We start from the raw sequence: 72,089 nt of genomic DNA on the forward strand, positions 1-72,089 counted from the left end.
GAGTGAGACTAAGTCTTGTTTTTATTAATTAAATGAAGCCTTTAGTTCTAAAGTTAATTTTGTGATTGCTCTTTTGTGGATGCCATGGTAAAAGGTGATTTTAAATTAAAACGAAGAATGGTTTTGAATAGATAATATCAAATGTACTTTATGTTCTTTCTTTAAAAAACAACTTATTGAGTATACGAAAATTAAAAGAAAAAAAGGTATTTATTCTCATTAGAAAAGTTGTTTGTAAGATTTATATTCCTATTACAGGAGCTATTACTGTTGCAAAAACGAATTCTAGAAGGTTATTTCCCTTGAATATTTCGAGTATTTAATCTTATTTAAAAACAGAAGTAAAAGATTCTTCATGGTTGTGGAGTTCTAGATGGGGTCACTTGTGTTTTAGTGTATTAAATACTCTCCAACAGAAAAATATGGTGATAGGCCTTCCTGAAATTCTCATCCTTTCCCGAGTTTGTGAAGAATGTGTTGTTTGTAAACATAATCGTTCTCAATTTCAAAAAGGGAAGTCGTGGAGAGTGAAGGGTCTTTTGGAGCAGGTGCATTCTGATATGTGGCCCCTTTTAAACCTATCTCTAATAGAGGTAAAAGGTATGTCATTGCCTTTACAAATGATTACTCTAATAAAGCTTTGGTATATTTTTTGCAGGAAAAATCAGAATCGTTTGGAGTATTAAAGAGCTTCGATTCTCATGTATAAAATTAAATCAAAAATTCCATAAAGACACTTCGAATTGATCATGGTGGCAAGTATTGGTCAATAGTCTTTAATGATTTTCGTGAATTTAATGAAATTTTCAGAGAGCTCCTGACTGCTTATACTACACAACAAAAAGGTGTATCACAGAGAGAATAGAATCATTCTTAATATGGTGCGGAGTTTGCTAGGGAAGAGGAGGAATGGAAAAAAAATTCCTGTTAAAAGCGATTAATTGAGCATTCATGGATCTAATAGAAGTCCAACATTTGTTGTTCAAAATATGACTCCAGAAAATGCATGGAGTGGAGGAAAAACAGCTTTCAATCACTTCCAAATATTTGGTTGCATTTCTTATGCACATGTTTCATACGAGAAGAGGAAGAAGCTTGACGACAAAAGCAAAAGTGTACCTTTCTCGATGTTAGTGAAGTATCCAAGGCTTATAAATTTTTTAATCCACAAATGAAGAAGATTAATCAGTAGAGATGTTATTTTGATGGTGAAGAGAACAATTTGGGACTAGATATACAACAGTCTACTTTAATTGTATTTGACAGTGAAGTAAAAAAAGTGGCTGAAATGCCTGAAAGTGCAGTGAATTCATCTCCAATAGCTGCTGAAACTTTACCAACTCTTGCGGAAATTCACTATCTGCTTACACTTTACCAGAAACTTTAAAAGACACTGATGCAGCAGCTCAGTCTCTTCATCGTGCTCACAGAAAGCTCACATGGATGCTAGACCTATGGTAACAGGAATAAATGATGATACAATTGCCCATTTTGCATTTTTTGCAGTTTGTGACCAGACAACATTTGAGAGTGTAATTAGAGACCAAAAATGAAGGTAATGGATGTTGAAATTGAAGATATTGAAAGGAATAATACTTGGGAGCTTGTTGATCTTCCTGAGAAACACAAAATCATTGTTTTTACATACACAATTAATTGTATTTTTAAATACATCTCAAAGTTATATTGTATCTTGGGATACATACAGAGTTGACAATAATGTTTTAAACAACTTTTCTTTATATTGCACTTCTTTTAAATTACTCTATATTGAAACTAGGTAAATCGCTCGCGCTTTGCGCGCTGATGAACAACATTAATAATCTAATTATGAATATTTTATACTTTAAGTGTTTTTGAGAGGGTACATCCCTACGATAAATTGTCGAGAATAGTTTATCCAAAGAAGAAATTAAATATTTTATTAATCTTGAAAAGAAAAAGATTTGATTCTAAGTGTTTATAAATTTGTTATTAATTCTTCATATATGTAATTGTTTCATTGTCTATATTTGTATTTTCAAAAAGTAGTACAAACATTTTATTCATCAATTGCAAGAGTATTTCTCTTATTCAAGGCGCCTACATACAGAATCTAAATATCATACATCTTATATAATTAGTTTTGTACTTTATAAGTTAATCAAAATGTAATAACACATCTCTTGGAGTTTGATGAAATAACACTTGTCTCAAATAATTAGGATTAAATGTTGTCTTGGCAAGTCCCTTATTCGAAATCATATGCGGTTGATGACTCTACTTTGGTAGCATAAAGTCATACTTTTTTGTTTATATAATTTTTTGGGGGGACTTTTAATCTAATGTTTATAAGGACATAACTATTTCATTAATATTTGATTAATATAGATTCATTCTAATTTGAGGTGTAATTCATTGGCTTCAACCCAACATTTGAACCACGAACGTTTGATTAAGGTTGAGTACAATAGTTACGATCCCACTACATTTCTTTGTTTTTTTGGATGTTACTAATCGATTGCATGCCGATAAGATAGAAAGTTAAATAAATAATTTTGCAAGGTAGTGTGGAACCACCATAACTTTTGAACACTCATTACCTTCTTGGACATCCCATGGATATTTTAGCCACTGAAAATTCTATAAATATAAAAATTATTTATTTTTACAAGTTTAAGAATTCTAATCTATATGACACAAATAGTCTAGCAATGTTATACCTTGGAATCCCATGACCTAGGCCTAGAAACTCACCTAATGAAAAGTAATTAAAATGTTGTTTCCAGACCTAAACTAATGTAATTAACTTGATTTGGAAGTATTAGAGCCAAAACATCAAGAAACAACCAAAACGTCCGAAAACTAGTGAAATTGAACTAGTAGGTGTTCTTAGGTCTTGTGAAGGCTTGGGAGTGTCGTGTGAAGGGAAAACCTTGTAAAAAATACATTAAATAGGTAAAATAGTATTTTTAGAATCGAAACATCCTGTGCGATCCCCCAAGGACCACCCTATAGGTCCTTGAGGATGACCTAAACATTTGGCCAACAAGCTGCCCAAGGCAGCAAGCACAATTAGTGAAGGTAACATGTCCACGTCGCAATTGGCTCCACCAAAGGTCAAATGGTTGGTCCGCTTCGGGCACATTGTTGCGGACTCTTCTATCCCAAAATAAATTTTCAGAAACATCATGGAACACCTACCCGATGAAGACTTGTTCCGCAATGATAATTTTGAAAATACATGTCAAGTTTGACTTAAGTAAAAGGTCCATCAAAGTGAAGGGTGTTTTGGATATTTTAGGGTCTAAGTATATATTGAATTTAAGTCATTTTAAAACTATTCCCACACCAAAAAAAAATCCCCAACTTAAAAACCCAATTGCTCTCACTTCGCTCTAAATTCTCTCTCTACACAAACCCTTCATTGAAGGACCTTGAAGCTCCAAAAAGAGGATCAATACTCCAAGTTTCTACTCAATTTCGTGGATAAGACTTCATTAAGGTATGGTTTATTTCACTCTTGTGATTCCTTTCCCCAAGAGGTCCCTTTAAAGATGTTTTCAAAATTTCCCAAAATCTAGGATTTTTCTCTACAAATGGGTCTTCTTTGAAATATGAAATTATGAATCAATTATGATGAATTGTGATCACTTAAGGTTGTTTAGGTGTATAATTATGGATAATTGTTTTTGTTCACTTGAAATTCCCCTAGACCCATGTTATTCTCCAATTTCATGAATCTTGGATTTGATACGGTGAATTGAATTAAGATGATGAATATATCAATTTTTTATATTGATGATAGTTATGTTGTTACTTAATGAATTACCTTATTTTATGTATTCATTAAGCATTGTGGGGTGAATGAAGTAAGAAGTTCCATGAAGGGAAAAAAGGTATGAATGTTGATTCTTAATTGAACTCATGCATGAAATATGAATTACTTAGATAGTAATGATGCTATATCTATTGTGGTGTTGTGGTGTTGATGACATGGTTTCCGCATCCTTAACCCTATACACTTGAATTAGCTATGAAGTATGTATGTTTGTTATGGTATGATTGTTATATGATTTAAAGGTAGTTCTCATTATAATGAATTGTTAAAGTGAAAAGTTTACTGACTTGCTAGTGTTTCTAAAGAGAAAAGATTGTTCTCACTTATGAATACTTATGAGCAATTACGACAAGTTGTTTATATAAGAGTCTAGTAAAGGAAAATGTGATGACTAAATAGGATTACTAAAGGGTATAGATGCTTAGCACCAAAAAAGCATGTAAATGAGATGTAGGCCTCACGTTTAGTAAGTCTGGCTCCACATATGGGTCACCTCACATTTCGCAAGTCCGGATTCCCAATATATGTGTTGTCTCATGAGATGGAAAACCCCATGTTTAAAAAGTTAGGGTTTCTAGTAACAATCTTCTTGACCCTTAACTATGTGCCCACATAGGACTCTATATTAGTGAAACCACCTAGATAACTATCTGCAAAAGGTTACACCTTAGGCAAGTACTAACCCTCTCTTTTTGGTGTGGGAGTAGAACACTGGATTCCATGTAGATCTCATCGTCTAATGTCGGTTATTGCAACCTTTTTCCCTAATGTAAAAGTGAATGAATAAATGAAACGAATGAACTCTCACTAGGGCTTTCTTAAGGGGTTTCTACATAGTGTGAGGGAGGGTATGAGACTTTTCTTATGCATTGCACTTGTTGAATCCTAAGAGATGGTTGTAGCAGTTTTTTTTTGGGATTGTGTTGATTACGACTTATGTATGTTAAGCTATGTACGATCTTTACGAATATGGCAAGTTATGATGAAATAAAAGATAATGAATATATGCATGAAGTGGGTTGCTTAATGTGATACTTAGCTTTGGATAAAGTTATGAGATTCTATTCTTTTCATTGCCCAAGTATTGCTTGGGCTTCCTATATGTTGAGATGATATTATGTTGGGATGGATTATCATGCTTAACCTATGTGCACATTGATTTTACTTTATAAAAAGCATGTTTTGACTAAAATGTCCTTTTATGCATGTTTCACTAGTTTTTATGCATAGTAGCCATACTTCGTTCGTGTGATGTACTAACCCATATTTTGTTCTCTTTTCCCAAACAATGTAGGTTCGGGCCATTGACGATCCAAGGTGATTTTTCAAGGATACTTGGAATTTCTCTTCCAAGTTGGTGAGTTAAGTCCTAGGAAAAGACCCTTATGTCCTAGGTTTTAGTTTTTTGCTTATGTTCTAAGATATTGTTGTATTTCCTATTTCTAGACTCCTTATTTATGTAAGGTTCAAGTCCCAAATTTCTATACTTCTATTTTAGATGGTATGTTGTAACAAAGTAAGTTTCTATTTTCATATATGAAGCGAAGGTGAACTTCCAAAGAAAAACTTCTAATTTTTCCACATAATTATTCTAGATACGGGCTATGACGAAAGCTAAGGGCTTGTCTAAGACCTCTAGAGGACGAGGACGCCGGTTACGACTATGGGGTGCTCTCCGGTCATGACAAATGATTACATTAAACTCTTGATTAACATATTTTACTTCAATATAATGATCAAAAGAATAAATATAAATAAAAAAACTTTAAAACATGTACTCAAAAATTTTACCAGAAAAGTGACATTCATTTTTTCAATTTAATTTTTACCATAAAAGTGAGATTAAACCTTATTATTTTAATTGTTACCATAAAAATGACATTACTATAATGACTTTCTGAAAGTCAACGTCGCAACAATCCTATAATATATGTTAGGTTATTAGCATTTTAATATTAATATTTAACAATATTAAATTGCTTTATTTTGGAGTTATAAGAATGAACATTGGTATGGATGACTTCTACATCATCCATTAGCATTGGTTATCCATCAATGTATTTCATTCTTAATTCCTCCATTACTCCCTTTGTAACCTATGTAGCATATGTAACTCCCTTTATAACCTATGTAACATTTGTAACATATGTAACTCCCATTGTAACTTATATAACCTATGTAACTCCCATTGTAACCTATGTAACTCCTAATGCCATTATCTTCACTATTTACTGCCTCCATTATCTTCCTATTCATTGCAAGGAAGACTTCTTGTAGTATAAATAGTGGTAGTCTTCATTTGGTTTTAGAGACACACAATTCATAAGAGAAAACAAAGAGTGAAAGAGTTAGTCTAAAAGAGAGTTCTTATTAGTTGAAGGGAGGTGTTCTTTTTTGTGGAGCTTTGGACTCAACTCTTGTCCAGAGTTGTTGAGTTATACTTTGTGAAGGTTGTTGTATCCTGGAGGGGACAAGTCAAAGAGGACTACTGCTGGACCGGTGAAAACATTTGCTGCAGTGGGCTTGAATCTCCTTAAAGAGAGCGAGATATCCGCGCCTCAACCTGAAGAGATTATTTTCTTTATTTTATTTTCAATTGTAATCTTGCAATTTTATTATCTTGTAAGTTTTTTCACTAACAATTTTAAGGAGATTCCTAAAATGGCTACAATTGAAAAAGCCGCGGATGTCAAGATGGGAGATCTTAACAAGCCATTTCGGTTCAATGGTAACCATTTCAAGAGATGGAAGGGTAAAGTACTTTTCTAATTAAGTCTTCTCAATGTTTCTTATGTATTAACTGAGAAGAATCCAAATAAAGAAGACATCACCACTATGAATGATGATGAAACTATTTCTCATCTAGAGAAAGTAGAAAAGTACAATGGTGATTCCTATAAGTGTCGGTATTATCTTCTTAATTGTCTATCTGATAATTTTTATGATTATTATGATAGAACTTACTCTAGTGCAAAGAAAATTTGGAAGGCATTGCAGAGTAAGTATGATACCGAAGAGGCTGGAGCGAAAAAATATGCAGCTAGTAGATTTTTTCGTTTCCAAATGGTGGACGATAAATCAGTCGTAGATCAAGCTCAAGACTTCATCATGATTGTTGGAGAGCTTAGGTCCGAAGAGGTTAAAATTGGAGATAACATTATTGTTTGTGGCATAGTAGATAAACTTCCACCTTCTTGGAAGGAATTTCAAAAAACTATGCGCCACAAACAAAAGGAAACGTCTCTTGAAACCTTAATAATGAAAATCCACATGGAAGAAGAAGCAAGAGGCCAAGATGCACTTTTACAAACAGAAGAGAACAACATCATATCGAAGGTAAATTTAATTACTTCGAAGAATGCTAATCCTGAAACTCACAAAAATACTTCTTTAAAGCCTAAGAAGAAAAAATTCAAGAAAAATAACGGTAGACCTCCCAAGAAAAATAATGGTGAAAATCACCAAGCACAAAATCAACAAGTTCAAGAAAAGGGACCATGCTTTGTTTGTGTCAAGAGTGGGCATATTGCTCGATTTTGCAAATTCCGGAAACGTGGACCTAACCCTCAGGAAAACGTTACCGAAGAACCTTTTGTGGAGGTGATTACCGACATAAATATGGTTGAGAATGTTGATGGATGGTGGGCTGATTCTGGTGCAAACCGTCATGTCTGTTATGACAAAGACTGGTTTAAAAAATATACTCATTTTGAGGAGCCCAAAACCATCATGCTTGGTGATGCTCACACTACTCAAGTGCTTGGAAAGGGAGATTTTGAATTGTGTTTTACTTCTGGAAGGATATTAACATTGAAAGATGTACTTTATACTCCTTCTATGAGAAAAAATTTGATGTCTAGTTTTCTTCTTAATAAAGAAGGCTTTAAAAATATTATTGAATCTGATCCATATGTAATAGTGAAGAAAGGTATTTTTGTGGGGAAGGGGTATGCATGTGATGGGATGTTTAAGTTGAATGTTGAAATGAATAAAACTTCTACTTCTGTTTATTTGCTTTCTTCTACTAATTTTTGGCATGCTCGTTTGTGTCATATTAATGATCCTTATGTTGGAATCATGAGTAGTTTAGGATTAATACCAATGGTTAAAAAGAATTTTGAAAAGTGTGAGGCTTGTAGTAAAGCCAAGATCACGAGATGCCCTCATTTTCAAGTTGAAAGAAAAACTGATTTGTTAGAATTAGTTCATACTGATATTTGTGAACTAGGTGGAATTCTAACTCGTGGAGGTAATAGATATTTTATCACTTTCATTGATGATTTTTCTAAGTTTACATATGTTTACTTGATGAAAAATAAAAGTGATGCTTTTGAAAATTTCAAAACTTATCTCAATGAGGTTGAAAATCAGTTTGGAAGAAAAATAAAAAGAATGAGAAGTGATAGAGGCTGTGAATATGAATCAAATGAGTTTAATTCTTTTGATAGATCATTGGGAATAATTCATGAAACTACTCCTCCTTACTCTCCTTCGTCTAATGGAGTAGCAGAAAGGAAAAATAGAACTTTGGTTGAATTGACTAACGTCATGCTTATTGAGTCACATGCACCTTTAAATGTTTGGGGTGATGCTATCTTAACTGCTTGTTATGTGTTGAATCGTGTGCCTCATAAAAAGTCTAAATTGACACCTTTTGAATTGTGGAAAGGTTACAAGCCAACTTTGGGATATCTAAGAGTTTGGGGTTGTCTAGCCTTTGTGAGGCTAATGGATCCCAAGATTACAAAGTTGAGTAAGAAAGTTACTACTTGTGCTTTTCTTGGTTATGCTTCAAATAGTAAAGCCTATAGATTTTTTAATCTTGAAGATAATATTGTAATAGAGTCTGGTGATGCTATTTTTCATGAAAATAAATTTCCTTTTGATTTTAGAAATAGTGGGGGTCAAAGGATTGAACAAAATATTTTGTCACTACCTAGTTCTTCTACTTCAACTTTGAAAAATAAAGAAGTTGTTGATTTTGAGTTAAGAAGAAGTAAAAGAGCTAGAGTAGAAAAAAAATTTGGTTTTATGTGTTTAATGTTGAAAATGATCCTCTAACTTTGAAAGAAGCATTATCTTCACATGATTTTATTTTTTGGAAAGAGGCTGTAAATGATGAAATGGAATCTCTAATTTCTAATAAAACTTGGAAGTTAGTTGATTTACCACCGGGTTGTAAAACAATTGGTTGTAAATGGGTCTTACGGAAAAAGTTGAAACCGGATGATCCATTGATAAATACAAAGCTAGGCTAGTTGCAAAAGGTTTTAAACAACTAGAAGGCCTAGAATTTTTTGATACTTTTTCTCCGGTAACAAGAATTACATCCATTAGACTTTTAGTTGCTATGGCTGTAATTTTTTATTTGCAAATTCATCAAATGGATGTAAAAAATGCTTTTCTAAATGGAGACCTAAATGAAGAAATTTATATGGACCAAACTGAGTGTTTTGTTGAAGCAGACCAAGAAAGCAAAGTATTTAAACTTACTAAATCCCTATATGACTTGAAACAGGCACCAAAGCAATGACATGAAAAGTTTGATTCCTGCATGATTGAAAATGGTTTTAAAACAAATGAGTGTGATAAGTGCATATATCATAAGTCTTGGAATAATTCACATGTGATCATTTGCCTATATGTTGATGATTTGTTGATCTTTGGCTGTAACATGAATGTTATTGATGAAGCTAAAAATGTTCTTAGAAGCCATTTTGATATGAAAGATCTTGGTGAGGCAAATTTTATTCTTGGAATAAAAATAACAAGAACATGTGAGGGGATTTTCCTTGACCAGACACATTATGTTGAGAAAATTTTGAAAAAATATAACTTTCATGATTGCAAGCATGTTGCTACTCCTTTTGATTCAAGTGTTCACTTATTTCCTGTTGAAAGTGAAAATGATGTAATAAATCAAAAGGAATATGCTAGTATAATTGGAAGTTTGAGATATGTGACTGATTGCACTAGGCCTGATATTGCATATGCAGTAGGAGTACTTGGCAGGTTTACAAGCAAGCCAGGTAATGAACATTGACATGCTATAACAAGAGTTATGAGATATTTAATTGGAACGAAAAATTGTGGTTTGTTCTATAAAAAAATCTTGTTGTACTTGAAGGCTTTTGTGATGCGGATTGGAACACTTTGTCAGGTGATTCCTGTTCTACAACTGGTTATGTTTTTACTTTAGGTGGTGGTGCTGTTTGTTGGGAATCAAAAAAGCAAACTATAATTGCTAACTCTACCATGGAGGCTGAACTAATTGCTTTAGTTTCAGCTAGTGAGGAAGCGAATTGGTTAAGAGATTTATTGTTTCAAATTCCTTATTTTGAAAAACCAATTCCTCCTATTTTAATTCATTGTGATAGCACCGCTGCAATTGGTAGAGTTCAAAACCGTTATTACAACGGTAAATCCAGACCTATAAGGAGGAAATACAGTAATGTAAGATCGTATTTGACAAATGGTACCATTAATGTTGATTATGTCAAATCTTGTGATAATCTTGCAGATCCTCTTACAAAGGCCTTAACAAGAGAAAAGGTTTGGATCACATCGAGGGGGATGGGATTGAAGCCTACAAATTCTTGAGTCATATATGAGTAAACCCAACCTGGGAACTAGAGATCCTATAACCAGGTTCAAAGGGAAAAACTAATTATATAATGACTTGTTGTGAATAATTCACTATTTTTTCCCCTCCCTATGATGTGAGTGCATTAGTTCCTGTAGTTTGTGAAGGTTGAGTTGATAAAACTCTTAATGAATATCTGTAGTCCCTATGGGTGGAGTGTTAATCTTACAGGAGCACTCTTGACAGATTTCACCTATGTGATGTGTGGAAGTAGGTCGCTTCATATGAGAATGGGGCTTATTCTCAAATGCACTCATGAAACCGGGATAGCACATGGCCATAACGTGCTGGTTGTTAAAGCTCATGTCAACACCTTGATTATTATGTGTGAGCAGTGATATTTTATTTCCCTTAAGCAGTCATAGTTCAAGTTTGAGACCACTACGACTCTGGAGTAAAACTTATTGTTTCACTAAGTGGAGGTTCAATGCAGAGCACACCTTCATTATGCATAGTAGTCTTTCTTCAGCTGATATACTCTCTTATCTAAATATTAAATGAGTGGGGGATTATTAGGTTATTAGCATTTTAATATTAATATTTAACAATATTAAATTGCTTTATTTTGGAGTTATAAGAATGAACATTGTATGGATGACTTCTACATCATCCATTAGCATTGGTTATCCATCAATGTATTTCATTCTTAATTCCTCCATTACTCCCCTTGTAACCTATGTAACATATGTAACTCCCTTTGTAACCTATGTTAACATATGTAACATATGTAACTCCCAATGTAACTTATGTAATCTATGTAACTCCCATTGTAACATATGTAACTCCTAATGCCATTATCTTCGCTATTTACTACCTCCATTATCTTCCTATTCATTGCTTGGAAGACTTCTTGTAATATAAATAGTGGTAGTCTTCATTTGGTTTTAGAGACACACAATTCATAAGAGAAAACAAAGACTGAAAGAGTTAGTCTAAAAGAGAGTTCTTATTAGTTGAAGGGAGGTGTTGTTTTTTGTGGAGCTTTGGACTCAACTTTTGTCCAGAGTTGTTGAGTTATACTTTGTGAAGGCTGTTGTATCCTGGAGGGGACAAGTCAAAGAGGACTACTGCTGGACCGGTGAAAACATTTGCTGCAGTGGGCTTGAATCTCCTTAAAGAGAGCGAGATATCCGCGCCTCAGCCTGAAGTGATTAATTTCTTCATTTTATTTTCAATTGTAATCTTGCAATTTTATTATCTTGTACGTTTTTTCACTAACAATATATGTTGAAACTAATAAATACATTTCTTAAATGATTAAAAAGTATGTTAGAGAACCAAAAAAATTGAAATCCCAAGGTAAAACATAGAAAAGTATCACATAACGCATAAAATTGTGCAATACCTCTAGAATACATTTAAAAATTACAAAAAAAAAAATTCATCAAAATATTGATATCAAAAAAACATTCAAGGATACAGTATATTAACAAGACCACGCAAATATAAATAATAGTTGTGTAAACCTTTTCTAGACTAGATTGAAAGCACACTGAGGGTAAGCAAATCAAATACCATAAAACTAACAAATATATGATATACTCAAAGAATACATCAAAATCACTAGAGATTAAGAAAGATGAATTAAAAGCACATAACACTTAAAAAACCACGCAAAATTAACAAATTGTATTACATATTATCAGTACAATTTGATGAAAACAATTTCAAAAACATGAAGAAAATATATTAAAATACAATGAAAAAAAAATTAAGTTTAAACCAAAAAAGTAATAAAAAGAAAAAAAATAAAAATTCAATATGAAAGAAATAACTTTTAGTGGTTTTGCTACTTCTTGTATATCTTTTCTCTATTAAAAACAAACGGTGATAAGAAATAATCACAAACACAAGTCCCAAGCCAAAATTAAATTGATTTTTGATAAATAAGAATTAATATACACATTTATTAAGGAAAATGCAACTTTTGGTCTTTCCTCTTCATTGTAACTATTTTCCAAAGAATTTGAACCGTTGTGTCTAGAGGCATGAATTTAAATAAAATTACTATTTAATATTAACTTAATTAGATATTAATATTTTATTTAGTTTAGAGATAAAATAAGGGCAGAATGGTGGTTCAACTTTTAAGTTAGGATCTTCTCACTTATAATAATATATGATATGATGAGTTCAGTCTTGTTGAGTTGAGTCATGTATGTTCTTTAGGTTCTCCTTTGAAGTCTATGTTTGTATTGTTTAACACTCCAACTCGTATACTCGTACATTCAATGTACTGATGTCAGTTGTCCTGCATCGTATTATGATGTAGACACAGGTATTGAGGATTGACATCCAGTACACCGTTGATCCTGTTGAGCACTCCAGAGTTAGTGGTGAGTCTCCTTACATTCTGGAGGACTCTTTTACTTTTTTCTAGTATCAGATCATTAGGATGTTGTGAGGTCTGTTCCAACATACATCTTAGTCATGTTAGAGGCTTCATAGAAAATCAAATGTTAGTCCTTTGAGTCTTTTAATTATTATCTCTTATTATTAAGACTTGGATTGCCACTTTTGACCAAGTTAAATGTTTCAGTTTTAAAAACATTCTTACTATTTACATTCTTTTTAGTTAAGTTTATAATTTTTGTCTTCTGCTGTGTTAAGTAAGTCAATACAAGGGTTCGCTCAAGGCAACAATGGTCATCGAGTACCAATCCCGCCCAGGGTGTAGGCTAGGGCAGTGAAAATTTTTGTCATTATCAATACGATTGCTATATAAGGCTTCCAAATTAGAAGGAAAAGAATGTTTAAGTCCTTGCAAAAGGGTCAAGTTACATTGCAAAAAGATTCAGTGCGTATGATGTAAATAATGGGTATCCATTTCGAAAAAATTGAGTGAAGATTCCTTATAGACACATAATAGTGGTGTTATGGTCGTTCAAAGACTGCGACCTATCCAAGTTCAAGTGACAATGCTCCTAAGTCATCAAATGTCACATATTACGGAAAATTGAATGACAGATAAACTATTATGAAGAATTTAAGGTTGTCTTATTTAAGTGTGATTGGGTTAATGTAACCAAAGATAGAGGAATAATGGAAGATTACTTGGGTTTCACACTTGTGAATTTCTTACGCCTGGCAGATACTGGTGATAGAGAACATCATGAGCCCTTTATTTTTTCAAAACAAGCTCAACAAGTAACATATGTTAAAGATCCTCAAGATCATGAATGGTTTGTCCCTAGATTAATTAAACCTCGAGAAATTTTTGATATGGGAGAGGAAAATAGTTTACAATTTGATTCATCAATGCAGAGTGATTGCATTAACTTGACTATCTTAGAAAATTCTCATATTTCAAAATATGAGAATAATGATTGGGTACGAAGTGGAGTGGATGGGATAGTAATTGATACGGAAGGCCATAATCAAGCTTTTCCAAATGATGGTGAAGCTAATCTTGAGGAAGGAAATTATAATGAAAATGAAAGGGATCCTGAATAATAGGTTGATGTTACAAAATATATTTTTTGTAGGTGTTACTAAAGAAGCTTTAGGAATTATATTTTTCTAGAGATTCAAATATAATATGTTTTTGAATTTTCATTAAATTGATATCATTTTATAAAAGATGCATGCATCTCAGATATGAATTTTGCATGTTTGTGTTAATTGATTATTGAATGTTTAGATTGAATGTTTGGTTCTTGCTGAAACATAATTTTGTCCCTGTTATTGTGAAGTTTATATGTGTTCTTATCAATTGGATTGTTTAAATCCCTGGTTCATTTGTATGTGATTCACAACTTGAGATGAGTATGGCAGTTCTTTTTGTATATTTATCATGTTATTATGCCATCTGTGCAACTAAGTGCAACTAGATAAGGAAGTATGTGAACTACAAGTCACAACAAACTGGACATGCAACTACGAAATGATGAAGATTTGCGACAATATGTTGAGAAGTTGCAAGATGAAATGAACATCGATCGAGCCCAACCTTATGCTGACCAGTTGATAAGCAGTCAGAATCACTCTGAAACTCAAGATCATGATGATCATTCTAATGAGTTGAATATTTCTGTCGATGGCAATGGAGAATTAGGCAATAGTTTTCTCTACTTCTTATTAGTTTTACATGCTCAGAAATTCTAGTGCAACTGTCTAAAAAATTCTAGAATCAACCATTTATTTTTTATCTTGAACCATTGATACTTTCTTTGTTACAAATTGAAAGGTTCACAGCTAAACAAACTTCAATAGTTGGTTGTTCATGAATAAGACTGCCTCTTTTTTATGTCATGATACTGTTATTAAACAAATCCTAAAGAATCTCTCAATTGCTTAACAGTATATTTTTTTATCATTTGATTGCCTTCAAATCTTTTCCTTTCTAGGTAATCCAGAGAAAAGAAATGTGTGTGGACCTACTTTACTAAAAGAAATTTGAAAACTTCCTCCAGGGAAGACAGTTAACGTGTCATTTAACATTCGCAACCAACTTGTTGGAAAAGAAGGTCCAAAGCTTGCTAGCTTTCTCGGATTTATTGCAAGGACTCCAGAAAAACACCTTTACATGTAGATGATTGGAGAAATTTTGACAATGAGTAAAATAAGAAATTATTGAATTTTGTGAGGGTATGATGAATTATTACGAGGTGAAGAAGACAATTTTTATACGTGATGTTATTTACTAAATGTTGGCTTTTATTTTTTTCAGAAGAAGTTCACTATCCTAAAATTCGGCGAAAACTGTCTTAAAGTCACTTGGAAAGAAATGGAAGGATTACAACTGCTCTTTAAAAGGTTACTTCGAATTGATCACGGTGGCAGGTACTGCTAAATAGTCTTTAATGATTTTCGTGAATCTAATGGAGTTTTCAGAGAGCACCCCACTGATTATACAACACAACAAAAAGGTGTATCAAAGAGAAGGAATAGAATCATTCCCAATATGGTGCGGAAATTGCTAGGAAGAGGAAGAAAGGAAAAAAGATTCTTGCTAGAAGGGATTAATCGAGAATTCATGGATTTAATGGACGTCCAACATTTGCTGTTCAAAATATGACACCAGAAAATGCTTGGAGTGGAGTAAAACAAACTATCAATCACTTCCATATTTTGGTTGCATTTCTTATGCACATGTTTCAGACGAGAATAGGAAGAAGCTTGACGACAAAAGCAAAAGCGTATCGCTCTTGATGTTAGTAAAGTATCCAAGGCTTATAAATTTTTTAATCCACAAATGAAGAAGATTAATCAGTAGAGATGTTATTTTGATGGTGAAGAGAACACTTGGGACTAGATATACAACAGTCTACTTCAATCATATTTGATAGTGAAGTCAAAAAAGTGGCTGAAATGCCTGAAAGTGCAGAGAATTCATCTCCAATAGCTGCTGAAACTTTATCAACTCTAGCGGAAATTTCACTATCTGCTGAAAATTTACCAGAAACTTTAGAAGACACTGATGCAGTAGCTCAGTCTCTTCATCGTGCTCGCAGAAAGCCCACATGAATGCTAGACTTGAGGTAATAGGAATAAATGATGATACAATTGCCCATTTTGCATTGTTTGCAGTTTGTGACCAGACAACATTTGAGATTGTAATTAGAGAACAAAAATGATGGCAATGGATGCTGAAATTGAAGCTATTGAAAGGAATGATACTTGGGAGCTTGTTGATCTCCTGAGAAGCATTATATCATTAGTATCAAGTGGGTCTATAAGACGAAGCTGGAAGAAAAGGGTAAAATTGATAATTATAAGGAGCGATTGGTGGCTAGGGATACAAGCAGGAGTATGGAATTGAGTACATTGAAATCTTTGCTTCAGTTGAAAGGCATGAAACTATCAGAATGTTAATTGCCTTGGCAGAACGAAATTCCAGGCCTATCTTCCAGTTGGATGTCAAATCAGTTTTCCTACATGGATGCTTGGAGGAAGAGGTATTTATCAAACAACCCATTAGTTATCTTATGATCCGTAACGAACTAAGACTTACCAATTGAAGAAAGCTCCTATAAACTAAAACAATCCCCATGAGTTTGGTATAATCGCATTGGGGATTTATTTTCATAAAACAGGTTCTCAAAAATATTCATACGAGCATACACTTTATGTGAAATTTCTCAATGTGTGCTTATACATTGACAATTTTTATATTCACGAGGAATAGTACTATAATATTTGGAAAACTCAAGAAGTGTATCATAAATGAATATATTGAGATGTCTTATATTGGTTATGTAAAACCTCAGAACCTAATTAAGACTGAACAACATAAAAAGGGAATACCAAGGAGGGGAATAAGATCGACCCTTCACCCTCGTCGTGGTTCACACCCAGTCAAACATGGAGGACCACAAAGCTCTCCACGGGTAGTGGGACTCACCACAGGCCATCGTTAGGTTTGTGAAAAGTACCCTAGAAACCCCCTACTCATTCTGAGGAACCACGGTGGCCTTCACAACCCATGGTGCTTCACATGATCTTTGAAGTGGATCGTGAATGGGGCAGTTCAGACTTTAAGTATTGGGTAACTTCAAACGGTCATATGTTTTAGCAGAAATTGAATTAGGTGTCTAATGAGCTATCAAATTAAAGATCTTGAGTTAACTGTCTTCTTAACCACTAGGACACTAAAGTCAACGTTTGGGGCTCCATTTTTTTTAAAAAAAGTACTAATATATATACTATAAAATGATATAATTACTTTTAATTTTTTTTTAAAAAAGGTGCAAGAAGTGAAAAAAAACATGCAATAATTAAAAAAGAAGAAGGTAAAAGTACGTTAGTTTGATAGTTTTATATTAAGGAATGGATGTGACAATTTTTGGGAATATTAAACGTGCAAACATAAAAAAAAAAAAAAGGTAAAGTGCTGTTAGTTTTAATTAGGGTCTAGGGAAATGAACAATTTTTGATAATTTCTATGAGTAGAAAGTCATGCTTCCTTATTTATCTCCCAAGACTTTAACCATATATTATTATATACCTTAATACTCATCTTTTTATTCCCTATTTTATTATTTTTATTGTCAATATTAAATTTTCTCCTACAAAATCTTATGATTACTATTGCTTACAAGTTTGAAGTTACAAAAGAACAAAATTTACTTTTGGGTGTCATTTCGAATTTCAACAAGTACAACAAGCAATCAGTATATTGAAGGAGTCAAGAAACACACCACTATTTCAATATTGTCATATCAACTTATCAAATTCGTGAACCAGGTTTTATTATTTTAACTTTATTTTATAGTTTTTCTTAAAATTTTGTTATCGTTGATAATCTTAGTTCATAAGAATATAATTCTTGTTTTAGTTATTATTATAATTTATTTAATTTAAATATATCAACTAGAAAATATGATTCCGGTTTTACAAAAAGAGAGAAAAAGAGAAAACTTGAGGAATTAAATAAATCCAAAAAAGGAGCCCTTGATAAAAATTTTAAAAATAAGAAAAATGTCGAATCAAAAAATATTGAAGGATGTTCTTCAAATGAATAAGTCCCTAATCGAATCGAGTTAGATTATAATAACATTCAAGAAGAAAAATCTAGAAGAAGTTGGTGAAAAATGTGATATAGTTCCCAGTAATCAAGAACTCCTAAGTAATTTAAATAGTTGCATCCCTGAAAATATATATGGCCCTAGTCAATGTAATAACATAGAAACAAAATAGAGAGATCTATTAGTAGAAAAGGGACCAATTTGATTGATTGATATAAATTTTCCAAAGGATAAACACTTGAGACATTTTTCTACAACACACTATATTCGAAAATAGACAAATGGAGAAAAACATGAAAGGAAATGGTTAATTTACTCAAAAGATTTGGATAAAGTTTTGTTTTTGTTGTAAATTATTTAGCATGACTTCTGTTGTTTGTAACAATAAACTAGCTAGTGATGGTAGTAATGATTGGAGAAATCTTAGTGTTAAACTTAAAGCTCATGAAGAAACGAACGAACATATTATTAATATGAGTTTGTGGATTGATTTAGAAATGAGATTGCATAAAAATTTAACAATTGACAAAGATGTGCAAGAACAAATTCATACAGATAGAGTAAACTGGAAAAATGTTTTGTCAAGAATTATTGTTGTGAATAAAACTCTTTGGGAAAAATAATTTGGCATTTAGGGTAACAAATATAAGCCTAATTGAAATGATTGTTGAATTGATCTAGTTATGCAAGGACATATTTGGCGAAATAAGCATGACAAAATTCATAATAATTTCCTTGTACATAATGTACAAAATGAATTGATAAACTTATTTGCAAGTGAAGTCAAGAAAAAAATGATTAAAGAGATTAAAGAAACAAAATATTTCTCAATCATACTTGATTGCACTTTAGATGCAAGTCATCAAGAACAAATGACATATTATGGAGTGTGGATGTTTCACCTAATCCAATAAAAATTAATGAATATTTCTTTGAATTTTTAAAAGTGGATGCTACAAGTGGAAAAGGTCTTTTGAAGTTATTATAGATGAGATTAAAAAAAATTGGACTTGATATTGATAATTTAATAGGACAAGGATGTGATAATGGATCAAATATGAAGGGAAAACATTAGAGAGTGCAAAAAAGAATTCTCCATGTAAACCCTAGAGCATTTTATACACCTTGTGATTGTCATAATTTAAATTTGTTACTTTTTGATATGGCTAATTATTGTACGAAAGTTGTCTCATTTTTTTGGAGTGATACAACGTATATATACGTTATTTGCTTCTTCCACCAAGTTGTGGAAAATTTTAATAGATTTTGTATTCAATCTAAATCTTAAGTCATTGTCACAAACTCGTTGGAAAAGTCGTGTTGAAAGTATTAAAGCATTAAGATTTCAGCTCCATAAATAAGAGAGGCTTTATTGAAACAAGAAGACGTTAGTGAGGATCCAAAAACTAAAAGTGAAGCTACTTGTTTTGCAAGATACGAGCTTGAAAAATTTGAATTCTTACTGGGTATTACTATTTGGTATGACATATTATTTTGTGGTTAATTCAATTATTAAAAGCTTACAATCTAAGGGTGTGCATGTTGATGTTGCCATAGATCACTTCGTGAGCATTAAGATTTTATTGAATGTAAACCCATAAATAAATTTGGATTGTATTAAATTCAAGAAAATAGTGGAGGTTATGTGGTTATTTAAGTCAAATTAAATAAGTCACTAAAGTCATGCCTCGTGTCAAGGTTATTTGGAAATACAAGTCAAATTAAATAAGCCACTAAAATTGTGCCACATGACAAGGTTATGTGGAAATCCAAATAAAATTAAATCAGCCACTAAAATAATGTCACATGTCAAGGTTATATGTCAATCCAAGTTAAATCAAATGAGACACTCGAATAATGACATGTGTATGGGTGACATGTTCTAACCAATCGGACCAAAGTTATTCCACGGAGCAATGTGATTGGTCGGTTCAAACCAACTAATCAAATCACACCGGCACACAACTACCTACTAATATAAACAGAGGTCCTCATTATTCATAGAGGGGAGGTTTTTTTCAAGAACAAGAAGCAAGAAGAGAGCTCGTGGATCAAAAGCTACAAATTCTCTACAAGCTGCAAGTTCAATGTTCAAGATTCAAGATCAAACTACTTGTTCATGCTAATTATTCATCATAACTATGCAAGTGTCCGTGACGAATAATTCACACTCAAGTTCAAAGTTCAATATTCAATATTCAAGATCAAGCTATTCAATCCCTTGACTCTAAATCAAATTCAATTCCTACGTATTTCATATTATTTTGAAGAATCAGATGGTTATCATAGAGATTGTAACATACACTATATTCTGAAATCAAATACTATATTTTGGTACATATATTTTCTTGTCTTGATTATTTATTTTTCTCGGCTTGAAAATTTGTTCTTTATAAATTTTAGCACACCTAGTGGGACTGTCTCTACCTCTCATATCTTTACAACGATCATCAAGTTTCAAGAACACTAAGATGGCTTCTAAGAAGTTCAGCTCCAACTCTATTGTTACTGAGACTGTTGATTCCAAGTTTTCCTTGGCGGTGGAGAACATATTGGATGCTACTATGGAATGTTTGGGACCCGTCACTGGGAAAGAAGCGAACTTACTAGGCTAACAAACACTTCAAACGTCCTCTACATCAGTTCCTTTTTTTGGATCTCCCATCTTCAAAGGGGGAAAGATTCTCTACGAATAAATTAGTAGAAGGAGGGAATATAGGTGAGATTGTTGAAAAGACATTGGCTCAACTCAGTCCATTCAGTGACAAGGATCATACTATTCAAAATGAAGATGATGTTTGCATCACTAGATCTGCCCCAGTGACTCCATGTAACTTGTTCCAATCAGATTCAGTTTGATGGAAAATCCATGCTTTACTCCATCACCCGAAATGGCAATCCAAGCAATAATGACTAACACCTCAATTGTTGAAGAACAATTGGCAAATTCGACAAAGGCAATTGAAGGTATAACAAAGTATGTGCAAGATTAAGATAATCAAATTGTTAAGTTAACGGAATGGACAGGGTTGAAAATGTTATGGAGGGACGCGCAAGCCATGCACTAGGAAAATGCCCCATGGTGCAAGAAAAGGGAGAATCATCGACAAAGGAAACACATGTTGGTGAGGAACTGCAGTATCTACTTAAGGGGGAATTTCCATTCATCAACTAAAAGACTTTATAATGGGAATATCAAAGATAAATATGATGTCCCTTCAAAGTCATCGTTAACATATACCAAGCCTTACACTTCAAGAATTGATGTTTTGAAAATGCATGGAGGTTATCAACCACCAAAATTTTAACAATTTGACGGCAAGGGAAATCCAAAGCAACACATTGCACATATTGTTGAAACTTGCAATAATGCTGGAACATATGTAGATTATATGGTTAAACAATTTGTGTTATCCTTGCAGGGTGGTCCCATTGATGATACGGAACAACATGAACATGAATTTCTTAATCATTTTTATAGCACGGGAAGCACGGTGACAATGATTGAACTCATAAATACACGTCAATTGAAGGATAAACATGTCATTGATTTCATCAAACAATGGAGGAAAGCGAGTCTCAATTGCAAGGATAGGCTTAGTGAAACCTCTGGAATAGAAATGTGCATCCAAGGAATGCATTGGGGACTCTGTTACATTTTACAGGGTATCACGCCCAAGACATTTGATGAACTAGCCATATGAGCTCCAATATGGAGTTAAGCATGCATTCAAGCGGAAATGAAGGACCACCTATTTACGAACCTTGTAAAGGAAAAAACAAAGTGGAGGTAAAGAAACAAGCTAAATTTGCACCCAAGTCAGAAAACAAAGAGTCAATGAATGTTAAGGTTGCACCTTTGAAAGTCGCCACAAAGCTAAGCAACAATCAAACTGTGAAGAGAAAGACTTCTCAAAACTATGTCGGTCGAAAATTATCTTTGAAGGAAATGCAAGAAAAAGAGTACCCATACATGGACTCAGATGTTCCAGCCATTTTTAAATAACTCCTTGCATTGAAACTCTTTGAGTTACCTGAAATGAAGCGCCCAGATGAAGCTGGAAGGACTAATGATCCTAATTACTGCAAATATCATCGTTTGATGGGTCATTCTATTGAAAAGTTCTTCATCTTTAAGGAAAAGATCATGGACTTAGCTCGTGAAGGAAATATATTACTTGAAGATGAGAAGTAAAATTCAAATAAAGTTTCTATCACTTTTGGCTCACATGATCCCATAGTTCATTGCAACTTTATCGAAGTACATAACTGCGATGACGTCCTCATCTCATTACCACCAATGGTGATCAAATTTGGTTATTTCGAACCAATAGATGTCAGAAAATCATTGCCTCTTCCATCAATGGAGGAGGCAATCGGGAGAGGAAACTTTTTAGCTAAAAATCAATCTGATTGTGCCGATGATGAAGGATGGATTTTGGTGACACAGTGAACACGCTGCAAATCAAAGACATCCAAGTGAGGAAATGACAAGAGGAAAAATTAAGAAACTACTCAAAACTCGCGGAGTAAAGAAAAATATGAAGAAATCAAGAGTTGTGGAGAATCACTATAAAAATGGCGTTCTCTTGTGACTTTGAAGGAATTCTTGCCAAGCTGGTTCGACACTAAGATTTCTCACTATAACACCAAATCCTCATGTTGAATATTGAGAAAGAAGAAATAACAAGGAAAAAATCATCACCAACTTTACTGCCATCACATGAAAATCTCATCGAGTTTCTCTCTGAGCAAGTGAATACTTGTGTTGAAAAATTCACATTCACTAATGATGATCTTTTGTTGGGTGAAACATCAAATAATTGTCCTTTATATATGGTAGGTTTTGTGCGTGGTCATAATGTAAATAGGATTATGGTGGATGATGGTTTTGGGGTCAATATCGTTCCTATTCGAACTTTGAAAGAACTGGGAATCCCAATGAATGAATTATATTAAAGTCGTTTAATGATTCAGGGATTCAATTAAGCGGGAAAAGAGCAATTGATGCCATCGAAATAGATATAAAAATGGAAGATATGTGTTCGAGCGCATGGATGCACGTTATTGACTCAAAGAACTCCTATAATAACTTGTTAGGAAGGCCATGGATCCACAAGAATAAAGTAGTGTCATCCACGTACCATAAGTGTTTTAAGTACTTTAAATATGGAGTTCAAAAGAAGGTAGTCGCTGATGATGATCCTTTCACCGAGACGAAAGCGCTCTTTGCAGATTCAAAGTTCTACTTAAAAGATCATGTCCGAAAGGAATTTAAAGTTGATAAATCGACACCAATCAAAAAGGTTGATGTCACAAAAAGAGTTGATGTAGCAATTGAAAAGGTAGGGGTTCTTTCAGATATGAGTACAATACTCAAGGCAAGCGACACATCTTTAAGTAAGAGAGTGTTTTCTACTTTTCACTATATTCCAAAGGCAAATAAGGTCAAAATTCAACTTTCTGAGTTGCAGAGTAAATAATTTATATTTCCTATCAAACAAATTGATGAAATCAAATCACCTTCAAAAGTGATTAGAGGATTTTTCAGACCATCAAACCATGATTCTATGAAGCACTTCCTCATAAGTGTACAATAGAATGTCTTGACCCGAATGCTTATAAAATATTGGCGGGATACAATCCCGATTAAACCTCTAAATTAGCGAAGCTCCCATATGAAGTTGTTGAAAATGCAAATCATGGCTTGAATCCTACTCAAAATATTTTGATGGAAAGAGGGTGCATGGTTAAACAATCACGTGAAGTCTTGGGTTTCAAACAACCATCACCAGTACGAATCTCTATTAGAGGGATGAGAATCAACTACACTACTATGATAGAAGAACCAGTGATGTATAACGAAAGGCCGTCTGTGTTAGATCGACTTTCTATCCCAACTTCTAATGTTTCGGTATTTGATCGGCTTGCCGTGTAAACTAAAGTAACTTCAGTGGTTGATCATTCGGGACCAATGAAAAGAAAATACAAATTCCAAGGAGATCGCAGAAAAATAGGAGGACATGTTCATTCTCAATAGCACGGTCTTCCCAAGAATTGTTTTACTTTGATTCCTTCTAGAATGAGGGGGGATGAAAAACTACTAGTTTCATGTGGGAAGGTACTCAAAGTAAGAACACATACTATAGTACATATTAAGGAGAGGGATGAAGATGAAGAAAGTGTAGGATCATCACACTACATTACAATTTGTGACAAAGAAAATGTTTCACCTCATGCAAGGATAGAGGACAAATTTGTTAATGTTCATACAGATCATCACATATCCTTCAATGATGGAGATACTCAAGAAGATGAGGACGCAAAAGATGTACCCTCTGAACTCGAGGAAGAGATAAAGAATATTGTTGATATTTACAAGAAGTGAACCTTGGGATTGATGATGCTATGAAGCCTACATATGTAAGTGCCTTATTGGATGACGATTAAGAAAGGAAATACATTAAGTTCTTTATGGAGTTTAGGGATTTGCTTGTAGCTACAAGGAGATGCCTGGATTAGATCCTAGAGTTGCAGTTCATCGTCTTGTTGTGAAACAAGGCGTTCTTCCAGTTAAGCAACCTTAGTATCGATTTAGGCCTGAACTAGTTCCTTTGATAAAAACCGAAGTCAACGAGCTCGTTGAAGCATGTTTCATCCGTGAAGTCAAATATACTACATGGATTTCAAGCATTGTGCCGGTAAGAAAGAAGAATGTCCAAATCCGAGTTTGTTTTGACTTTAGGGATCTTAATAATGCATGTCCTAAGGATGACTTCCTTCTTCGAATCCCTGATCATATGATTGATGCCACGACTGGATATGAGACAATGTCTTTTATGGACGGTTCATATGGATAAAATCAAATTTGCATGGTACCAAAAGATAAAGAACTTACTGCATTTCGTACACCTTAAGGCATATATTGCTACAAAGTAATGTGTTCGGTTTAAAAAATGTTGGAGCTACTTATCAACGGGCCATGCATAATATTTTTGATAACATGCTTCATAAAAATGTTGAGTGTTATGTCGATGACTTAGTAGTGAAATCAAGAAGAAAAAGGTAACCATTTGCAAGATTTGAGAATGGTGTTTGAACGATTTCGAGGATACCAACTGAAAATGAACCCTTTAAAATGTGCCTTTGTGGTTACTTGAGGAAATTTTCTTGGTTTATTGTCTGACATGGAGGGATCTAAATTGACCAAGGCAAAATAGATACTATCTTAAAGATGCCTGAGCCCAAAGACATTCACGAGTTCAAAATGTTGCTACGAAAATTTGCATACCTTAGAAGGTTTATCTCTAAATCTAGCTGGTAGATTTCAACCATTTAGTCTTCTTATGAAAAAGGATGTCTTTTTTGAATGGGACCAGTCTTGTACCAATGCTTTTGAGAGAATAAAATCTTATCTGACGAAATCTCCAGTACTTGTAGCTCTTATACCTTGAAACCATTGATATTATATATTGATGCACAAGAAAGGTCAGTAGGAGCACTTCTAGCACAAGAAAACAATGAAGGGAATGAAAGTTCCCTTTATTACTTGAGTAGGACAATGACATAAAATGATATCAAGTATTCACCTATTGAGAAATTATGCCTCGCCTTAGTATTCTCCGTTCAAAAGATGAAACATTACTTTCAAACTCATGTCGTATGACTTGTGTCTAGAGCAAATCCTATCAAATTTGTAATATCCAAACCTGTCTTGAGTGATCGATTATCAAGGTGGTATATCTAATTTCAACAATTTGAAATCACATATATCTCTCAAAAGGCAATAAAAGGACAAGTGCTAGCAGATATCTTAGCCAATCATCCAATTCAAAATGATTGGGAGTTATTTGATGAGTTACCTGATTAATACGCAATGTTAATTAAAATCCAACCACCTTGGAATATATATTTTGATGGAGCTGCACATAGTGAAGGAGTCGGCGCTGGAGTAGTGTTTGTCACTTCATATGGAGAAATCCTACCAAATTCCAGCACTCTTATATAATATTGCTACAATAATGTTGCTGAATATCAAGCACTTTGACTCGAGCTTGAAATGGTTGTTTATATGAAACAATTGCAGTTGCATATTTATGGTGATTCCAAGTTAATGATTAATCAAGTACTAGGGGATTATGAAGTAAAGAAGCCTGAGTTACTCCCATTTTGCAATTATGCTCAAAAGATGATAGGTTGACTTGGGAAGGTGACTATTCAGCATATCCCTAGAAAAGAAAATAAGAAGGTTGATGTGTTGACAGCTTAAGCTTCTGCATAAGCATCACCCGATCAAATGCAAGTCGTTGTTTTTCGAAAATGGATAGTTCCACCACTAGATGAACATATAGAATAATTTGGAAAATCTATTGCTACTTCCGAGGGTGAAACCAAATATTGGCGACAACCAATAATTAACTACTTGTGTTATGGAATATTGCCGAAAAATCTTCGAAGGAGGAACGAATTCCAACGACGATCCCCCCATTTTCTTTATTATAAAGATACCCTCTACATAAGGTCACTCGATGGAGTACTCTTACGTTGTTTGGGGGCAGATGAATCTTTTCATGCCATGCAACAAGAACACTCGGGAGTATGAGGAGCATATCAATTGGGACCAAAACATCATTTTCATACAAAAAGGATGGGATATTATTGGCAAACTATGGTAAAAGATTGCTTGGATTATGCCTGAAGATATCAAGCTTGCCTATTTCATGCCAATTTTATACATCAACCCCCTAAAGTTTTACACCCAACTATTACTTCCTGGACATTTGAAGCTTGTGGTTTGGATATTGTTGGGCCATTACCAAAATATTCTGGTGGTCATTTGTATATCCTTGCAGCGGCAGATTACTTTTCAAAATGGGCAGAAGTTGTTTCTGTTACAGAAGTGAAAAAGAGAATGTCGCAAACTTCATTCGAGTCAATGTTATCTATCGTTTTGACATTCCTCGCTATATATTGACAGACAATGCAAAGCCATTTAATAAGAAGTTGATGGCAAGGATACGTGAGCAGTTCCTCAATGTACTATGCTGCCGCTACTGGGCTCGTAGAAGCGTTCAATGAAACACTCTGCATTTTGTTGAAGAAAAGTTGAGTCCAAATCTAAGAGATATTGGCATGAAAGAATGGAAGAATCTCTTTGGGCATATAGGATCACGTATCGTACACCTACACATGCGACTCCTTATTCTCTTATTTATGCAGTTAAATAAGTCCTTTCACTCGAGCGTCAAATTCCATAATTACGCCTTGACATTCAACAAGGACTCAGTAACTAAGAAAATGTTCGGCTACGTCTGGAAGAATTGAAAGCTTTTGATGAAAAAATACTCGAGGCTCAACAAAGTTTAGAATGCTATCAAGCTTGTCTATCTCGATCTTTTAATAAATTTTTTTGTCTTAGATGCTTTCAAGTTGGTGACTAGGTTCTTGTTGTAAGAAGGCCTATTATTACCTCTTGTCGATCTGGAAGAAAGTTCTCCGCTAAATGGGATGGGACATATTTGGTACAAGAAGTATATTCAAGTGGCTCCCACAAACTTGTTGACTCAGAATTATTGTGTGTTTGGACCTATTAATGGGAAGTTCATGAAAAGATACTATCCCTGACAAAAAGGAGGTACTCCTTAAGGTACGAGCCTAAACTCCATGTTACTCCTAGCCCGCAAGATTATAAATTGTGTGTACGATACAAAAAAATAAATAACTTTAGTCTCCCAGAACTACGTTGTGACTTGATCCTCTTTACTGAGGTACGTAGGCGCTTAGAATCATATTCTAAGTTCAGTTGCATCAGTCTAAAGATTAAAAAAATTGTTAGCATTGTATTCATCCAAACCAATTCTGAAAGATTTAAGCTATGAAGTTATGATATGTTTAGATTATGAAGTTTGATTTTGATAGATCAAGTCTTTCATGACTCCTATGTTCTCACATCATGATATATGTTTTGCATTATTAAGACACAATGCTGATAAGACAATTGATTTTTGAAGCTAAAGTACAAAAGAAATAATAAATGGACAATATTAAGGCAATCAAATTGTTTATTTAATATAATATTAAGAACATCAACTAATTAGTCAAAATGCTAAAAAAGGAAAAGGGAGAATAAACGGCTAAAAAATAGCTAATCTAAACATAGCTAATAATTAGGTAAATCTTGAAGAGCGACCTCTAAGACCCTCTTCTTCTCTTGTATATCATTTGAGAATTTTGTAGTCACTAAAGAAACATCAGCGCAATTGTTGAACTCTTTTTCAACTTCCAAGACTTTAGATTCAACATCTTGAACTTCTTTATTGGCAGTATCTTAAAGAACATTTAACTCCTTCACCTTTTTCTTCGCTTCCTTAAAGGATTGACAAGCAACCGATAATTCCTCAGATTTCTCATTCTTTTCATGCAAGACAAGATGAAGGTGTTCCTTAGCTTTCAAATAAGACTCGGATTTCTCAAATTATCCGGCCTTATCAGCAAGATTTGATCGCGCTTGGTCATAAGAAAAAGCAAGTTTAAAGAAACATTCGAGTAAAGTCTTCAAAGGAGAAATGTCTACATCCATAGAATCTATATCAGCAAGAATTAGTTGAATCTCATCCATAAGAGAAGAACCACGGTCTGCATCAAGGTCAATAAGTTTAGAACGAATCTTATTCCAATCTCCAATTACAAAATCCTTTCGAAATTCCAAGTCAACCTTTCTTCCATCGAAAACAGACTTGCATGTTACTGGTTACTTGGGGGACCTTAATTCAACATTTGTCGCGATTTTGTCATGAGAAATATAAGTAACCTTTTGATATTCTAGAGGCATAGAAGAATATTTCCTTAGATCTGGACCTTCTACGGACTTAATACTATCTTGCAGCTTCGTTTCCAACATGTTGACATTGCTTGTCTAACAAAAAGGGAAGAGATAATAATTAGTGAAGGAACTTGGAACCATAGAGCAACGTGAAAGTTTAAATTATTACCACTTTAATAGTTGTTGAAGTCCCTTGAATAACTAACATCGTTGTCAGTATTCTATGTCACATGCAAATCATTACCTTCTGGCTTTTCTGGAGGAGGTCTATCTCTCCTCCAATAATGATCGCTACGGGTTTCACTACTTTCATCTTGAAATGGCCGCTTGCGAGAAGGCTGGTGAGTTTGGGTTGAACATTTTTCCTTTTGGACTTTTTCATTATGAGGCACTTTGAACTTCTTTAGAACACCAACCCTACATTTTAGAATAGGAGATTGTTTCAGAATCAAGACCTCTTTATCTTTTGTTTAAAGTGCATATGTAACCAAACCAATAACATTCACCAAAAATTGCACATTATTTTCAAGAAGATTCTCGTGCACCTTTTCCCACCATGACTTATAATTTTGGGAAGAAAACTTCATGTTATATCCACTAGGAGGAAATGTTGCTTTTTTCATAGATTTTGTCAATGCACAAAAACTTGCAAGCCTTAATCCATCTTCCAATGAGGCCTCACAACAATCTTGATCTAGTCGACCAGGAGAATCTTGGATAAATCCAAGTTGACGATTGAATCGATGAGGATTGTATGGATAATTGTTAAATACATCTCCCTCCCTTAAAGTTAGATAGTTTGAGTGAATTCTCATGAAGAAATTTGATTGGTTTTCTTTTTCAGTCCCATCCATACGGTATTGGTATGCATAAGATCTATGAACAAATGTTTCATCCAAAAGCAATGGTTCCTCCTCCATGTATACGCTTTCTTGCATATTCTTTTCCAAAGTACCTAAAAGCCCCTTCACTAGAAAATAGTCGTAAGGGGATCAGCCGGACCATTAGCTAATGGCTAATGGTTCTTAAAGTAAAACGTCAACCAACCGTACACATAGTGGATTGGGAAACAAGTTTGTATGAGATCAAGTCGCGAACATCTTGAAATTTAGACCCTTTCAAATGTTGGATAAAACTGGAGACCAAGGCTAACTCTCCTACCACATGACAAATGACAAGCGTTTCTAAAGACACACGGGCGAATAAAAAGACATGCCTTAGTAGGAAAGACGAATATACACAACCAACTCGACAGAAATGTTACCAAATATTTTTCAACCATCTTATGACTCTTAACTTGTAACTTGTGGAACAATACTTCTTCATCAGAACGACACTTAAGAAACTCATTATTTGCCCCAGTTTGATTATGAGATGATCTAAGACGAGAAAATTTATTTTCCTTTCTTGGCGGGGGCTGTCATACTTTATATCTTTCTTACAGCATAATTCTACCCACTTCTCCACAGAAACATCCTGATTTTCTGTTTCTAAGAGATGAAACGCATGATGTTCACAAGATTGAGGGAGGAACCTTTTTCCATTTTCAGATGTGCTTGTGAGCTCTTCAACTTATGGAACGACCTTTTGATAAAGGCAACCTGATATGGGTAGACTACAAATCATGTGTAAGTCCCAAAGTGATATGGATAGTTCCCCAACAGAAGTGAGCAATGTGTTTGTAATAGGATACAAAGCTTTGCAAAAGGCTTGCATTATGTTAGTATTACAATCATAAGTATAAGGTAAAAAGTGAGCCATACACAACATCGTATATTTTTGTGTCCTTCAAATTTTGGCGACCCCTACTAAGTATATCTTCATCCTACTCCCAATACCCTGGAATATAGCAAACTCTCCATCAAAAGTGAAAGTATCATTCCATAGAGTATCTCTATTTATTATTCGTCGCCCCAAACAGGGTAAAGAACTTGCAATATTTTTGGAAGAATGATTAGGAGATCAAACTATCCATGTCTTGGGAGGACGACTATTATATTCTATAGTCCAATCATCTAGACCGGGAAGTTCCCCTAGAGAAGTCCATGGAGAGGCATACTAACCATCTAATGTCTTCTCTACAAGTAATTTGGTCTCGACTTCACTGTTTTTATGATCCGATATTACAAGGTATCTTATAGTAGAAGAAGATTTCAAGTCTTTGAAGTAAACCATGATTCGAACTGCAAAAAAAAAAGGAGAGGATACGTGTTCTATTAGCACTTAAATTAATAATTTAATAATGAAGGTTATAAACTTAGACAATGAGTAACTATTCCTTTAAGTGCAAGTTAGTCAATGTAAGATCCTAGCTATGCAAAGTCTTAGCACCAAAAGGTGTAAAGTCTATGGGTCAAGATGATGTGATGCCTTCAAATTAAAGCATATAGTCTTTGCCTTAGACGGTATAAAATCACAGGCTCAGACGTTATAATGCCTTCTGCTTAAGCTAGATAAAGTCATTGCCTTATACGGTGTGAAGTCCTTGGCTCAGATAACATAATGTCATCATCTTAAGCCATATAAAGTCTTTGCCTTAAACGGTGTAAAATCTTTGGCTCAGATAACATCCTTTGCCTTATATGGTGAAAAATATTTGGCTCAGACGACATGATGCCCTTGGCTTAAGCCATGTAAAGTCCTTATCTTAGACAGTGTAAAGCTTTTGACTCGAACAATACAATTTTTTTCTCAAAAGGAGTCTTAAAAAAACGTAAAAAAATAAAAAATGAAAAATGAAAACAAATAAAATAAAACAGCAAAGGAAGAGGTCATTCAAGAGGCTTACCAGAATTGGTCTTCAAGATTTCTTGGTGAAATTGTGAATGAGTTTGACTACCACTTATAGAGTACCTGAAGTGGATGTTAGAGACCTAACCCAAAACAAACTCAATATTTGATAGGTCAAATATTTTGGGACAAGGAGATATTATTTCTTTTCAGTGTTTAATCCTACAAGGACTCAAATTTCTGTATATTTTTATCATCCTATTTTTTATATATATTTCAAAAATAAATAATAATAATAATAACACACACACACACACACACATATATATATATATATATACACACATATATCATGCATAGTCTAAAAAGAGAAATATTTTGACAAGACTGGAAGTAGGGGGCAATTGTAATCATTAAGATTTTATTGAATTTAAATTCATAAATTAATGTGGATTATATTAAACTCAAGAAAATAGTGGAGGTTATGTGGCAATCCAAGTCAAATTAAATAAGCCATTAAAGTCATGTTACATGTCAAGGTTATGTGGCAATCCAAGTCAAATTTAATAAGCCACTAAATCATGTCACATGCCAAGGTCATATGGAAATCCAAGTCAAATTAAATCAACCACTAAAATCATTTCACATGTCAAGGTTATATGGCAATCCAAGTCAAATCAAATGAGCCACTAGAATAATGACATGTGTATTAGTGACATTTTCTGACCAATCCGATCAAAGATTTTCTACAGAGCAATGTGATTGTTCGATTGAAACCGACCAATCAAATCAGACCAGTAGACCACTCCCTACTACTATAAATAGGGTTCATCATTATTCATAGAGGGGAGTTTTTTGCAACAACAAGAAGCAAGAAGAGAGCTTGTGGATCAAAAGCTACAACTTCTCTACAAGTTCAAAGTTCAAGATTCAGGATCAAGCTATTTTTTCATGCGAATCATTCGTCATAACTATACCAGTGTTCGTGACGAATAATTCACACTCAAGTTCAAAGTTCAAGATTAAATATGCAAGATCAAGTTATTCAAGCCCTTGACTCTAAATCAAATTCAATTCCTACATATTTCATATAATTTTGAAGAATAAGAGGATTATCTTAGAGATTGTAACACGCACTATATTTTTAAATCAAATACTTCAATTTGTTACATCTATTTTTTTGTCTTGATTATTTATTTTTCTCGACTTGAAAATTTGTTGTTTACACACTTAAGAGGCCTAATTTCACTTTTTAAAAAAACCAAGAAGAAGGATTTATGAGTGCTATGATCTCTGCTAAGAAAATTGCATATGAGAAGAATATAGAACTTGAATTTCGTAAGAAATGGATAACATTTAGAAAGAAATGATTTGATGAAAATATTGATAATATATATAATATATATATATAGTAGATCAAGCTATTTTTTCACTTCAAAATAGATTTGAACAATTTGAAGCATATGAAAATATTTTTTGTTTCTTATTTAATAGTAAAAAATTGAGATCACTAGATGATGAGAATTAAAAAAAAATTGTCTTAACCTTGAAATTTCTTTAACACATAATAGTTATTCTGATATTAATGGTTTAGATTTATTTTTTGAATTAAAAGTGTTAAGGGAAATAATACAAGTAGAAAATAATGATCTAATGGAAATAGTAAATCAAATAAAAAGACTTAATTCTTTTCCTAATGCATGTATTATTTATATAATAGTGTTAACAATTCCTGTAAACGTTGCATCAGCCAAAAGAAGTTTTTCAAAACTAAAATTGCTAAAATCTTATCTAAGATCAACAGTGTCTCAAGAGAGATTGAATGGATTGGCTATATCAACAATTGAAAAAGAATTACTAAAACAAATCGATTATAAAACAACAATTAATGAATTCGCATAAAAAAAGCTAGAAAAATTGATTTTAAATAAAAGTATATATGATGATTTTTTTCAAAAAAAATTTAGGGTCCCATTGTATGATTTGGATTTAAGCCCCCAATGTTGTTGAATCGGCCCTGGTACTACATTGTCTATGAAAGGGAAAGATAGGAAAGAGCATAAGCAAAAGAGATTTTTTGAAAGCAGTGTAACAACCAAGAAACTACCTCCAAAATTAGAGTACTCCGCTAGCAACGAGGATCACCAACTACCTGTGCCCGACTCAGAATTTACACAATGAAGGTGAAGAAAAGGCAAGGGCAATACAATGAACACGTACATATACTCAACGTCGTCATTAAATCCTAACATGACGTTATCACATGGGTTTGTTTACACTGACTTGTTTAGTACTTAATCATGTATTTTAATATACTTATCTATACAGACTAGAAACTCAGAATAATATTATATCAGTTTAAGACAACATCGAAATCAAGGTCAAGCTACGGAATTGTTAATAAACCAAGTCCATCACCACTTAATCACTTATCACCTCATAATCACTATATTTTATCCATGATCTAGCTAACTTATGAGTATAATCTTATGAATATTGATGTGCTTATTGTATATTTGTTGTGATTATAAGCTTATAGACATGATTAAATTGATTTCAGGTAAAAACAACAAGGAGGACCTAAAAGATTGATTGAAACGCAATGCAATGTGTCCCACACACTAAAACATAGCCAAAGTGGTTGCAAGAATGGAGTTCGCAGTGAAGGTGCACTTTGCTATGGATCCCATGTTGCACCTATCATGATTTGAAATTTTGAAACTAAAAATTCATGCGCGAATTTGCTATGCAGGAAGGAGGCAGGAGTCCAAATGAACCTTGTAGTGTGCCCCTTGGGATATGTGATGGGTCCACACCACGACCCTCTAGTTTCCTAGACTGATATGACCTAATCAAAGTATAGTTCAATTGGATTATGAATTCAACCTTACTATTATAAATATGTTATTAAGATGACATTTTAGGGTTACACATTATTTTAAAGGTTATAAATCATTTCTTAGGGTTAGAGATTATCCATAATATAGAAACTTCATTGTTCTTATTTTTAAGAGTTTAATTATTGTTTTCTAACTATTGTGGAATGGACAAGATTCTCTTGACAGAGCTATATTAATCAAATTTTTTGTTTACTTTCTTTTATTAATGTTCTCTAGTAGTTAATTGCAACTAGTTAGAGCAGATAAACTCATAACTAGGGTTATGGAACATAGAGCTTGTCTCGCATTAATGCTAAAAATTGTATATTTTCATAAGCACGTTTTTAAAATAGCTATTCAGAAAAGTTTTTTTGAAAAAAAAAATTACGTTTGGTTAATTCATTTGAAAAGTGTTTTTATAAGCAAATTATGCTTGGCTATTTTTTTTTAAAAGTGTTTTTAGAGACAAATTACGATTAAGGACAAGTATCAGTGTACTTTTAATATTAAAATTATTTTATAGAGAAAAACTAGTTTAAACATCTATTAAAAGAAATTAACTTAAATTCTTATTTTTATTAAATTATAATGTTCATATTCAAATTTTCAGTCAATATTACACATTTTTTGGAAGGTCGAAATATTTAAATGTTATTGTTTTTCTTTTTTTTTTCTATTCTTACAAAAATATTGTTGTTACCTACATCTTATTTTTTAATTCTTTAAATTAATAATTAAAATAATAAAACGCAAAAGTAAAATAAAATATATAATTCATTATATAAAATAAAAGATTAAATGATTAAATGGAACTTATATTTATATATATTTTCTTGAAAGAAACAATTTTCTCCTTTTGCTTTTTCAAAAGGAAAAGGGACAAGTATAATCCCGAACTATTGTAAATGGTATTTAATTATCGTTCGTTTTACTTTTGGGATACCAATGCCCTTACCATTCAAATTTTGAGTTGTATATTTCCTTTGAAATAAAAGAGACACGTGCCATAATCTCAACAGCCTATCAAAAATTTATAATTTTTTTATCCATAATTTAAAAGTTCACCCAAAACCCACCGAAATAAGTATAACCCAAAAAAAAAAAGACCCACACCCAAATAAACTCATTTTCCCATTGTTCATTATTCCACCATCCAAACACCCCAAAGAAATAGGTCAACACAGAAACTCCACCACACCACTCTTCTTTGGCGGAAGCTCCACAAACAAAACGGCCCACACCCATATTATAATAGACCCCCCCCCCCCCCAAGTGTATATGTTCTTATCTTGTGTAATCGATAAACCTGATGAAGGTAGCAGAAAAGTGAGAGAATAATCGTATGTTTGATTTCAAAAAGGATAGGAGGAAGATTGGAGAAAGGACAGAGAGACTTATCGAGTTATGTTGATCTCTTGAGATGTTAGTGAGATGTTTTGATTACTTACTCATCACCAGCTCCTAAAATTTGACCACACCCAGCTTATAAGTTCAAAATTTACTAAGGCAAAAAAATATATATAACTTTAGTGATTATAAATCCATTAGAAGTTTGTTGGTTCTGTTTGTCGGTGCTATTGGAACAGTGATGAAGGAGAGACAGGTTCAAATGGCCAAGTTTTATGTTGGCCAAAGGGTCATTCAATCACTGGTTTTCCGGAGCAAGGAAGGGTGAGTTAGTTAGCGATAAGAAGTGATTTGGTTTGTAACTTCGTCAAAAAAGATGAGTCGGGGCGGTGTCTTAAGTTTCGACAAGGGGGTGGTAATTGGTTGTAGTTGGTTAATGGAACAATGAAGAAAAGAAAAATGGAGTTTATTTGGGATTGGGTCTTTTGGGTTTTCTTCTTGAGTTATAATTATCTGGTGGGTTTCTGGGTGTGCTTTTTAGTTATGAATAAAAAATAAAATAAATTTTGTATAGACCGTTGAGATATGACATGTGTCTCTCTATTAAATCAAAGGGTATATACAACCCAAAATTTGGACGGTAAGCTCATCAATGTCCTAAAAGTATAATGAAGGGTATTTAGATACCATTTACGTTAGTTCAGGGGTATATTTATCCTTTTTTCCTTTTTTAAAATCAGAAAATTTTATCTTCTTTCCAATAATAGAAAAACTATTTCTGCTACTGTTTAAAATCAATTTTACAAGTTTATCAAACACATTTTTTTAAAAAAACAAGTATTTTTTTCTCATAATAAGTTCTTCTAGGCTCCAAACAACAATGCCAAAGAGTCTCTTAGAGTAGGGATGATGATAATAAATTCTTTACATCAAAGTCTTCTCATAAATGGGTGCTCATTGTGTATTATGGTTCATGAATAATGATTGTTTTTAATGGTTGTATATATTAAAAATTCACGTGTATTCTTATTAGCATGACAATAGAGATTAACATTAGGAAAAATAATCATTAACAAAAATTAAGAACTACGCACCAACCTCCACCTAATAGTTAAAGTTAAAGATAAAATAACTAACATGTTACATTTGATGAATAAAATAAATTAATTAAACATACAAGTGTCAGCATGGAGTAAGGGAGATATTCTCTTAATTAGTCTGAGGATTTAGGAGATCATAGATTCTTCAATTTTGTAAAATGGACTCCTTGAAGAGTTGATGGCAAATTATTTGTTTAAGTTTTGGTATCTAAGAATTGTAACCCTAGGTCATCTCTTATTCGTGATTTCAAAATAGGTAGTTAAGTAGTTAATAATTGATTTCCCATTCATACTCCAACTCCAATATTACTCACTAATTTGGGTTTCAATAGAACATTATAAAATATCTCTCACCATGCTTTTTGTGAGATTCAACCCCAACCTTGTTGGGTTACTATTCTTTGACATTGGATACTTTATCCCAATTGAGGGTGTAGTTTGGGAGACATTAATATTTTAGCGCCTTTGTTACAGAGTGTAGTTAAGTGATTTATAATTTGTAGAAATTTATTAAGTGAAGAAAACTTACCGCTAAATCAAGAACCAGGTTCTTTATTATTTGCCTAAGAAAAGAGTTAATTAAAACAATATACTTTAACTAAAACCTTCCTATCTCAAGGAAGGAAAAACTCAACTACGTTTTATTACTTTTTTCTTACTCAATTACAATTTTCAATTAACTCTAATCGAATTCTCCAAATTTTACAAAAAGCCAAACCCACTTCTTGCAAACGTACTCACAAATCTCCTCTCTCCACAAGAAGCCAAACCAACTTCGTGTTTACAATCACACAAGCTTACAATCTTACTAAGAACAAAACTCACAAGTTAACAAAACACACAAAACTCACAAAAACACTCTTTGCTGCCTCTCTCTTCATCTCACCTCACTTTTTCTTCGATTGCAAAGAACTGGCTCTCTTTGTCTTGAAATCTCTGTTTATATAGACTTTTGAACAAGAATTATTTCCTCTCTTTTAAATTGATAATAATTCTGATTTATGTATCCTTCTTTGATATGAAAAAGATTTGCTTGCTTTTATTTGTTATACGCAACCTTTTCAAAAAAAGGTTTTGTCTTCGTATAAAGTCGACAACCTTTTAAGATAAGATTTTGTCTTATTTATTTATGAAAATATATAATTATTATATTCATTTTTTCCATAAATACATTTGCACCTTGATATTTGTCCTTGGCCTCTTTTTCAATAAAATGATAACATATTTAATAAATGAATCTGGTTCATAAGTGAGCCAACCTCTTATATTTATCAATGAGATGATATCTGGTTTTAATATAAATGAAGCTGGTTCATAATTGATGACATCAAAAGTATTTGTCATTATCATAAGTAATTAACACAACTTCCATCATTAAGTAGCTCTTTTTTATGATGACAAATAATACCCAAAATAACACTAGTTTTTAGAAATTGTTTCCCCCTTTTGACATATCAAAAAGCCCAATATAGAGCCAAAACATATCCACATCATTAAAATATAAGGATACTACTATAAAATATCGACAAAACCTATAGAAGCAATGCAACCAAGAACCATTAATAATGTCTAAATATTGGACAGAAAAGCCATTAACTAAGGCCTAGAAAAAGCATGAAGTATATGATCAACACGAGCATTGTTATCAATTTGTTGTTGAATAAGTTGATCTTTTAATCTCCCAACTCCCCCAGAGAAGCAGCCAACTGAGCCTGAAGAATAGTAACTTCATCTTTTAGTAACACATTTTGAGCTCGAGCCTCATTAAGCTCAGAAATTAGAGCAGTGACTGGACCAGCAGAGCGAAGAGGAACTTGATTAGCAACATCATCCAAGAGATTGCATTCTACAGCAGTAGTTTGAGTAAACATATCATATTTTCTCAAAGATCGACCATCCTCCAAAGGTACCCCAAATTCTTTAAACACAATAATCAACAAGTTCCCATAGGCTAATTTATAAGGTTTCTTAGGATCCACTATTTTGACCATATGTTTAATTATAAGGGAAGGCCAATTAATAGGACACATGGTATCCAAAGCATGACCAAGACCCATATCTCTAAAGTTAGCTTCATGTATACTTTCTCCTCTTGGGATAATACCTTTGTGAACTACTTCAAACACTAATTTGTGAAAAGGAGACATTTCGCCTTTCTGTACCTTTCGCGGTCGATCACTTACCCTCCCTTGTGTGAATTTTGAAGTTAATGTGCAATTATAATCTTTTCACCAGTGATATTCCTCCAAACCTATGCAAGGAATATGAAGTATTGACCCTAATCTAGTTTTGTCAAAAACTATATCTATACCATGAATTGACGAAGAAAGCAATGAATCATCAATCATTGTCAAATTTGCATAAAACTCAGCCACTTCTATGTCAAATATCATGTTATCAGAGTGAAGAAAAATGTCTACCCACCCCTGTACTGCAAGTAGTGCCAACAATTTTTTGATTGCAGTATGATCCCTGGTTTCTGGATGAATTGTTCGCCCTCTCAAGATTTTCTGTGATTTAAAATAAGCCTCCCTTCCCATGGCAAGAAATTTAATTTCGTTTTTGGTTAGGGTTTTAGAAGAGGGAGGATGTGAAGAACGGGCAGATTCTAAAATATCTTCATCAGACTCAGAAATAACAGGGGTGGAAGAAGAGCAAGCAGGTGACTTAACAGTGCGATGGCGTATTTTGGTAGATTCTGCCACCATCTCTACATGGGCTTGACTTGATTTTCGAGTTCGAGGAGTATGAATATCCTTTCATTTGACAGCAATATGCTTGCAAGGACGCCGAGGAACTGGTGTAGACGAAGGGGTTGTATTTATTTGAGGAGAGTTAGAGGAGGGCATTGTTTCCTGAGGCGATGAAAGAGAGTTAGGGATTTGGGGGTTTTCTAAGGGAATGGAGGAAGGAGATGGTGGGGAAGAAAATTGGGGGGGGGGGGGGGGGGGGGTCGGCTATTGGTGATGGTGGTGGACTATGTTCCCCCTGAGTAGTTGCTGGAGTTTCGGCTGTGAAGGTAGGTTCATCATCGGAGTAGTCGACGAGAAAGAGAGAGGAAGCCATTTTTTTGTGTGTTGGGGGGGGAGATAAAAGGTTTTATGGGGAATAGAAGGGTAATGATGATGAACAGGTCTTTTATGGTACTTTAAACAGGCCTGAAAGGAATTTGAAACAATGGCAGTCACATCGAAGAGACATTGGAATTTTAATGTGACTCTATGTATTTCCCGCCCAAATAAAAAGTTAAATAGGAGAACCAGGTTGAAAATATAAGAACCTGAGTCGGTGGTGAGTAGAACCTTGTTCTTTTAGTTCTGAAACACGAGTCCCAAAGATAGACGATTTATAAGGAATGGTTCTCGCCCAAGAGCCTTAGTAAAAATGTCCGCAATTTGATCCTCAGTAGCACAGAATTTCATTATGATAAATCCTTTTTCAACATTTTCTCTCAGAAAATGATGTCGAATGTCAATATGTTTAGTGCGATTGTGTGGGACCGGGTTATTTGTCATATTAATAGCACTAGTCATATCACACATAATAGGAATGCAGCTTGTCTTAATTCCAAAGTCTTCTAACTGTTGCTTTATCCATAAGAATTGTGCACAACAAGATGCAGCTGCTACATATTCTGCCTCTGTTGTAGAGAGGGCAACTGAATTTTGTTTTGTTAGTGGCCCATGAGACAAGACATGGTCCTAGAAAGTTTGCATTCCATATATACTTTTTCGGTCAAGTAAGTATCAAGCATAGTCAGCATCAACAAATCCTATTAAATCAAATGAGTCTCCTGATGTGTACCATAGCACCAGGTTCACAGAACCTTTGAGATACCTAAGTATTCTCTTTACTGGTTTTAGATGAGATTCTTTAGGACATGACTGAAATCGTGCACAAAGTCCAACACTAAACATAATGTCGGGTCTGCTTGCAGTTAGGTATAAGAGTGATCCAATCATACCTTTATATTTTGTATCATTGAATAGAGAACCTACTTCATCTTTATCTAACTTTGTTGTAGTGCCAATGGGAGTGTCAATTATCTTTGCTTCATTCATGTCAAATTTTTTCAGTAGTTCATGAATGTACTTCTGTTGATGAATGGAAGTTCCTGTAGCAGATTGATCAACTTGAAGACCTAGGAAGAAAGTTTGTTCTCCCATCATACTCATCTAAAATTCACTACTCATGAGTTTGGCAAACTCAATTCCAAGTGAGGGGTCAGCTCCACCAAATATTATGTCGTCGACATAAATTTTTACAATGAGCATATCTGAACCTTGTTTTTTTAAGAAAGAGTGTATTGTCTATTTTTCCACGGAAGTAACCATGTGTTAGAAGGAACGTGTATAGACGATCATACCATGCTCTTGAGCTTGCTTTAGTCCGTGCAATGCTTTTTCTAACTTGTAGACATGTTCAGGTTTATCTGGGTCCTCAAAACCAGGAGGTTGTTTCACGAACACTTCTTCTTGTAGAAAACCATTCAAAAATGCACTTTTTACATCCATTTGATAGAGTTTGAATTCCATATGGGCTGCAAAATCAATTAACATTCTTATAGCTTCCATTCTTGCCATTGGTGCAAAGGTTTCATCATATTCGATTCCCTTCTTCTTGGTTGTAACCTTGAACCACTAGTCGAGCTTTGTTCCTAGTTATCTAACCTTGGTCATCTTGTTTGTTTCTGAAGACCCATCGAGTACCTATGACAGTGCGATCATGTGGTCGCGGAACCAGGTTCCAGACTTTGCTTCTTTCAAACTGACTCAATTTTTCTTGCATAGCAATAATACAGTCTGGATCTCCCAAGGCTTCTTTAATATTTTTGGGAACAACTAGAGATAGATACGCTGAGAAGGCACACATATTTCATACTCTAGATCTGGTATGGATCACAAATTCCAATGTGTGAGGATGTTTTGAATGGGATGAGAACTTTGATGTTTCCAGCCATGAACCTGAGGATTTTGAGTCGATTCTGATGTTGGAGTATCTAATGTTTCTCTCTCTGTTTCTTTTGGTATATTTTCAATTTCTTGAGGATTTGTCTTATTTGTGGTATTATCCTCATCTGATTGTAAATCTTCCAATGGTTTTGGAGGATATTCAACAGGATTATTCAATTCTTCTACTGTGCTTTCATCAAAAAAACATGCATACTTTCTTCCACTTGATTTGTTCTTCTGTTGAGTACTTTATACGCTTTTCTTTGTGTTGAATATCCTAAGAATATTCCTTCATCACTCTTTGCATCAAATTTTCCCAAATTATCCTTTCCATTATTGTGCACGTAACATATGCTCCAAATGGTCGAAGATGTCCTAGGCTAGGCTTTCTTCCTTTAAGTAGTTCATAAGGGGTTTTATTTAAAAAAGTCCTTATTGTACACCTGTTTATCATATAACAAGCAGTGTTTATGGCCTCTGCCCAATAGAATTGTGGTAGTTTGCTTGATATTAGCATGGTTCTAGCAATATCTTCAAGAGTTCTATTTTTATGCTCAACTACACCATTTTGTTGTGGAGTTCTTGGTGCAGAAAAATTGTGATCAATTCCATTAGTACTGCAAAAATTTAAGAATTTTGAATTTTCAAATTCTGAACCATGATCTGATCTTATATTAATGACTTCTATACTGAGTTTCTTCTGAACTAGTCTCACAAATATTTCAAATACATCATAAGTTTCATCTTTTGTTGCCAAAAACATAGTCCAAGTAAACCTTGAGTAGTCATCAACTATTACAAGAATGTATCTTTTGCCTCCTCTACTTATCACAAGCATTGATCCACATAAGTCTATGTGAAGCATCTCTAGAGGTTTTGTGGTACTAACCATTCCCTTTGGTTTAAAAGATGATTTGGATTGTTTCCTTTGACACATGCACCACAAAACTGTTCATTTTGCAAAATTTTGCTCGGCAATCCTCTAACCAGATCTTTTGATATTAGTTTATTAATTGTGGAGAGGCCAATATGTCCTAGCCTTTCGTGCCAGTGGGCAGAGTTTTCACTGAGAGCACTGAGGCAAGTAAGTGAATTTTTCAAACTTATTATTTCAGTTGTGTATACATTCTTGTGCCTTTTTCCCAGAGGTACAAGTTCCTCAGTTGTTGAGTTTATCACTCTACATTCACCTGCAGTGAATACTACCTTGTTCCCTTTGTCGCACATTTGAGATATGCTTAGTAAGTTATGTTGAAGCCCATTTACGTAGTATACATCATCGATGGCTTGTTTGAGATTAATTCCTACCTTTCTAATTCCTTGTATTTCCCTTATTTTTTCGTTTCCAAAGGCTACTTTTCCACCCTTAACTCGTTTCAGTGAGAGAAAGTTATCTTGATTTCTTGTCATATGTCTTGAGCAGACGCTATCCAAGTACCAGTGCTTTCCTTTTTCTCTCACTGAAGCCTGCAGTTTTATTCAGACCGAGTTAGTTTTGGTACCCAAATCCACTTAAGTGCCTGTTTGTGATTAAAGGGATGTATGATAATTTTTCTAGCCCATCTAGGAAGAACTTTAGATGTAGAACCAGGTTCAGGATCAGTTTTCTTTTGACTTTTTCTTAGAAAGGAAAAAATTTTCTGATGAGAAATTTGTTATTTGTCACATGCATGACTCTTATGTCCTGTCAAGCCACAGTGAGAGCATAGACATTCTATGTTTGGATTTTTTGTTTCGGAAAAACCTATTTCATGTCTTGAACTAGATTGACTTTTATGGAGACTATCGAGAATTATGGAGGACTTGTTCCACCTCATACTGTTCTCTGCTTCCTGTTCAGTCGTGTTCAGTTTCTTTTGTAAGGCTTGATTTTTTAAGAAGCTAGAGTTTAAATCTTTTTCTAATTCTACTTGTTTATTGAGCAGGGAACAATTTTGTTGTTCTAGAGTCATGTTCTCTTCTCTTAGAGATGCGTAATCTTCCATTAGTAGTTCTTTTTCATGGCAGCTTGACTGATATACCTTATTACAGTTTCCAAAAGTGACTTTAGCTCTCTTTTAGTATAGATTTCCAAGTTTTCTTTAGAGAAAGTTGAGCTAACCTGACTGTTTTGGTCTTCTTCTTCTTCCTCGGAATCTAAACTAGCCATTAGAGCATGAATTGTATCTTGTGCTTGAAAAGTAATTTCTTTGTCTGCTTCTTCAGTTACTGCTACTAATGCAAGAAATTCGTATTTGTCTTCTTGCTTTATTGCAAGTAGAGATTGATTCTCGATTTCTTCATTCTCAGGTTCATCTTCAGATATGCCTCTCATTGCAGTGAGTGCCTTTTTCATGGATATGTCGGCCTCTTGATTTGTCATTCTCTGGTTATTGGAAATATATCTGTCTTCTTTTCTGGGTTGTTTTTCTTGTATTCTAAGGCCCATAGTGGACAGAATTTTACAAAGTGGTCTGGACTACCACATTTATGACAAAATTGTTCTCTTGAGTTTTCTACATTCTTTTGTGGACTCCTTTTTTTAAATGTTTGTCCCCTTTTTAACAATTGAGAGAATCTTTTGACCATGAGTCCAATGTTTTCATCTTCAAAATCTTCAAAGGTGGTAGTTTTAGAGCCAGATTCTTTTCTTTCCTTTTGCTACCAATCTCTATTTCTTGATTTTTCTTCAGTTCGTAAGTTATGAGGTTTCCAATGAGCTCATCCATAGCAATCTTATCTAAGTCATGTGCTTTAGTAATTGCTTCAACTTTACTTTTCCATGATTTCAGGTAAGATGCTCAAGAGTTTTCTGACTGCCTTTCCGTTTGGAATCACTTCTCCTAGAGAGTAAATTTCATTGATGATTGCAGTGAATCTAGTGTGCATATCTTGAATAGTTTCTCCTTCCATCATTCTAAATAGTTCATATTGTCTATTCAAATTGTCAATCTTTGACTTCTTAACCTGAGTTGTTCCTTCATGTGCAGTCTGCAAGGTTTCCGAGATTGACTTGGCATCTTGACAAGAAGAGATCATGTTGTATTCGTCTGGTCCTATGCCACAAATTAGAATTTTCTTAGGTTTTGCATTATTTTGAATTGCCAGTTTATCTGCGGCATCCCACTCCTTTCTCTCCTTAGGTACCATTGTTTCTCCATCAGGCCCTTTTTTCATAGGAATAGTACGACCATCTAAGACTACACTCCAGAGATCAGGATTTTCTCCTATCAGATGATCCATCATGCGATTCTTCCACCATCCATAGTATTTTCCATTGAACAGTGGGGGTCGAGTTTGAGAAGCTCCCTCTTGGAGGGTAGGTGGTGCTGCCATTTACTTTAAATGTTTTTTTTTCTTTTTTTTTCTATACTTACAAAAATATTGTTGTTACCTACTTCTTATTTTTTAATTCTTTAAATTAATAATTAAAATAATAAAACGCAAAAGTAAAATAAAATATATAATTCATTATATAAAACAAAAGATTACATGATTAAATCGAACTTATATTTATATATATTGTCTTGAAAGAAACAATTTTCTCCTTTTGCTTTTTCAAAAGGAAAAGGGACAAGTATAATTCCGAACAATTGTAAATGGTATTTAATTATGGGAAAAGGGTCTGATATACCCCTCAACTTTGTCATTTGGAGCTGATATACCCCTCGTTATAAAAGTGGCTCATATATACCCCTACTTGTAAAGAAATGGCTCACATATACCCTTTTCCTCTAACGGAAATGAAAAAAAAATAATTTTAATCTAAATTTTTATTATGTTTTTCTAAAAAATATAATCTCATATGAGTAAATTTAATCCTTGTCAAACATATTTTTTTATACTTTTTTTTTGTTTTAATGACTAATTTATAATTATTATTTTGATAATCAAATTTATTTATGTTTCACTAATATTCTTGTAAAACTTATTATAGATGACCAATTTTTTTCTTCGAATACGAAACTAAATTACAATACACACAAAAAAAATAGTTTAAATTTTTCTCTCTTGAAACTAAGGAATGAAAGAAAAAACAAAATAAGAATAAGAAACTCAAATAATTATAATAAAAGAAGTCAAAAAATAATTTATGTATGAAAAAAATTAAAATATGCCTTGAACTTTGATAAAAGAATCATATATACCACTAAAAAAATTTTAAAAAAAATTAGAAGTAACAAATATAAATTTAAAACTAATTTTTTAATTTCCGTTAAATGAAGGGTATATGTCAGCCATTTTTGTAACGGCAGGGGTATATGCGAGCCGTTTGTATAACGGTAAGGGCATATATGAGCCACTTTTATAACGAGGGGTATATCAGCTCTAAATGACAAAGTTGAGGGGTATATCAGACCCTTTTCCCTTTAATTATCCTTCGTTATACTTTTGGGATACCAATGCCCTTACCATTCAAAGTTTGAGTTGTATATCTCCTTGAAATAAAAGAGACACGTGCCATAATCTCAACAACCTATCAAAAATTTATAATTTTTTTATCTATAATTTAAAAGTTCACCCAAAACCCACCGAAATAAGTATAACCCAAAAAAAAAAAAGACCCACACCCAAATAAACTCATTTTCCCATTGTTCAATATTCCACCATCCAAATAACCCAAAGAAATAGTTCAACATAGAAACTCCACCACACCATTCTTCTTTGGCGGAAGCTCCACAAACAAAACGGACCACACCCATATTATAATAGACCCCCCCCCCAAGTGTATATGTTCTTATCTTGTGTAATCGATAAACGTGATGAAGGTAGCAAAAAAGTGAGAAAATAATCGTATGTTTGATTTCAAAAAGGATAGGAGGAAGATTGGAGAAAGGACAGAGAGACTTATCGAGTTATGTTGATCTCTTGAGATGTTAGTGAGATGTTTTGATTACTTAATCATCACCAGCTCCTAAAATTTGACCACACCCAGCTTATCAGTTCAAAATTTACTAAGGCAAAAAAATATATATAACTTTAGTGATTATAAATCCATTAGAAGTTTGTTGGTTCTGTTTGTCGGTGCTATTGGAACAGTGATGAAGGAGAGACAGGTTCAAATGGCCAAGTTTTATGTTGGCCAAAAGGTCGTTCAATCACTGGTTTTCCGGAGCAATGAAGGGTGAGTTAGTTAGCGATAAGAAGTGATTTGGTTTGTAACTTCGTCAAAAAAAGATGAGTCGCGTCGGTGTCTTAAGTTTCGATGAGGGGGTGGTAATTGGTTGTAGTTGGTTAATGGAACAATGAAGAAAAGAAAAATGGAGTTTATTTGGGATTGGGTCTTTTGGGTTTTCTTCTTGAGTTAAAATTATCTGGTGGGTTTCTGGGTGTGCTTTTTAGTTATGAATAAAAAATAAAATAAATTTTGTATAGACCGTTGAGATATGACATGTGTCTCTCTATTAAATCAAACGGTATATACAAACCCAAAATTTGTACGGTAAGCTCATCAATGTCCTAAAAGTATAATGAAGGGTATTTAGATACCATTTACGTTAGTTCAGGGGTATATTTATCCTTTTTTCCTTTTTTAAAATCAGAAAATTTTATCTTCTTTCCAATAATAGAAAACCTATTTCTGCTGCTGTTTAAAAGCAATTTTACAAGTTTATCAAACACATTTTAAAAAAAAAAACAAGTATTTTTGTCTCATAATAAGTGCTTCTAGGCTCCAATCAACAATGCCAAAGAGTCTCTTAGAGTAGGGATGATGATAATAAATTCTTTACATCAAAGTCTTCTCATAAATGGGTGCTCATTGTGTATTATGGTTCATGAATAATGATTGTTTTTAATGGTTGTATATATTAAAAATTCACGTGTATTCTTATTATCATGATAAAAGAGATTAAAATTAGGAAAAATAATCATTAACAAAAATTAAGAACTACGCACCAACCTCCACCTAATAGTTAAAGTTAAAAGATAAAATAACTAACACGTGACATTTGATGAATAAAATAAATTAATTAAACATACAAGTGTCAGCATGGAGTAAGGGAGATATTCTCTTAATTAGTCTGAGGATTTAGGAGATCATAGATTCTTCAATTTTGTAAAATGGACTCCTTGAAGAGTTGATGGCAAATTATTTGTTTAAGTTTTGGTATCTAAGAATTGTAACCCTAGGTCATCTCTTATTCGTGATTTCAAAATAGGTAGTTAAGTAGTTAATAATTGATTTCCCATTCATACTCCAACTCCAATATTACTCACTAATTTGGGTTTCAATAGAACATTATAAAATATCTCTCACCATGCTTTTTGTGAGATTCAACCCCAACCTTGTTGGGTTACTATTCTTTGACATTGGATACTTTATCCCAATTGAGGGTGTAGTTTGGGAGACATTAATATTTTAGCGCCTTTGTTACAGAGTGTAGTTAAGTGATTTATAATTTGTAGAAATTTATTAAGTGAAGAAACCTTACCCCTAAATCAAAAATCAGGTTCTTGATTATTTGCCTAAGAAAAGTGTTAATTAAAACAATATACTTTAACTAAAATCTTCCTATCTCAATGAAGGAAAAAATCAACTACGTTTTATTACTTTTTTCTACTCAATTATAATTTTCAATTAACTCTAATCGAATTCTCCAAATTTTACAAAAAGCCAAACTCATTTCTTGCAAACTTACTCACAAATCTCCTCTCTCCACAAGAAACCAAACCCACTTCGTGTTTACAATCACACAAGCTTACAATCTTACTAAGAACAAAACTCACAAGTTAACAAAACTCACAAAAACACTCTTTGTTGCCTCTCTCTTCATCTCACCTCACTTTTTCTTCGATTGCAAAGGACTGGCTCTCTTTGTCTTGAAATCTCTGTTTATATAGACTTTTGAACAAGAATTATTTCCTCTATTTGAAGTTGATAGTAATTCTGATTTGTGTATCCTTCTTTGATATTAAAAAGATTTACTTGCTTTTATTTGTTATACGCAGCCTTTTCAAAAAAAGGTTTTGTCTTCGTATAAAGTAGACAACCTTTTAAGAAAAGGTGTTGTCTTATTTATTTATGGAAATATACAATTATTATATTCATTTTTTCCATAAATACATCTGTGTGTTAATATTTGTCCTTCACCTCTTTTTCAATAAAACGACAACGGATTTAATAAATGAACCTGATTCATAAATGAGCAAACCTCTGATATTTATAAGTGAGATGATATCTGGTTTTAATATAAATGAGCCTGGTTCATAATTGATGGCATCAAAAGTATTTGTCATTATCAAAAGTAATTAACACAACTTCCATCATTAAGTAGCTCTTATTTTTATATTACATTGATTGTTGTTTTTGTCCATTTTAATTCCCATAGTTTCTAACCGATACTAGGAGTAAAGAATTTCCTTTTGTTCCTTTTGATCCGGAAATTGAAATAAAAGTCATATATATGAGCTACATTTTGTACTGGTCGATCAGAATAATCAACGAATTGTAGATGAAGAGGTTGTTGGAAAACTATATGCATAGAAAAAGCATATTTGAATCTTATTGTTTATATGAATAATAGATTTCCAAATCATTTATGCTAGAACCCATATAATATGCTAGAACACGCAAACTAACTTGAACTTTATTCAAGAATTACCTATTAAAGCGTGAGCAGATAGATACCTTGAAGTGAATCTACAAGATAGACAATAACTATGGTCTTCTACATTGATACCAAGTTCACTTACGAACTCTTTCAATACTTGGGGGGCCAAGTATGAATAGAAACCTTCCATCTTTCTCTAGTTTTCTTTTTAAAAGAAAACTATTGTCTCTCCCCCTTTTCCTTTAGAATTAGGGTTTTGAGTTCTAGTTAAATATGTGCAGTATAGGAACCACATTATTAATTACTGAGGCATCCTATATTATATATATATATATATAGATAGATAGATAGATAGATAGATAGATATCCAAGAGAACCCTAAGTCCGCCTACATGGCGCCACCACAAACCAGGATTCCCTTTCAATTTATTTTATTTCCAAAACTAGCCTTCTCCTTTCATGAAAAGTTATGACTTTTATGAAATTGTGACTTCAATGTAGAGTTGTAACTTTTATGAAGAGTTATGACTTTTATGAAGAGTTGTCAATTAAATGAAAAGTTACGACTTCAATGAAAAGTTGTGACTTTTATGAAGAGTTGACACTTTTATGAAAATATGTGATTTTAATGAAAGGTTTTAACCTTTACGAAGGGTTGCAACTTTTCCAAATAGTTGTAACCTTTCTGATAAGAAACAATAAACATTTGTGAACACTACCCTTTGTTGTCTACAAATAGTGAGATTTCCTCTCATTTTAAAATAACAAAATTTTTATAACTCTTATTCTTCTTCACAACTAAATATTTATGTACTTTGTTATTGTTGAGGGTCTCACTAATGATTGTTTATGTTACAGATCTTGGTATAATTTATTTAGTCATTAAATTATGTTTATATTAGTAAGAATAAATGAAAAGATGTAATAAATTTCATTTTTCTTTACATCATAAATGATTGTTACCACGTAATCTTTTATGTGAGATAATATAGAGTTTTAGTTTTAATAACTGCTAGATTTAAACTATTATTTTATAAATTCTCTCATACTAAATTTGCGCACGAAGTGCGAGTAATTTTACTGGTTTTTGTATATAAGAGAACCCTAGGCTCACATATGTGGCGCCACCACAAGAAAGAACTTCCTTTTAAATTTATTTATTTCTAAAACTACAATTTCTGTTTCATGAAAAGATGTGACTTATATCAAAAGTTGGGACTTTAATAAAGAATTGTGACTTTTATCAAAAGTTGTGACTTTAATAAAGAGTTGCAAGTTTTATGAAAAGTTGTGACTTTAATGAAAAGTTGTGACTTAAAGAAATGTAGTGACTTATATGAAAGGTTGCAACTTTATCAAATAGTTGTAACCTTTCTGATAAGGCACAATAAACAGTTGTTCGCGGTATCCTTTTTTGTCTATAAATCGAAGAATTTTCTTTTTCTCTTAATTTTAAAAAACAAAAATTTTGATTTTCTTCTTCTACTTTCGCAAAATTAAAGATTCGTGTACTTTTCTCCTCTTGATTGACTGAATGACACCATTGTTTTTTAATCAATATGTTGGTGAATAAAATTGTTTCATCTTGAGAGGATGTAATTTTTTAAACCTCTGGTATTGAAGGGGAATAGTTTTTTAATGGGACATTGTGCATTGAGTTGACTCAATTTTTTGCTTTCTATTTCATTTTATTTTTACATATAATAGTACGTTTACACTCATTAATTTATACTTATGATAGTAATTATTATTTTTCAGTACATGTTTTGAACTTTGCTTTTATATTTCTGCAAAGTTATTGTCTCTAGTTATATTGAACATATACGCATATAGTACGTATATTCACTGTGCAAAAAATAATTTTTGTATTCAGTTCCAAGAATTTATATTTAATATTCTATATTAAAAGTTATAACTTTATATTACTATATATAAACTTGTATATTTTCTATTTTTACATACATATGAAATTTCTCACTTATATTCTATGCAACATAAGTATTTCTTTATATTACGAAATGCCTTTGTATATGTATTCTTATTTTCTTCTTTATTTTCCTTTTAATGTTGATTAAAGAACCAATGATTTTTTTGTGAATGATTCATTATTAGAGGTTCTTGAGTTATGTGATAATGAAAAATAATCAAATTCATGTTGGAATATTGCTAATACTTTTTTAAGAACCTATTTTTCTATTATTTTTAATATATCGATAATAGTAAAAAAATTAATTGCAAAGTCAATGCAATTACTATTTTGTATAAAAATACGACATATTTACTAAAATTGGTGTTTTAAGTTAGGATTATGATAGTAATTTAACATTAAAGTTAGTGAGTTCATACTTTTAAAGTATTATTATTATTATTATTATTATTATTATTATTATTATTATTATTATTATTATTATTATTATTATTATTATTATTATTATTGTGATTATTGTTGTTGTTGTTGTTGTTGTTGTTGTTGTTGTTATTATTATTATTATTATTATTATTATAATAATATTAATAATAATAATAATAATAATAATAATAATAATAATAATAATAATAGTGTGTGTGTGTGTATATATATATAGATAGATAGATAGATATATATATATATATATATATATATATATATAGAGAGAGAGAGAGAGAGAGAGAGAGAGAGAGAGAGAGAGATTATATTGAGTTGTAATATTTTTATTTCTAATTACAAATATTTGATTAAAATCAACTATACGTTGAAAACAACTTTTTAAAACTAACATAAGATATCAAGTGTATCCCACATTATCATAATTTGTAATCAATATTCATTAATTTAATTTAAAGAAAGAGAGAACTCTCACTTCATGAATCAACAGACAATCCTTTTTGTACTTATCATGAGTCCAATTTTTTCACGTAACTTAAGCTTATGGCTCCCCATTTGACAATCACTTACTTTTTCACTCTGCATCGGTGAAACTGATGGATTCGTAATGATAATTGTTCTTCAAAGAGACACATGCCCATTTCAGAAAAAAAGATCTTCAGTTTCCTTTACACATTCCTCTTTCTCTTGGTGAAGAGGTTCCTCATCTTCAAACTAGAATATTTAAAGAAGTGTTTTTTTTTTTGACAAAATATGTTCCTTATCTTCTGGAGGAGTGAGTTTATTATGATCATTGTAGTCCTCTTTATACGAGGATTAACACTCGTCATAATCAACCCCCTCTTCATCCGACTCCTCATCATCATATTTCACTTCATGACTCCTCATCATTCTTATTCTTAGACTTATCATAGAACGTGGCTGAAGAAGATATGTTCGGTCTTTGTTGTGGTTTTCATCCTCAACAACAAGTTGAGGTGCAATAACTATATCAGGGTCACTCTCATCCTCCAAATTATCATATATTTGCTAATAAGTTCCTGGAATAAACTTTCTCCACTTGTCACCTCTAGAAGGCTCCACCATTCTTCTTTATCTTCCTACCTCTCCAATATTCTCAACAACTTCACAGTCCTCTTCAGACTCCTCGCATCACTTAGAAGAATCGGGACTTTGTTCTTTTCACCCTTAATAATAAGAGGACGACTCACCAATGGGATTTCCATACGAAAGTCCATTTCTCATGAGTCTCATCGTCCACCCATATTTCACACCCACATTCACAAGTTGTGTATCCAATTCTGTAATAGGACTCTTACAATTTCGACACAACCATTTTTAAACAAAGTAATCTCCTAAATCCATAAATATGCACATGAATCAAATTACACAATCATTAGTATACTGATAATTGATGAGAAAATAATTAAGTTTGTCTTAGACTTCCAAAATGACAAATATTTTTTTATTTTGGAAGTCAATAATGAACTTAATTATTTTGTGATCAATTTTTAGTGTACTAATGATTATGCAATTTGACTCAGGTGCATATTTATGGATTTAGGAGATGACTTTGTTTCAAAATGGTTGTGTAGATATTGTAAGAGTCCCATTACAGAATTGGAGACACAACTTGTGAATGTGGGTGTGAAATATGGGTGGACGATGGGACTCACGAGAAATGGACTTTCGTTTGGGTTATCCCATTGGGGAGTCCACTTACTATTCAGAGTGAAAACAACAAAAGTTCAACTTCTTCTAAGTGATTACGAGGAGTCAAAAGGATTCTGTGAGTTGTTGAGAATATTGGAGAGGTTGGAAGGAAAAGAAGAATGATGGAGCCTTCTAGAGGTAACAGGAGGAGGAATTTCATTCCATGAACTTGTGAGGAAATATATGATAGTTTTTAAAAGGAGAATGATCATGATGTCGTAATCGTACCTCACCTTTTTGTTGAGGGTGAAAACCACAACAAAGACCGAACAGATCATCTTTGGCCATGCTCTATGGACAAGTCTAAAAATTAGAATGATGAGGAGTCTAATAAGGAGGAATTTGATGAAGTGGAGTCAGATGAAAAGGGATCTGAATACGAGGAGTTTAAATCCTCCTCTGAAGAGGACTGCGATGATTATAATAAACTCACTCCTCCATAAAAGAATGAACATGTTTCTATCAAAGAAACACTTCATTTAATATTCTTATTTGAAGAAGAGGAACATCTTCCTCTAATAAAAGAAGAATGAGAAAAGGAAATTGAAGATCTTTTTTTTGAAATTTGCATGTGTCTCTTGGAAGAGCTAATTGGATTTACGAATCCTACAGGTTTGCTGATCTAGAATAAAAAGTAAGTGAGTGTCAGACGGGGAACCATAAGCTTAAGCTAGATGAACATATTGAAGTCTTCGCAATAATTTCTAATATCCTACAAAGTGTATGAAACTATACATAAACTACAAATTTAAATTTAGAAAAAAATACTAATAAAAATAACTGATAAAATGAGGGACAAAGACATATAAAAATGTAAAAAATAAATGATGCAACACTATCTTGACAACTAATTAGGTTGATTCTTGATTGTCAATCTCCCTTTTACAAATTCACTAAATCATCTTTGTGTTTTCAATAATAGACACATTATAGTCTTGAAATGTCATACAAAGCTAAGAAGCGGGAAAGGGGTTGGGGAAATAGAGTCTTTTACAAAGATAATAGATTGAATCGTGATATCTAGTATAAAATCATAAAAACACTCAAATTATATAAGAATATAAATCACGTTATTTGTAACACCAAGTAATTCTTGTTTGGTTCAAGTCTTTGATTGCCATATACGTGCATCTATAATAGACGCAAATAAGCACAAATATATATTATTATTGAAGTTGTAAATAATATTTCAATATATTAAAATCATCATAGGAATAAAAAAATAAATACCATATTGTGTATGTTCCAAGATACAGACAAGATACATTATGCGGAATTATGGACACATCTAAAGCCTTGAGAGCCTTTTGCATCTAGGCCACATTGTTATTTCAAAAATTATTTCAAATTAGATTAGAAATCCAAAGTATAGTATATTGTTCCCTGTCATTATATAGTCTAATATGTATAAAATTAACATAATCGATTAATAAACACTAATATTATATTCCTTAAATTTAACATTAGCAATATATATTATTGGGATGGAAAAGAAAGCCTTTGATTAAGAGATCAAAAGCATTTGGATATCTCAGTCTCTGATTTATCTAAAAAATTAAAGATACATTAAAGAGGAGAAAACAAATAGAAGAAAATGTAGAAATTAAGGAGAGGATCTTACAGAGGATGTCTTAAATAACACTCATGACTTGGTACCTCTTTCAAAATTATCTTCGAATCCACTGCATCCACTGAAAGATACCTCTACAAAATGAAAAAAAATAAGATTAAATAATGATAGAACTTGAAGGAAATAAGAATATAAATGGAGGTAGCTAATTACTTCTGTGAGCAGAGAAAGAAGAGAAGATAACAGAGGTAGGTGTGAATCACCCACAACTAAACGAAATGGAAAACTAGGGATCTATTAGTTTGTAGAGATGGAGGAGGAGACAAGGAATGGAAAAAGTATGAGAAGACAGTAGGAGGATAAGAAAGATAAAATTCTTTGTAAGAAAATTCTATAAAGCCCTAGCCAGTTCTCTTAACGGATTTGGCCTAGATACTTTTGTGTTGCTTTTTGTTTAATTCATTTGGGCTTGTTTATCCATTTTTTGCATAATTTTTTTATAAAGGGTCATTAAGATCTATCAAAATTATCTAAAAATATAAAAATTAAATTAAATTAAATTATATAACAAAAATAGAAATTTTCGATATGAATATTGTCATATAACACCAACGGTTCAATATATAATTCAGATACAACCTATTGAAAATTAATATTGCATTTTAATTGCACTGATCAAGTGAATTATGAGTTTTCTATAACATGTATAGAAAAATAATGTAGGAACTCATGTAACACCTTACAACTCTACTCGTCGTAATTATATGAGTCTAAACACGACGATGTCCTACTTGCACATTTTATTACATTCGAACAATTTGATAAGCACATTAAATTTCAAGATGATAAGTAGGAATTATTTAGTTTTTTTATCCAAATTTCAATTAAACTTTTTCAAACTTTGGACGATTCTTTCAAAATTATCATTTTTAGTTTTGAAATTATATAAAAATGAAATAAATTAATGAGATAACAAGGAAGTATCATATAGTTTTTGTTTTATCCGATTTCAATTTAGATCTTTCAATTTTTGGGAATTAATTTTTTCTTTTTAAAAGTATGATTTCTAATTTTGGATTTATATGAAAATGAGTAGTTGATGATACTTCAAAATTTTAAATTTTTTTAGAAAATAATTAATTTTGTTATCAATAATTTAGTAAAGTCTAAATAATAGTATGAATAGAATCTGACCGGAGAAGAAGAAGAAGAAAAAGAAAAGAAAAAAATGGAGTGAGATTCAATTTGACATAGGGGGTGGGAGGTGAAGAAAAAATATGGAGAGAGGTGAAAGATGAAATGAAATTTAAAATAAATCAAATTTCAAATTCAAAAAGCGAGAGAGAGAGAGAGAGAGAGAGAGAGAGAGAGAGAGAAATAAAGAAAAAAATAAAGGAAAAACTTAAAATGAAAAAAAAATACATTTTTAATTGAATTAACATGTGTCATTTATTGATTGGTGTTTGAACACACTTGCTTCTTAAATTTGGGGCTGATCAAATAATGGTATAATAATACCGGTTCATAATTGTTTAGTGGGGTAATATGACAGTTATAAGTTAAAGTGTCTTTTTAAAAATTCTGGACAACTTCAATGGTTACTTTATATCTTTTCTTTTAAAAATAACATATATAAATAATAAAACCAAATGATCAATTATCTTAAAAAAATATTTACACAAAGGTTTTATGATGTTGATAAAATCTTGTACTAAGTTATCAAACATTATGAAAAAGTTGATTCCTTGCGTCCTTGCGTTTTCATCTTCATTAATGAATGGTCTCGTTTTTTCTTCATTTATCTCTTTTAACCTAATCTTGAAGCACTTGTTTGAACCATAATTTTTTACATATATACATAACGATTGAGTTTCGTCGTTATAGAAATGCCAATGGAAAAAAATTGAGACTACAAAAACATTTTCATAGTACTAGGACTTTCACAACTTTGTCCATATTTGAAGGAATTTAGAATTATCACGGTGCCAGGAAATTCGGTAGCAAACAGACAGATTGAATATGGATTTGATTACATAATTGGTTAGCTAATTCATTTACGAATTCGTGCGGCTTTACGAAATTGAATTCGGATAAGTAGATCATCGGGAATTTATTTTGGCGTTTAGGGCATTTTCTGAGGTAATGAGTTCAAAGGGTGCTGTAAAAAGGGACAATTGAAATTCTCTTAAGGATCTCACTACCTCGTTTCGTGTCACTATAGCTGCTATAGCGGAAGTGATGTCGCTGTAGCGGGCGAAGTGGAGATGGAATGAAAAGATTTTGAGATTTTTCAAGAGAAGCTCACTGGTTCACTTTGTGCTGCTGCAGTGGGATTAGTGTCGCTGCAGCGACGCCACTAAAGCGGAATTAGTGTTGTTGTAGCGGGATGATGGATTTAAAATTCGTAAATAAAACCCTTATACAACCTTATTTTGTTATTTACGACTTTTTGGGCTAAGAATCGACCCCTGGGCTATTCTAACTCACTTTCCACTATCTTGAAGCTAGAAGTAAGATTTTCACTCCCCTAACTTATTTTTCGATCCGTAGAACATTTTATAATGGGTCAATATTAATAGGAAAGGAATTCTTGAAGAATCCTATAGTGGAATTAACCTTAATTGACTAGTTGGAGTCATGGATTTTTAACTAGGGTTCATAGATTGTGAATTTTCAGGGAATTTAGTGTTTCCTTATTGATTTCCGTAAATAAATGGTTGATTGTAGGCCACGAACAAGAGGAACAAATTCGGAAATGGAAGTATCAAGTTGTTTAGGTTTCAATCTTGTTTTTAGGTAGGTGATAGTTGTGATTCTATGATGTGTGGTATATGTTTGTCTTCCTTCATTGTGATACTTGTTTATTTATGCATGTTGCAATATTGATCATAGACTTTGAAAATGTGATGTGTGATTGTCATTACCATGAAATCATGAACTAGTGAATGAACATTAAAGATGTACTTGTAATTGTGATTGTGGTGTGTGATTGAGGATTAGGTTGCCACGTTCCGACATAAAATTTGATCGGATTGTCACGTGTTGGCAAGCCAACAAGTTGACTTTGAGTTCCGTGAGAGGACTAACTACGTGAAAGCATGTGAATAGTGTTATTGTATTGACTTATTTATGTTGCACTAGTGGGATAGTCGTGTGATCATACCAGTACACTATGATTGTGTATTGATTCTGCACTTGGTCTTATTTTTGTTGAGTACAGGACATCTTCACTCGACTGTTGAAAGACCTAGCATAGTAGATCATTGATCGCTCCGAGTTCAAGGGTGAGCCACAATGTTCGGGCTGCCAAGGAACTCTCCTTGGTCTATGTCTACCATTTGGGACTTCGATATAGTTTTAGTTACTATTTAGTTGATTAGAGATTATGTTAGTTGAATATCGTTATAGTTTTGGTACATTGACTTTCCGATTCTAGGTTTATTTTTCCGCATTGCTAGTTCGTTATTTCATCCTTATTTAGTAATGAAACCTTGTCTTAAGCTATTTAATTTACTTCCGTAACTTAAAAATCTTAGTTTTAGATTTTATGCTTTAGTTGGTTGCTAGTAGTGGTTCTCCCACCGAGTTGTAGTGTGAGTGTCAATTACGACGGTCTAGGTCGTGACATTATAATAGTACTTAATGACTTCTTTATGTATTTGATACCTGTCATTTGAATTTAGTTGGTGCTCATTAGTAAATATTGAATGCAACTTTATAAATTCCTCTCCATTAATGATGATTTTTTTTTTTTTGAATGATAACGGACTTGAATACAAAAAATGCTTGCATGTCAATATTATTGTATGATTTATTGAAATATTGTAAGTTCTGCAAAGCTCCAAGATACAAAAAGTTTAAAGGTGAATCAATGACAGTAGTTTCTAAACTTCAAAAATTTCAGCCAAAGTGTTTAGATATTTCCATTGATACATGATTTCAAGGACAAGTTTTTCTTATTAGAAATATACTTATATAAGATAAGTAGCTATTGAGAACATTATTAGTTTCTCCACCTATGTTGACGGGTGGGCCATTGCAATTAGTTTCGGTCACATCCCAACCTTGGGCAATACAAAACAAAATGTTTATAGTCCTAGGATAACTAGTTTTGAAAATAATATCGAATAATTAATTTGAATTATTCTTATCATAGTAAATTACAAATAATTTTATAGAAATTCTTAATTGCACTTCTCTAGAGGAATTTTAAAATTTTCTATTAAACACTTGTGTAATTCTCCATGTTAATATTACATATACTAACCAATATATTAAATTACTGACAAATTTAATTTAATGATTAATTTTTTATAAAGCACTATTTAACTTATTTTGTGTGTCGCATTCATAAATCCACTTGCAAGGTTTGAAAGGATGAAATCTTATAAGTATCTCAAAAAGGCATATCAATTAATCTATATAACGAGACATGTCTTCTACCAACTAACTTATTATTTCAGCAACGTATATTATTATCATCCAATCTACCAGGCATATTGATCTATCTCAGAATCTCACCTTTTAAGAAATCAAAACGATAATTAATATATACAAATCATAATAGTTATATTAGGATTAAGAATATAATACATTTAATATTTTAGAGAATATGTTTTTGTCAGCCGGTTTAAAACAACTATCTCTGCTCCGTTATATTCAATACATACAAAATGCACTAGCAAAAGAAGTTGGAATTATATCGTTTCCATAATCAAGATAAAGTACATATTATATTGTGTTACAATCGCAGATGACATGTCTTATTTTCATCCTAGATTGTGAAAAAAAAAATTTACTTATAAGAACCGATGATTTAATCCTTTGTGTATAAGCTAACACTCTACATACTAAATCATCTATTTTATAAGTAGACATACACCATAAACGAATATATGATCTACTAAAACTGAATAAATATTTATTCTATAATAAGTATTATACCTTAACATATGGTTAATAACATATATCCCAACAATCTTCATATGTAGACTTTTAATCATCACAATTGTACTATATCTAAATGGATGGTTAATAATATATACCCTAACAATCTCCCACTTAGCTATTTAATCTTGAAAATTGTTAGAATACTTTGTCTAAACACATGATTAAGAAAAGTTGGTTCCATTAATTTCTTAAATTGTATTTGTGTATATAACTTCTCTTGATTTTTTCCCTACTTATCATTACATCTCAAAGTATAATTGAGTAGGAACCTTGCAGATATCACTATGTACATATTTCAAAATAATCATGAATGTCGAAACTTCATGACTTTGTTTTCTTTGATAATATATCTAATTTGTTGATAATAATCATTTCCTAGAAATAATCTTGCCCCTATAATTTGCATTTTGGCTTCTCTATGTTGGATACCTTTAATAGGGGAATCAATTCATTAATATTTAATTTACGATATGCAAAATAAGTCATAAAGGAACGAGAAGAGTCATCTATTGATTTTGGATCTCTAATACATAATTAAAATTCCTATTAGACTAAGAACATTTTATCTTCACATATTTTAACCTCTTCTTCTATCCAATCCAAGATTAAAAGCATGCGACAATTCTCACCTCCTTTATAATTGTTCAATAATATAGTGATATGACATTATTTTGTTTTATTCCAACTACATAATAATCAAGTCTTTACAGTTTATGGGTTGTCAAAAAATTGAATTATAATTTAATTGTTCATGTGAAGGATTAGTATGGATATAGTGCAATGCACGTATCCAGAACTAGTAAGAAATAAATGAATGCTTGTGAAAGTTGTAAATATATTGTTTAGAGTCTAAGTGGGAAACTGTTAGGATATATACGCTTACCTCCTAGAGATAGCAAAATAAGAAGACGATAAATATTGCTACACTATTGAGTATTACTAAGATACCAAAAGTTTGAGAAATATATATATATATATATGTGTGTGTGTGTGTGACGACAATATTCTCAGCATTCCAAACAAAATTATCTTATTCTTTCATTCATGCACGTGAGGAGCACAACATAAAAACACAAAATTATTTTTAGAAATAATAACTAAATGACTCATATTTTAACATGAAAGACATTTTTGTTACGTACCTGGTAAGTTTAGACCTAGGATATAATATATTATTTCATCCAAATAGTGAGAATTAGCTATATTCTAAATGTCCATTTACATAAGATAAATTTAATTTATTACGTAGAAAATTCATCATTAATTTCTGCTAATTATGATGGAAAAAATCAAAAGTTCTGCAACGATGTTTATTGTAGTTATTACTTAGCATTTAAGATAATTTATGAATACAATTCATTGATTATTTTTTTTATAGTTTTACGCAGTAGGAGTATTTGAAGAGATTGTTTTAAATACTTCAAAACTTTTGATTTTCTTCTATCTTTTAATAATACAAATATCATTGTATTTATATCAATTCATATCATAAGTTGTGTTTAACTTCCAGAAACATGAAGTAATATTATGGAGTTTCCAGTTTAGAATATTGTAAAACTTCTAATTTTCTTCTGTCATTAATAATACAAATATTCATTGTTTTTATATTAATTCATGTCATAAGTTATGTTTTAACTTCCGATATGTTGAAGTAAATTATGTGATTTTCCATTTTAGATTATTATTATTATTATTATTATTATTATTATTATTACTATTATTATTATTATTATTATTGTCCACAAATATATAAGAATAGTGTTTAATAGAATATGATAATATTTATTAATAATTAATGTGTATTTACACTTTTGTTCATCAATATTATGACAATATCAGGACATTTTCGCAATTTAACTCTTGATTTGGAGGTTTCCATTTATAATATAATACAATATGATTTTTTGAAAAAGGGTTAAAATGCCCTTTAGATATCTAAAATGAATAAAAATATCTTTTGTTTAAAGGTTGGCTAAAAAATACACGTGTCAATACTTTGGTTCAAAAATACCCATGCAATCAATAATTTGATCCAGAAATGCCCCTATAATTACTGAATAGATCAAAAATGTCCTTTTCCAAATAAATATATTAGTTCTTTTCTTCTTAAAACACATGTTATTCCTAATAAAAATATATTAAAAGAGCTAAATTCTTATTTTTTTTCTTTTAAAATCACTTTAACAATAAAAATATAGGAAACAAAGCTTCTTCTTAATTTCATTTTACCAATTAAAATATAATAAATTCATGTCCCTTGCGAAAGATAATGTATGTCACATATATAAGACCATAGTATATCCATCATTAATTTTCATTTATACAATGATAAAATTTAAATAAGAAAAAAAAACTTAAAAATTAAAGTAGGATAATCATTTGCTGATTTTAAATATTATATTAGAAAAAGGACGTGTTAAAAAGAACATAAATAATATATTTATTTAGAAAATAGGCATTTTTGATCTATTAAATAACAATAAGGGCATTTTTGAATGAAAGTATTGACGATAAAAACATTTTTTATTTATTTCACATATTTTAAGGACATTTTTTTTACCCTTTTCCTTTATTTAAGTGGATAAGTTTATATTTTCATATAATAATATTTTATAATCACGTCAGGATATGATTTCGGTTGCTAAAAAACTAATATCTTATTAGTTATAAATTTGGTTGTTAAAAGAGAAAAGTTAAAGACCAACCCATTTAAAAGTCAAAACATGTAATTTTTATGATTTTTTTTTGGTTTGAGCAGTCATGTGTTACTTCCTCTATTACAAAATGAATAGTGTTTTAGAATGTCACTCGTGAAATTTATATCGCCTATTTTTATTAGAAAAGTCATCTTTCTTATTTTTATAAATCAAAAACTCATTTTTCTAAAGGAAAAAAAGTGACCAATCAAATATTTTAATAAATTAATGTATTTCAAAATATTGTGTATCAGAAGTGCTTAAAGGAATTGAGAATTGGAGTATTGTTGGTACTGGAGTTAGACATTTAGAATTGGACAATATAAAAAGACAACTCACAAGACTACTTTTAGACTAAAGTCATCTTTTTATATTATCCTTTTAATTTAATGGTCAAAGTTACCCATCAATATTATCATCTTATGTTGTTTAGTCAAGGCATAAAAGACATAAGATACCCCTATAATGGCATGAAAAGTAATTTACACACTAATAGTTTATTAAGTTAAGTGTTTAATATAGGCTTTTGATATGACATTAACTAACAAAATATCATCTAAACAATTTTTAAAATTTATGTGTCATGCAATAAGCATCGAATGTCTGTTTGTGATACATAAGGAGGATGAGTTGAGACAACTTAATGGACTTATTAAGTGTGTTCTTTCCACTCTCAATACAACTCATCATCACCCTCACCAGCGTAGTCCCACTCACCCACCACTCAACTCTCATGTCTCATACACAACCTTCCCTTTCTCTCCTCCTAAGGATACACATCGATCACTCTCATGGTAATGAAAGCACACATACATACTATATCTCTTTCATTAAAAGAACACACAAGTACTGATAGAATTTTATTTTTTTTGAATAAAAGAAATGGATCTAGAAAACCGCGTTCAAAGAAGACATTCATGTCTTTAGGATTGGTTCATCATTTGAAGCCTATACAGGTTGATGTGATCTCTCTGCAAATAATATATATTGTATAAGTGAAGGGTAATATTGGAAAAAGTAAAATATTTTCTAAAAGGAAAGAAGTTGATGAATCCATATTCATACTCACATTCTCTAAACCATACCATCGAAGCATACCTCAAGTTTATCTTCTCCAGTCATTTCTTCAACATGTTCCTTAATATCGAAGCTCGAATTTTTAAGATGAGAGATGTACCATAAATGGATAAACTTTAATGATACAATATCTCCAAAACTGTTTGGGATGTCCATAAGCTCATCACATCTACTCATATCTAACATTTCGATGGGTCATGAACTCTCGATCTATTTTCCGAGTATCATATATATACGGCTGAGAGAGTGCTTGATATCTGAGGTATATCATTTCATGGTATGACGTTACATTACATCATTTATTATTATTGATTACGTGTTTTATTGGTGGTTGTACATTACATGAAGTTAGATTATCCTTGTTTGATGATACTTGACAGGTAAGTATAATATAAACTTGTATAAGTAAATGACTGATTTTCTTATATAAACTCACGTCGCTATGAGATATACTAGGTACACGTGGTTTCGTAATTATACTACACTTGTTGCACGCTTTGTGGTGCATATTTAATTTCGAGTACGAGCACATCTCGTAGAACTTTTTTAGTCCGAGCTTGGATTATCTTGGAGTTGTGGTGAGTCGCTTGGTTGTTGTATGGCCCACATTTCCTTCTATCTTTTATTTATTCTGTTATTTTAGTATTCAGACAGATATCATGTTTGAATTTGTCATTTTAGTTTTAGTCTTGCGCCATATTTAGAAGCACTTATACTTATGACACCAATTCTTCGGTTGTATTTAGCTTTCGCATTTCATATTTATAAAGAACTTATTATTGGAGAATTTTACTCATTGTTTACCTTTTAACTTCATTAGTTATTTAAAATTAGTAAAATATGTTGAGTTGATTGATAACATAGATGTCATCATAACTTGTGAATTTGGGTCATGACACTATAAGCATTTTATCATTATTTTGTTGTAAGTCATACCACATGATTAAAAAACAGTACTATTTCCTTCCAAACATTTTTTTACAATCAATCAATCTTATAACGTCTTCAATCCAAATACAACAATGATATGGTTGTCCTTATTAATTCTACAAAGATTGATGACAACTTCTCTTCTGCGGTCCATCATTATGACCTGAAAGAAAATCAAAAACAAAGAAAGAAATGATATACCAAGGTGAGGGGAAACGAAAGGGAAAAAAATTTAAGAGGCCCATCTGTTTCTTATTTAATTATTTAACACCTGTAATTCTTTGAACAATATGATTAGAAGTCTTTTTATCTACTTGATAATAATTACTTCAAAATAATTTAATATTAATTCACCATACAAGATGAATAAATTGTAATAGAATATTTGTTAAATTTAATATTCTCTTAATGCGTAACTTTCCCTTGTAGGAATTTAAATTTACTATTTATTAGATATGAATAAATTGTAATAGAATATTTGTTAAATTTAATATTCTCTTAATGCGTAACTCTCCCTTGTAGGAATTTAAATTTACTATTTATTAGATGATTATTAACATTTGTATTTGATATAGAAACAAAATGGTAATCTAACATTTGCCTAACATTTTTTCCACTTTTAGTATAATATGATGATTTGATATGATTTGTTCGTCTTATAAGGTAAGTTTTGACCCGCTAAAATTTTATATACTATGGAAATTATGGGTTACGAAGAGGATTGTCACTCTCAAAACATTGATAGGGTACCACAAGCAATAACTCCAGCTGAGGTAGATCAAGAAGCTAAGAAGACTCACCAATGATTATAATTGGGAAGTGGTTCTCATGGGTTGTGGACGCTGTTCGTTATATAGTACTGCATATTGTTGTCAACTCAATCAATATCCAATAGGTTTTGTAGACAAATAAAAGTTGAATCTTAGATCATTCAATTGGAAGATATTTACATAAACTAGATAGATAGAGTTTTATATGTGGAAAATCCATTCGAGAAGGTGCTCTATTGTGTTGAGAGTAGATTTTCATTGCATTCCATTGCTATTCCATTGCAGCAGTGGTTGGACTCTTTTGATCCATTAGGTACAGACCATGTAGAAAACAATAGTACTTAAAAGAAAACACTTATGTGAGTCAAAAAGGAACACAGTCTTAGGATACTTTAACAACGTAACATATACTCACTGAAATTCCACAAGTGGGGTTTGAAGAGAATAGAGTTACTCAGGACTTACGCCTCCGACCTCATGAAGGTAGAGATTCCATTTTCGAAAGACCCTCCACTTAAGTAACACATGTCAACAAACATTAATTACAAGTTGTAATTGAAACTTTGTGATATATACTAACTGTCTAGTTATGTGCCCTTTTCATCCATTCATTCCCATTCTCAAAATACCCCTTCTACTAAACAACTAAACATTCCAACTTCCTGAATGCACATCTAGACACCTCAACTCTATCATACAATGTGTCTCGTGAACACACCCAACACTAACATAACACATATATTGTGAAATGTGTCTATATGATCATTTTGTAAGTTGTATATGATCATTTTGTAAGTTGTGGTGAGCAAAGATTACAACATCAACACGAGAGTTGCACACTTCGGAAGAATAAAAAAGTACATAAAATCGCATGGTTATGAAATGCAGACATGCATACGATATCTCATCCGTTATATTAAATAACACAAGTACTGATAGCTAGCATTGTTTAGACTATTAACCACAATGTTATCAATAAACGAAAAAATGGATATAGAAAAACCGCGTTGGAAGAAGGCATACATGTCTTGAGGATTGGTTCATCATTTGAAACTTACAGGTTGATATGATCTCTCTGCAAAGAACATATACTGTATAAGTTAAAAATCATTTTGGAACAAAACATAACATTTATAAAAGGAAATTTTTATGTACAAAAGAAGTTAATGAATTCGTATTCATACTCACATTGTTAAGACCATATACCATTGAAGCATACCACAAGCTTGTCTTCTCCAGTCATTTCTTCAACATATTCCTTAATACTGAAACTCGAATTTTTAAGCTGAGGGCTGTACCACACATTGATCAACTTTAACGACGCAATATCTCCAAAACTGTCTGGGATGTCCATAAGCGTATCACATCTACGTATATGTAACATCTCGAGCATGGGAAAGGATTCCTCTCCATCAACCTGCCATTCAGAAAATGACACATTAACCAATTTTAGAGATTTGAGATACTGGAAGGTGACATCTTCCATGTTCCATTCTTTCCCCTCCTCGATAATTGTGTCTTTTAGACATAGTGCTTGAAGAGTGGTTAGTCTAGCAATTCTTGAAAGTGTATCGGATGTCAGAGCAAGCCCTTTCAGCTTCAGTATCTTCAACTTCAAAGGGAAGCGGTGTGTATATTCACTTAATGAATCCCAAGAAGCAGTTAAATGGAGTTCTTCAAGTTCGTTAAGCACATCGAATCTTGGAAAGCAAATCTTCTTTGCTGAACAATCTGGTAGTTGTTTGATACAGACTCTAAGGTTTTGAAGATTAGGAAACCTTTGGAAAATATCCTCCGTGTCCTCTAAACCAGGAAGGTAGAGCTTATATAATGTTCTCAAATTCTCTAACCTTGAGTCCTTGTCTAATACAGTTGTTTCGTTGATGTATGTATCATAGAAAGAACAGATGTTCATACGCACATTTTGTAGCTTTGCAAGGCTCCAAAAACAAGGCGATAGTACCATGCATGATCCTTTCAGGTTATTCACCACCAGAATTTCTAGATTGCAGAGGTTTGAAAATGACGGAGGGAGAGCATTTGCCTTCGTCTGAATGCTTAAGTACTTCAAATGAACGAGCATACCGATTTCATTCAGCAAAGAATCTGTCAATGTTATGCCGTTCAAATCCAAACTTTTGAGAAGCCTCAAGTGTTTTAGGTGATTGTTGTAGGAAAGACAATCCTTAATCCCATTGTAGACCTTCAGAGAGAGGAGGTGTTTAACATAATGATTCTTCTTGTCTGGATTGAACAGGACAAAATTTTCATCCAAATGAAAGAGACGTTGATCATAACGAATGGTAATTCCACGTGGCATCAGGTTTGAAGAAGAAGACGGAGTGTTTGAACCTCCTATGAAGTCAAACAACTTTTCCTTTCTAGATTTTATGTAACAAAAGTCATGCACAAGATCATGAATTTTGAAAATAAACTTAAAGAAAGGTATTACCAAGCTACTGGAAATTAACTCATCCACATAAATCTCCACTACTTCTTCTGCACTTTTCATCTCAGTCTGCTGCACAAGTCCTTGAGCAATCCATAAATCTTTCAACTCGGATATCATTATATCTTTGTCCTTTGGATAACTTGCAAGGTAAACCAAACACGGCTTTACATGATCTGACAAATGGTCATAACTTAATTGTATAACCTTCGCCACTTCCTCTTCATCTTTAAAAATAAAGGAACTCAAATTATTGAGAACTTCAAGCCACAAAGCCTCTTTCTTTTCCTTCCTTGAAATGACTCCACCGATTAGATCAAGTACTAAAGGAAGCCCATCACACTTTCGAGCTATCTTTTCTCCGACATCCTTTAGTTCATCAGGGCAACCTTCTTCTCTGAACACCCTTTTCTCTAATAACTCCCAACTTTCTTTTGGTTTTAGCAATCGAAGATAAAGAGGATCACTGTAGCATTTTCCATGCAAAGCAACTTCCTTTTTCCGACTTGTTAAAATCACTCTGCTTCCTTTCTGAAATTCAGGAAAAGGTCTTGTTAGCTCATCCCATGTTGCAGTATCCCACATGTCATCCAAGACAATAAGGTACCGCTGTCCACACAGTTTTCTCCGCAGCTTATCAGCAACATCTTCATCTATGTCATCCTCACTAAATTTTTCTTTCAAACCAATAACTTGATTGAAAATTTTCTGCAACAACTTTTTCTCATTACATTCCTGGTCGACTGTGCACCAAGCACAAACGTCGAAATGATCAACAATGGACTTATCATTATACACTCTGTAAGCCAAAGTAGTTTTTCCAAGCGCTGGCATGCCGACTATGGAAATAACATCTATCTCAGCTGGTCCGCTGGTGAGCTTCCTAATTATCCACTTTGTCTCCTCCTTAAAACCTACAATTATTTTACCAACTGTCGGTGACTTGCTTTCTACCGACTTGTTGGGAGCGTTTGCAACAATAATACCGCTGCTCTTGGGGATCTTCTCTTGTACCTCTTTTCTGACAAGCTTGATTTTTTTTACGGTATCAGGAAGTACGAAGATAAGCTGCAATAAACCATGATCTCGGGCAAGAATTGAATTAATGGCATGTTCCGTCTCATATGCCACATCTAGAACACGAGTCCAAAGATCTCTATGCAACTCTTGCTCAGCATACCCAAAGTATGATCTTATGATTTCCAGGTCTTCTTTCACCTGCTTAATTTCTTCTTTTATCAAAGCAACTGAAGAAGCATTGGAATCGACCAAGTCTTTTAAGTTTGTGAGTAGAAAAGTCATGAAAATCGGTCCATCACTCACGGGGAAGCAGAGCTGAGGTGAGTCGTCACGAGCTTTCAAGAAAACATTCGTGAGATCTTCCTTCAGGAGTTCAATATTTTCCAATAAGTTTAGACTTGCACAACTTGTTGCATTCATACTGTCTTCACTCGTTGATTTCTCCACTAAGTTGTGAACAAGACTGGATACCTCCTCGATAAGGGCCTCAACAACTTCCAAGAGAAGAAATAATTTGTCATGATGAATAATGTCCTTGGACACATCATAAAGAATAATGAATAAGAACTCTATCATGACATGAATGTTTCGAGCTGAGGTGCTAGGAGTAATAACATTAATCACGTGCTCTTGTAAATGAATCAGATATTCTATTAGAAGATCTGGAGAGGCTTCTAGGAGCTTCTTAATGAGGCGTCCAACTTCTTCCGACTTTGAAGTTTTCAAATTTGTATAACATATGTGCATAACATCTAGTAATACCGGATTTATCTTCAAAAGTAGATAGACTATCATAGAATTGACTTTAGAGACTACAAGTTCATTGTCATCTTCTCCATCCGTTTTATCAAGTTGATAAGACAAAAGGACAAAACAGAAGTGTCCTACAATATCCGCTATAAGTTGAAACTGCGGTAAGACATGCGGTAAGACATGTTCGATTGTCTCATACTCAACACAACCATTTACTTTCAGTGCATAGAAATCTCTTAAATTTCCAAATGCATTCTGAAGAAGCTCATATTGACTCATTGACGGGAAAATCAACTCAGCATAAACCTTAGGTAGGTTATGGAGATTCACGAGGAGCACGTCCAAAAGTTCAACCAACTGATCCTCAGTCATGGTGGCACTTGATTCAGAATGATGATGCTCTGCGATTTTAGAACTTGTGATATTTTCAAGAAGGCGAGGAATGACATGATCTGTTAATTTAACCATCATGTCATCTCCAGTCTGATCAAAAAGTGACTGAACCAGTTCATGAACCTCATATGATATGCAAGACATTTCAGCATTTTGACCATCCGACATGTAATAAAATAGTTGTAAACATGCCAACAAAAATTTCAGCTTTTCAGTTTGATCCGTGTCGAGAACAATTTGATCTTCTTTCTTCTTTAATTTCTCTACGAAATCCTGAAGATCGACAATGTCCTTGCGAAGTACAGCAGATGATACCTGCTAAAAGACCAAATGTGTACACCGAGTGTTAGATTTCTCATAAAGCTACTCAACTAATGAAAATTGTTCCAAAAAGTCAAAAAATACATCGACTAAAACCACTTTACTAATCCGCTCCATGACCCGAGTATCTTTTTTTAACACAACAGAACTCCATCCTATGAAACCTTCAAATTAAACATAACGACAACAACATACCCAGTATAATCCCACAAAATGGGGTCAAGAGATGGTAGAGTGTATGCAGACCTTACTAATATCTATTTACCCGGCAATTCTTATCTTATCTTATCAACAACAACAAAATGTAATGTGTCGACAGTATCCTAGGCTATTCATCAACAGATGAGGGATCGATCACAAGTTTTAAAGATCTTCAACTGTCTTCTTAAAATGACTATGAGAAATCAAAGAGCAGTTCTTTAAATAAATAGCATGTGACTGTGGATGTAATCAAAGAAGGGTGGAAATAAAAATACGATAATAGAATAGCAAGATAAACAAAACAAATAATCAACCAAGTCAATGCATGAACAACAATACCCAATGTAATGGGATCTAGGTTAGAGCATATACAAACCTAACTCAAACCTCAAAAGTACAAACTATTTTCAATAGATCCCGCTCAAGAAAACAATCCAACCCAAAAAGGAAGTAACAGAAATACAAGAAACGACAGACAATTACAAAAATAAAAGATAATAACAAACATAGCAAAAACTACAACAAAACAATATACTAATCATAGGTACAAGAAACAACAGACAATAACATACCAATGAGTTGCTTGCTAATTTCTCGATTTCTCCCTCATTTTCTTTTCCTATTTCCATGTATGCAATTCTCAAAATCTGAACAATTACTCTACTAATTAACACCAAAAATGTCTAGCAAATACTAATCTGTAAACAGAAAGTATTAAAACCCAAATATTCTTCAATAATCATACCTTAAGTTGAGGAAATGGTCCAAGGATTAATTAATTGGCCAAAGACAAACTTGAAAGGCCACCTAATTTAATAATCCATTGACTTCTCAAATCTCAATTGAAGTAATCTAAGAACGTGTGTTTGTCCTATATCAAATTATAAATATTTTACGTATTTAAAAGTTTGAGTTATAAAATAGAAAATGTTGAATTAACACTAGTAATGTTACCTTTTATATTTTCATTGAATTAATTGATAAAAATAGTATGCTGTACTTGTCATAAAATAAGCAGTATGTGAAGCATCAAAAAAATTGTTGGTTGAAAAATTAACAATCAAACACATGTAATGCCTTCAATTAAATTAGCAAAGGCACATAGAAGAAATATATAAATTTCTATCAAACTTGCTAATAAAACACCACTAATGTATATTTATCTTAGCACCAAACGATATTCAAAATAGGATGATAATGACTTGCTTAAACTTTGAAAAGTATTTAAAAAAAATTACTGCATTTTTAGATTCTTATTATCAAAGTTTAACGGAACACAATAAAATATAACTGTGATGCTTTGCAGTTATTCATTATAATAGACATTAACTAATAAGTAATTAATTCATGTGAAGACTTCAAATATGGGAAGCAAAAAGAACTGACCATACATAAGCAATTTTTCATCATTTCATATCATTGAATTTAAGTTTACAGTTGATACCGAGAATAACATAATGCAAGTATTTACAACTTGGTTTATTTTTCTATTTTTTCATCCATGAAGATTCTATTTAATACTAAGCTTATGTTTTTAAATGCCAAATGTATAAACAGATCCTAAAATTGTAAGGTTTTTCTCCTTAAATA

The 72,089-nt window shown here is 32.5% G+C and overlaps 1 protein-coding gene and 1 long non-coding RNA gene across 9 annotated transcripts in view; both read right to left on the reverse strand.

Annotated features, from left to right (window-relative positions):
* Positions 1-27,972: 27,972 nt before the first annotated feature.
* LOC101249923 (uncharacterized) lies at positions 27,973-55,385 on the reverse strand. 8 transcript variants are annotated; one of them, XR_011221371.1, is made up of 5 exons: positions 55,153-55,385; positions 54,991-55,073; positions 31,540-31,604; positions 28,921-30,934; positions 27,973-28,844 (listed from the first exon to the last, which is right to left on the reverse strand). It is a non-coding gene; the product is annotated as an uncharacterized lncRNA (long non-coding RNA). The 8 variants fall into 8 exon arrangements; XR_011221372.1 differs by having other exon boundaries at positions 27,973-30,934; positions 31,540-31,624; positions 55,153-55,372; XR_011221370.1 differs by having other exon boundaries at positions 27,973-30,934; positions 55,153-55,371.
* Positions 55,386-66,168: 10,783 nt separating this feature from the next.
* The window catches only part of LOC101265134 (putative late blight resistance protein homolog R1A-3), a 14,476-nt gene continuing 8,555 nt past the window's right edge, over positions 66,169-72,089 (reverse strand). Inside the window, exons 2-3 of the mRNA XM_069298540.1 lie at positions 70,383-70,462; positions 66,169-70,292 (exon numbers count right to left, since the gene is read on the reverse strand). Of these exons, the coding sequence (XP_069154641.1) occupies positions 66,555-70,292; positions 70,383-70,462 (3,818 nt within the window). The 3' untranslated portion in view covers positions 66,169-66,554. The remainder of the gene's footprint in view (positions 70,293-70,382; positions 70,463-72,089) is intronic.

Source organism: Solanum lycopersicum, chromosome 5 (genome assembly GCF_036512215.1).
Source record: "Solanum lycopersicum chromosome 5, SLM_r2.1".
Classification (NCBI taxonomy): domain Eukaryota; kingdom Viridiplantae; phylum Streptophyta; class Magnoliopsida; order Solanales; family Solanaceae; genus Solanum; species Solanum lycopersicum.